This window comes from Podarcis tiliguerta (genome assembly GCF_965153285.1).
Source record: "Podarcis tiliguerta genome assembly, chromosome: 13".
NCBI lineage: Eukaryota > Metazoa > Chordata > Lepidosauria > Squamata > Lacertidae > Podarcis > Podarcis tiliguerta.
This window is the reverse complement of record NC_139546.1, coordinates 32,034,119-32,100,898: the sequence shown is the minus strand read 5'-3', so window position 1 is coordinate 32,100,898 and position 66,780 is coordinate 32,034,119. Positions and strand designations below refer to the sequence as shown.

At 44.9% G+C, this 66,780-nt stretch overlaps 3 protein-coding genes across 5 annotated transcripts; 2 read left to right on the top strand and 1 right to left on the bottom strand.

Annotated features, from left to right (window-relative positions):
• The first annotated feature begins 8,506 nt into the window (after positions 1 to 8,506).
• LOC310663476 (serine protease 27-like) lies at positions 8,507 to 23,328 on the top strand. Its single transcript, XM_083411342.1, has 6 exons — positions 8,507 to 8,669; positions 16,856 to 16,882; positions 17,682 to 17,847; positions 18,670 to 18,941; positions 19,943 to 20,112; positions 21,619 to 23,328. Exons 1-6 carry the CDS (start codon positions 8,585 to 8,587, stop codon positions 21,946 to 21,948), a joined length of 1,050 nt encoding a protein of 349 aa, XP_083267468.1. The 5' UTR covers positions 8,507 to 8,584; the 3' UTR covers positions 21,949 to 23,328.
• A 5,631-nt stretch (positions 23,329 to 28,959) lies between these two features.
• Positions 28,960 to 37,303, top strand: MFAP4 (microfibril associated protein 4). Its single transcript, XM_083411374.1, has 7 exons — positions 28,960 to 29,248; positions 31,326 to 31,410; positions 32,696 to 32,856; positions 33,522 to 33,618; positions 34,687 to 34,869; positions 35,694 to 36,617; positions 36,693 to 37,303. The coding sequence occupies exons 1-6, from the start codon at positions 29,243 to 29,245 to the stop codon at positions 35,939 to 35,941; spliced, it is 780 nt and encodes a 259-aa protein (XP_083267500.1). The 5' UTR covers positions 28,960 to 29,242; the 3' UTR covers positions 35,942 to 36,617; positions 36,693 to 37,303.
• A 622-nt stretch (positions 37,304 to 37,925) lies between these two features.
• On the bottom strand, positions 37,926 to 62,299 carry RNF112 (ring finger protein 112). 3 transcript variants are annotated; one of them, XM_083411315.1, is made up of 15 exons: positions 62,144 to 62,295; positions 55,772 to 55,859; positions 54,906 to 54,980; positions 52,450 to 52,753; positions 51,757 to 51,960; positions 50,850 to 50,987; positions 49,912 to 50,016; positions 49,754 to 49,804; positions 48,530 to 48,586; positions 46,442 to 46,528; positions 45,203 to 45,323; positions 43,970 to 44,100; positions 41,084 to 41,137; positions 40,301 to 40,375; positions 37,926 to 39,602 (listed from the first exon to the last, which is right to left on the bottom strand). In XM_083411315.1, the coding sequence occupies exons 3-15, from the start codon at positions 54,926 to 54,928 to the stop codon at positions 39,060 to 39,062; spliced, it is 1,893 nt and encodes a 630-aa protein (XP_083267441.1). In that variant the 5' UTR covers positions 54,929 to 54,980; positions 55,772 to 55,859; positions 62,144 to 62,295; the 3' UTR covers positions 37,926 to 39,059. The 3 variants fall into 3 exon arrangements, with proteins under 3 accessions (XP_083267441.1, XP_083267443.1, XP_083267442.1); XM_083411317.1 differs by lacking the exon at positions 55,772 to 55,859 and having other exon boundaries at positions 62,144 to 62,296; XM_083411316.1 differs by lacking the exons at positions 54,906 to 54,980; positions 55,772 to 55,859 and having other exon boundaries at positions 62,144 to 62,299.
• Positions 62,300 to 66,780: the final 4,481 nt, after the last annotated feature.

Sequence of the window (66,780 nt, the reverse complement as noted above, 5' to 3'; positions counted from 1 at the left end):
CTAAGACACAGTTGAGAATCAGTGGATCATGACGTTGCGCTCAGGTGTGAGCCTTGCAAGACCTCAGATCCAAGCTGCCTCACAGCTCAAGTTTTGAATTAATTTCTAATTAGCGCCTTCAACAACTGCTTTGTCAGCAGACAAAGTAGGGAGATGCCTAGATTAGAATTTACAAAGTGCTACGTATGACTTCAGCCTGCTGCTCAGCCTTAAATTGCTTCACAATGCAGTGTTTTTATCTTATTTGATTTTAATTATTAGTATTTTGTTTTGCTTCTGGCATAGATTAGATTTAGAAATGCCATCCAAATGAGTCCAAATATTTTAGCATTTTAATGACTGCAGTGGTTTTCTTGGCCTACAAGTGTGCTACGTGAATTGGCAGGCACTGCACAGCTTGTTTCCATGCCACAGCAAATGGAAACAAATAGTGCAGCGTTAGCCAATCCAACTGATGAGGTGCAACAAATAAAGAACTCACCAGCAGGTGTTTCACTGAAGGGGAGCTTTGTAAGCAAGGGGGAACAGCATTCAGAAGGCTCAACTTTCAACTGGCTGTATTCAAGGTTAACTGACAACACATAGGGTATTTGAATGAGGGGTGGGAGAGAAAATTGATTCAGTTTCCATTTAAAGGCAGAAACAATGCTCAGCTGGTTAGAGCATGGTGCTGATAACACCAAGGTTGGGGGTCCAATCCCTGTATGGGACAGCTGCATATTCCTGTATTGCAGGAGGTTGGACTAGATGATCCTCAGGGTCTCTACCAACTCTAGAACTTTATGATTCCATGATTGCTTACCCAATTCATACTTCCCTGAATTTTGCATTGACGTTCTCTAGTATAGTGATAAAGTTTTGTACGGTATGTTATTTCCCCCAATGTGTGCATTTTTATGCCCACTTCACTTTAGTATATGAAGTACGAACTCAGGACGAAAGGAAAAAAATTTGCCAAGAGGAAGGCACATTTGGCAAATCCTCACCATGATCAACTCCTGCCCGGAAACCTATGTACCCACTGTGGAAGGATGTGTGGATCCAGAATTGGCCTCCACTTATGGACATACCATTAAGACCATATTCATGGAAGACAATTTCACTTTACTGGTGATCAAGGAAGAAGAAGGAAGAAGAAGATTACTTGCCTGGTGAACTGCATTGCAAAATTCAGATACCTGCAAATTTTGAAGGATGGCTGAGTTCTAGTTCTAGTCAGGAAATGAGAAAAAGGTAGAATCACCTTTAAATGTGAACTGAATTGAATTTCTCCCCCATCCCTAGTTAAAGCCACACTTCCTAATCCAATTCTTCATGGATTTTCTATTCTTTTATTTTATACCAGGCAGAGGGACTTCTCGATAGTGGCGCCTGCCCTGTGACACGTCCTCCCATCAGATGTCAAAGAAATAAACAACTATCTTACTTTTAGAAGACATCTGAAGGCAGCCCTGTTTAGGGAAGCTTTTAATTATTGATATTTTATCACTTTTTTATTCTGTTGGGAGCTGCCTAGAGTTGCTGGGGAATCCCAGCCAGATGCGTGGGGTATAAATAATAAATTATTATTATTATTATTATTATTATTATTATTATTATTATTATTAACCATCATTCACATGCTAATGATGTGGGGGTGTATTAGGTCCTTGAATAATTCATTTTGTGCCCTTACATGGCAATTGGAGGTGGGTGTTGTCACAGGTTTACCTATTAGTTTCATTATTGTTTTGTGGTGATTAAAGAGTTGCTCCTATGGATTTAAATAAAGGGCTCCATTGTTCAGAACTGTGTACAAACAAGCCACTGAGCTTACAAGAATAACAAAAAAGGAGGTAAGGAATGGCACCAGGTATCGTGGGGGCTGGAAGTGGCAAGGAAGGATGGAGGAGAAAGAATTCTGAGTGTGGATTCCTGTGGCCTTTACCTTGCACATTGGGAACTCAAGAGGAGACCAAACCCTTGGTGAATCATGGAGGTGGCAAGCAGGGCCAAATCATGTCTTAGTGTAATTGAAATGAAGTCACTGGTGTTGCTCAAGCAGGTTTATTTAACCCTGAATGTCTCATCGTCCCAAGCAAAGCAAGGACACCAAGCATTGTTTGTTCTCACATAAACAGGAAGTGGTTGCAAATGTATATATGACACAGATGGGAAAACCTATAGCCCTCTAGATGTTGTGTATTCCAGCTTTCCTCATCCCTAACAGGGGATGGTAAGTGCTGGAGTCCAACAACATCTGGAGGGCTACTGGAACATAGGAAGCTGTCTTGGACCAAGCCATACCATTTGCCTATCCAGCTCAGTATTGTCTACAGTGGTTTTCCCAGGGTTTCAATTGCCTTCAATCCCTGTATTTGCACCATGGCAAGTGCAATCTGTTTTTGCAGAGATAATGAATAGTTTCTCTTAAACACAGCTACACAACTAGAATTGTGTTTTTCATGTTATATAATCTGGATTTATTTAGGCTGATAATTCTCTTTTAGACATCTCTAACCCTCCCTTACAGAACCACAATTCACAGTGTCCCCAAGGAAGAGGGAATGGCTTTAAACCAGTTTGAGTACAGTATATAGTGTGAACCTAGCTTAGTGGTGGCAGCTTCTTTGTACAAATCAAGTCCAAACTATGGGCTAGTGAGCTTCTAGTGCATATTACTGAACATTTGCTGTCCACCACTCCTATTCTTGCCTTGATGTGGCTTTTCCTCTATTCTCCTGAGTAGGCAGCAGGGGAGCAGTGCGAAAGCAGATCAGAATGCACCCAATAAATTATACCATAACTAGTTCTGTGTTCCATTCTTCTGTCCAGAAGTACCACAAAATCCTATTGCGTATACCATAGTTAACATGTTATGAAATAAGGTAGCTGTAGACTATGTAGTACCCTACAGATGTTTTGGACTGCAACTCCCATCATCCCTGGCCATTGGTCTTGCTGGCCAGGGATGATGGGTGTTGTAGACCATCTGTAAGGCACCATGTTGGCTATCCTTAGTATATGGTAGCAAATGGGACATTCAGCTGAGTTAGATAACCCCTGCATTTTCTTCAATCTCTTTGCTACTGCAGCATTTTTAGTACATGAAAAACAAGGAGTGATACAGACATTAGCATGTGTTAATATTATGCCTCAAGCACTTACCAGTTGTGAAGTAACACCTTCAGTGAGTCATTTCACAGCAAAAAACCAGTCAGCATATACTAGCACAAATAAAGAGATCAATCTTAGGCCAGGGTTTCATAACACCTAATAATATCTGTATTTTTGTTTACTAGCAATGATGATCTGTTTCAGTAGCAGAAAGACTGTGTAGAAGGAGTGATGTTCAAGACCAGACATTGGTTCTCATTAGGGCAATTTTCTTGCAGTTCTTTGTAGTTTCATCTGTATGCAGCAGGGGCGGGAAAACTTTGGCCCTCAAAGTTGGGGAGTTGGTGTTGTCAGATACTAACTCCCATCAGTCCAAGCAGAATGGCTGGTAGTCAGGGAGTGTAGGAGTTAGCAGGGGGCTGGGTCCCCTTGATATTTGTCTGGGCTTCATATGTGACATCACAACATCATGCATGACACCCAGACGCAACGCTGTTGAGCAAGCCAGTAACACAGTGGCTCCTCCTCCTGCCACAGAGGGAAAACAGCCCACAGCTCGTGGTGGTGGCAGGAGGCAGAGGAGCTGCAGGTCATGGAAGATGAGCTGCTGCACAACTCCTGAAAGTTATACACGACATCAGGCTCCCACAATTGCTTTCCCGAGTCGGCATACCTGATGGTACAGCACGTGGTTTTGTGTGAAAAAGATTCCAGGTTCAGTTCCTGACATATTAAAGTAGGGCTGGGAATTGTGGCAGATTCCTATGTTCTTAAGACCCTGAGCAGGGGACTCTTGCAACTCAACAAAGAGAAATAATAAAAAGTAGTCAAAGACATTTTTAAAATAAAGCACTTATGAAGCTACCTTATATTGAATCAGCCCCATTGGTCCATCTAGCTCAGTATTGTCTACACCAGGCAGTGTAGTGTAGTTAGTGTAGTGTAGTTAGTGCAGTGTAGTTAGTGTAGACCAGGGTTTCCCCAACTTGGATCTCCAGCTGTTTTGGGACTACAACTCCCATCATCCATAGCTAATAGGACCAGTGGTCAGAGATGACCCAGGAAAGCGTGTTCTCCCTAACAGAGAGCACGTGTTGCGGTTGGGGAAACAGGCCACCCTGTCGTGACTCAGCGGATTTGGAGAAACCCAAGCCTGTAAATGGTTAATATTGGGTTGCTGAGGATTTTTGATTGTAGCCAATTTGGAGGAGGGGTCAGAGTCTTTAAATACAGGGGCCAGACGTTGGACGTCCTCTTGGCCATTTTGCATCGGATCACCCGCCCTCCCTCCCTTTAATAGGGTGGTTTTTTCGGTTCACTTGACCTTGCTATTGCCTGTCAAGGGGTCGTCCGCCTTGGTGCGGGGGCCTGGTAGGAATTTTGCCATCTGGCTGATTGGCTGGTGCCATTTGGTTTTTGCCTACTACGTAGCAAATCGTCACAACTTGTAAGGTTGGCGGTTAGGCATTGGTTAAATTGGTGCTTGGAGGGGTAAGTGCCTACCCCTCCAAATGATGCGGAAAGGGAATTCCGTTAAAGGAATCCAGGGGCTTGCCATTCTTTCGTCCTTGTCCCTGGCATCGGACTTGGGCCGTGCAAGCCCCAAAGGAACATGAGGGTGAGAAGTGAGGGACTGATGCCCAGCTTCATTTTCTCACCCAATACTTGTTTCCCACGCTGGCTTCCGTTGGTGTCCGGAAGGCCAGCTCTGTCCCTGAGGGCATGGACAGATAGTCATAACCAATGCCTAAGCAACCACTCACATTTTTTGTATTTTGAATAAAGTTGTGGCCAAAATTATGCCAAAAACCTTAACAAAAATTGATGCGTGATGTGTGAATTTTTTGGGGGTGGCCTTGTGGGACTCAACACGCAATTGTAGTCCAAAAACAGCTAGAGACCCAAGTTGGGGAAACCCTGGTCTACACTAACTGAGGCCTTCTGCATTCAATGTTCTACTACTGAGCTGCTGTCTTTCCTCATAAACAAAATAGGGACAAAATAGAAAATACCAGGAAATAGATTGCAAACAGGAAAAGGTGGAGCACACAGGAAGGTAATGGAATGAGGAATATATCTTGCCGCATAGTTCAACACCTCTTCATGGGTGGTCCGAAACAGTAATGGATTATAGAATGTTTTTGTTTGGTCACAGCCAACACCTTCTCATACAAAATACAAAGACTTTTTAAACTAGTTGCTTTTTTTCTTTTTTAAAGGAAAGCCAGGGGCCTGATAAGATTCCTTAGCAAGACACATCTCCTTCACCTCTCCCACTCCAAGGTAGGATACAAAGTAGGTAGGACAAAGCCATTAAAAATTGGATTTTTGAGAATTTGCATTTGGGATTCCAGCCCCACCCCCAAATTCAATATTTGCTGTAGAGCAGAGTGTGGTCCACGTCTATAAATCAGATATTCTATGGCATGTGTCTGTATATGTATGTGTGCAGGATATCTAAAGTTACATCAAGGGAGCAGTGCAGAACACCCAGGACCCAAGAATATTTAAAAATGAAATCTGAACATTAAGGGAATAAAAAGAGGTTGCATATTCTGGAGGGAGCCAAGACTTTGTGACTATGGCTCAATAATAGCTCCACCTCCCTCCCCATAAATATGCAGTTTTAGGTAGAGAGCCAAAGCCCACTTGTAGTAGGGTATTTCATGCATATTTCATTTCTTCCATTACTCAACCACTATTTCAGCCAGGAAATATCTCTGATGTATTAGGGCTGAGGGAGTAAAGCAAAGAACATGTTGTGCATTTGGTCAGGTGACCAATAACATCTATGCCAATGCTTAATAAAGGGGTTCCTGGAAAGTCCAACAAGCTTCCACCTGAGGAGTCTCTAATTAAATAGGGAGTGAGTGCCTCATTATTGGAAAGCAGGAGCAGTGATGCTAAGTGGGGCCAAACCAGTAACAGGAAAACTGTTTTTTTTTATCTGTTTCCTTAAGGCCTGATCTCCCCCTACAGCTGGGTATTGAATTCTGGAGCTTTAACAAACTCCAGAAGGTAAATGGGAAGAATTTAATGGGACAAAGCAGATGATTCAGAATATTCCCTTGGATGGGGAAAAGTAATGTTTCCATGGGGACGCGGGTGGCGCTGTGGGTTAAACCACAGAGCCTAGGACCTGCCGATCGAAAGGTCGGCGGTTCGAATCCCTGCGGCAGGGTGAGCTCCCGTCGTTCGGTCCCAGATCCTGCCTACCTAGCAGTTCGAAAGCACCCCTAAGTGCAAGTAGATAAATAGGGACCGCTTTCTAGCGGGAAGGTAAATGGCGTTTCCGTGTGCGGTGCTGGTGCTGGCTCGCCAGATGCAGCTTAGTGACCCAGAAGTGTCTTCGGACAGCGCCGGCTCCCGGCCTCTTGAGCGAGATGAGCAACCCTAGAGTCGGTCACGACTGGCACTGATGGGCAGGGGTACCTTGACCTTTTTACCTTAACGTTTCCATGGAAGACCAGAAACATCAGTTTTAAGTAATAGACTAATGTATAACCTCTGGAGTAACAATGCACTTTTGATGCCTATTCAGTGCCTTGGAGTTTTAGGCCTATTAGGCAGCCTGGAACACGCAATTTACCAAGGCACATTAACAAAATGCCAAATAAGGTACTCAAATCAGGTTCCCCACACCCCATTTTAGCAATATGTCTTTTGTTCTGGTAGAAGAAGCTATCATATTTCAAAAGGTATTTAATAAGCTTTTGAAGTGTACAGCCACTCCTTGATGTCATTTACAGCAATTAAATTGTTGTTGTCCTTGTTGGAAGGAACATTTGGGGATATCTCAGTTATATTTCTGAATAAATGAAAACTGCAGGAGGGGAGAGTCTTGGCCACTATGGGAACAGGATGTTGGACCTGACAGGCCATTGGCCTGATCCAGTCAGCCTGATCTTATGTTTATCTCTTAGTGAGTTCAGTGTCCAGGTTCTTTGCATTTTGAGAAACACCCCTCTCTTTTTTTATCCCTACTATGTCCTTAAAGCAGTGTCACTCTCAAAAAGTGATGTTATCACTTTTTTTAAAAAAAAAAAGAGCAAAGATAATCTAAGATGATACAAAGATAATTCTTGGTGGTAGAAAAGGAAACCTCAAATGAAACATCAAATGGAAGGTCTGGACCTCATGGTTCTATGTAATGCACAAGCATTTTTGTGCTATTCACTAAAAACATTCCCTTGTGGTGGACACAGTGCATGAAATATTCCAATGACCTCATGTTATACTGGTGTGTGGATTTGCTGCCTGACTCATTCAGTGTATCTTTACTAGTGTTCCAACACACTCCATCCTGGAAGTCAGTAGTAAACAGTAAAATGAATGGAGGATATGGTAGAGCATGCTTTATTTCTCCACTATCCAAAGTATCCCTATCATGAAAACAATGTCCAATGCCAGGGTTGCTTACTGGACCTCTCTTAAGAGTAATACCACCTTAGAGATCTTCCTGAAGTAGAACTCTTTAAGTAACTTAACAGTGCAATCCTAGACATGCCCACTTCCAAAGTAATGGGTACTGAACTGCAGACTTAATTAAGACATCTGATATACACTTGCCCATGGCCTTTAGCTCCATTATCATCAGACATCCCACTTCATCCTACAACCCCACCCTTTATCACTTGCTGCTCCTTAGGCTTTGAGCTATTTTCCAGAAAACCTATATGATGCAAACTCCTCCACTTCCTTCGTATCTCTCCTCAAAGATCTCCCACCTTGTATGTAAAACTTTTAGCATAACTTCTCAGTTCCCATAACCTCAAAATTTCCATAAATGGTGGGAAGAATATACTCTAAATATGTGCAATTGAAATAACTGCATACTTTCCCACATTCTTTACCCCTATCTGCATTTCCATCCTTTGCCTCTATTCCTCCCCTATAAGCTCCTCAGAGGCAGGGACATGTTCTCTTATGTTTTGTAAAGCACCATCCACACCAATGCTATCATCAATATTATCCTTCTGCAACCTTATCAGGAGCATCACAGTGCTGCCACGTTTACTGAAATATTGCACTTCAGTGCTACTGTTCACAAGTTGTTGTTTCCTGGAGCTCAGATTTCAGTATAGGTTACCTGGGGTGTCACCACTCCCCAAGTGCTAGACAAATAATGGAGGCTGGTATGGAGATGAGGGTGGATGAGCATGGAGAAAAGACGGCTGGGCATGGTAGGTTCAGGTGTGGTCTCTCAGTTGCATTTACTTCTTACTGGCAACCTCAGCAATTGGCCCCAGCAGGATGGATGCTAGAAATGAAGGCAAAGATGTGTGCCAAGATCTGCTGAACTTGTTGGTCAACATTCTCGACCAGGACACAACCTACTTGCCACAGACAGCTATATAAGTGAGGTGACTCTCGTTGCTGATGACTGGATATCTTTCAGTGGCTTCCTATCACTTATGTGTCCACTTTCTGGAAAGCTACAGATTCTTCCTGATTGGCTCTTTGGTTTTTGGCACTAGCAAAACCCACCATGTTGGAGTGGCAAGTGATCAAAAGACAAGGCCTTGTGGCGACCAGGGAAGCTCGTCTACTCATGCTTCTGTTAGCACTGATGGGTAAGAAAAACCACCATATTTTTACCTACCTCCAACAGCTAAACCAATTGGACTAAACAACAGCCAAAAACAACAGTGAGTTTTAGAATCTTAGAAGGATGAGAAGACTCCTTGGTTTTGCTCCTAGCTCTAGGACAGAAGTGGTATTGCTTTGGTAGTGCAGTGGGAAAGGGCTAGTGGCTATGGACACAGATCTAGAAGAATGAAGTCCAAGAAGGATGTCTGAGTCTCAGCAATACCCCACTTTCCAAACTTTGAATTCAAGGTTGTTAGCATTGTTTTGTCCTCTTATTCTCTAATAAGCTTATAACAAATTCATTTACTGCCTTGTGTTAGCAGCCTTTTAGATATGCATAGAAAGGAAGGAAGAGGTGCCCATAGCTCAGTGGTATGTTTGCCATATTAAAGGTACCCAGTTTCAATCCATGGCACATCTTGTTAAATGTCCTCAGGTAGCAGGGACAGGAATAAACCAACAGACACAGAAAGTTACCACATATTGCATCCGATTACTTGTCCAACTAGCCCAATATTGTCTAGTCTGACTAGCAGCAGCTCTCTAGGGTCATAAGCAGAGGTCTTTCCTATCATCCTCTACCTGATCTTTTTAAAATAGAGATGCCAGGTATTGCACTTGGGACCCTCTTCTTGCAAACCATGTCCTCTGTCATTGAGTTGTGGTCTGCCGCTAAACTGTGATTGCAAAGACCTCCAAGAGCTGCTGCCAATCAGAAAAGACAATGCTGGGCTACATGGATCAATGGACTGACTCAACTGAAGCTTTTCTTTTTCATATGTATTAGCCTATATCTGGACTACTTTCCCCTTTAGGCATTCATTCCTTATTGCAGCCGGCACAATTGTGAAGCCGCTCCAGCAGCAGTCAGTGTAATGGTGCTGTGGAGGCGATGAGGGCAGAGTCCCAGTGGGGCTGTCAGTGATGCAATGGCAGAGGCATGGAGGAGATGGGGCAGATCTGCCACCTGAGGGAAATTGTTCCACCTTACCTCAGTGATACCTGCACTGAAGAAGTGGTGTGGGGAAGTCTGAGGCTTTCTTCAAAGGAGTAGAGAAAGCCATACCTCAGTGGCAGAGCCCAAGCTTTGTCTGCAGAAGCACCCCCCCCCCCAAGTTTCTTCCCTGGCACCTCCAGTTAAAAGGATCAGGTAGCAGAGGATGAGACAGACTTTCACTCAAGATGCTGGAAAGTAATTCTAGAGTAAGTTTTTTGGGGCAGATGGACCCGCTTTCTGACTCAGTCAGTATAAGGGCAGGTCTAAATGTTGTCTTGGGGTGTGTAGAGTTCTCACATGTCTTTGCTCATTTGCAATGTGTAGCATCTGTAAGGAGCATGTTGAAGCTCCTGTTTCTTATCTACTGGACCACATCTCAGGCCCATCTAATCCAGCATGCTGTTCTCACAGTGGCTAACTCCAAGCTTGCAAGCAGGGCTTGAGTACAACAGCATCTCCTGTGGTTTTCTAGCAACTGGCATTCAAAAGCATTACTGCCTCTGTCAGTTGAGGCAGAGCAAAGCCACCAAGAATCCCATTATAGTTTGGAGTGCTTTCGTGCTCATTTGGGAAGTGTGCAACAGTTAAGTTCACATGGACCATGGTTTTGGAAGGAAGCTATTGGTCTGGTGCCGCAACAGCATCCTCTAGGGTCCATCTAGCCCTCTTTTTTGATAGGGTTCCCCTCCCTTCAACCACCACAGAGGGGGCAGAGTTCCCATTTTAGTTAAGGATGAACACTATGGAAACAAAAATAATTCAATGGCATTGCAGAGATGTGTGTAAACTGCTCCTCCGGCTGAATGCTTTTAGGGACCTTAGAAACATAGAATGCTGGCAACTTGTAAACTCGTAGACACAGTACTCCAGGTGTAGTCTGACCAAGGCAGAACAGAGCAGTACTATTACTTCCCTTGATTGGGATCCTATACTTCTCTTGATGCAGCCTAGAATAGCATTAGCTATTTTAGCTTCTGCATCATACTGTTAACTCATGTTAAGCTTGTGGTCTTCTTCAACCCCTTGATCTTTCTCCTATAAATGAGCATGTGCAAATCTGTGTTTACAGCAATGCCCCTGTTATAGGATCTACCATCTAACTCCTACCAACCTGTCTGAAATTATTTATTCCCATGCTCCAGCCAGCTGTATTGCTGCACCTATTTTTTTAATCAAACACACACAAACATATGCAAATACAAAGATGCCTTAAGCATAACACTTTTTCCCCCCTATAGAGCAATTGTGAAAATTTATGTAGGCTTAACCAATGAATTAATTCATTGACTATAGACCGCACAATTAATCACCCAAGGTTTCTGTAATGAGTTAGCAGCCTTCACCAAAGCATCTGGGACACTTATGTAAAGCTAATCTCTGATGATATTGAGTGAACGCGCCAGAGGTTTAGCTGCCAGCCCAGATTTACCACAGAATTTCCATGAAATTCCTCTGCTCACGACTGGGAAACAGAACTGGAATTCTTCCAGCAGGTCTTGCATGCACTAGGTTTACTATATTAAAAACACATCCTTTTGAAGCCAATACTATACTAATAGTGTCGCCAGCACATGAGGACTATAGCTCAGTGGCAAAGCACAAGTTTTTCATGCAAAAAGCACTAAATTCAATTCCTGCCTATACTCTGGTTCTTTCTGCATTTACTCTTTATAGTGGTATAGCTGCTGCTGTTTCTTCTTCTTCTTCTTCAGTTTTTTGGCATGCTGCCAAACGACGTAGAATAATAGAATTGTAGAGTTGGAAGGAACCTGATGATGGCCATCTAGTCCAACCTCCTGCAATGCAGGAGGAATCCTGTGCACAACCATCCCTGGTTGGGCACTGACCTATTGTACCCATCATTATTCAACTAGTTTTCCAAACGCTTCTACGACCCCCCAAAAATCTGACTTTTGTGAACTATCCAGAATGTATCCTGAATATTTTCATTAGTTGGGCATGTTTAAAAGTATCATTCTGGTTTCTTTGTGGAGGGTAGGGGTCGATGGGCATGGTTTTGGAGATGCCACTTCCCTCTCTCTGGTGTGAACTGCCAATTTGAGAGCTTAGTTCAGAGGACGGACATGGCAGACAGCGAGAATGGTACTGAAGCAAAGTACTGCTCATGACAGCAATCATTAGCTGCAGGCAAAGTCTCATCACATTCACCAGGTTCACCATAGCTCAGGCAGACACATAGCTCCTCTTCTAATCTCCTATACTCCCACAAGATTAGAATTATTGAATACATAAAAATAAAATAAAAACACAAAGGGTTATACCTGTGCACATATTCATAATCCCAATATTTACTGGCTGGAGGAACATGGAGATACCAAGAGGTATCACTATGGCCACTGAATTTTTCTCAGTTTGGGCAGAACCTGCCATTACTGTGGAAAGGAAAACCCAGAACTCATAACAACAGTGACATGTGACCAAAAGGGCAGACAAGCAGCTACAAGTTGCTATTATTTAAAATGTCTGATCAAACAGCAACTATACTGCTTAAATGTTAAGTGCAGAAACGCCCTAGAAACGGCCGAGAAAAATCCCAGTCTGGCATCCTCGCAAGCTGCTGCCAGTCTGTGTAAACAGTATTGAATGAGCTAGATGGTCCAGTGGCCTGATTCAGTCAGTACAAGGCAATTTCCATTGAAGGTATGTCTTGATTGTCTGTAACAGCCTTTACTCCAACTGTAGTGTATAATCCAGTGTGGACGTTGCTCCTAAACATCAGCACCAGTTCTGAATGTTCCCTGTGAACATTGTATACAAATTTCAACCAGCTGTGTCTTGAAATCCACATTACCTCATCCTTAGAAATCTCAACCAGATGGCTCCAATTTTGAAATCACAGTAAAGAGATTTTGTCTTTCTGCCTGAGGGAAGAGTTATGCCAAGCATTTATTAGTTTGCTTTTACTCCAGTTCTCCACAAACCTCTCATGAGTGGACTCACAAATCCCACCAACATCTATTTTCAGCTGCAAATAACTTTCCCTTGTGTCTCTATCAGGAGAATATATATATCTCCCAATAAACCTCCCTACCTCCCTGGATTGTTCTAACATTTGCTTGATGGTCTATTAATTTTACAAGTTCTTGTGTCCTTCATTGGCATCAGGTCAGCCAGTGTTCCCTCTAATCGGTTTCTTTACACTCCTCCAGGACATATTTTCAGAAACATTCCTTCTTCCCCTTGCAGACATTAAATCATTCTGCCTCCCTTTATGTCTTATTATGGCTTTTCATGGCTTTTTTGCTGACTGCCTCCAAGTTCTCTTTTTTCCTCCTGCCTCACCCTTTGATCTCTGTTGATTATTCCTGTGTGGTTGTGGTTTTGTAGAGATTCTAATCAGTGATCTTATAGTTGCCTTACCTGCTTTGTGCTGCCTTATAGCTTAACTGCAGCTGGTTGTTATTATAAGTAAAGCACTTAGACATTCTCCTATCCTTTCAGCTGTGGAGAAACTTAATTTTTATCCAATTCCCACTCTTTTTCCATAGTTTTTCTTCAGCTCAACTTTTTTATCTTTGGTTCTCCCATCAACCTTGCAAAGTAGATTAAGTTCACAGATTTCCAGAGCCCAAGGTTACACTGTGAGCTTCATACCTGAGCAAAGATATGAATCTGGATCTACCTTACATTCTAACCACTACATAGCACAGGTTCTCAGGCCTGCTCCCAGCTTCTGGGATAGGTGAACCAATGTTGTGAAACTGGGCCTAGCTGGGTCTAGATCTTTGCTGGCCTACACATGCAGCAGAATGAGGTGGTAGAATAGATGACACTACTTCACACTGCAGGTGAGGGCTCCATTTTATTTAACACTGCTCCATGTCACAACCCCCTGTAAGTTGAAAATTCATGCACTGAGGGCAAAGATTCTACTCTAGCCCTCTTCCTGCTGAGCTTGGCTTCATTTTTAACACAGGGAAATATTCAAAAATGTGATTCCCACCCACCTGTAGTCTGAAGTGCTACAGTCCATTCTACCACCTCAGCACTTGACCACTTGATTCCTATCTCATCTACTGCTTGAGCAGGCCCAGCCATCTCATTCTGTGGCTCATTCTGCTGCTTGGTGTTGCTGGGGTTAACCCTTTTCCTTTACATCACTGCAAATCAGTTGCCATTTCCCCTGGAGGTTTTCAAGTCAATGGCTGAATCTTGTCGCATGTGAGGCAATTGTAAAACATCTCTGAACATGTCTGATGTGCCTCTGAATAACTGCAGCATACCCTCCAGATTAAAATAAGGATACACTTCTTAATAGTGGCAGAGAAAACCCAGCCAGATGGGCAGGGTATATTATTATTATTATTATTATTATTATTATTATTATTATTATTATTCCTCCTCCAATTTTCTCATACCAAGTTAGGGGGCATGGGAAATACCATTATATCAGATGAAACCATTGCTCCATCTTAGTGTTGTCTATGGCAGCAGCATTGCCCTTCTTTTTTTTACTGGCAGCCTCATACCCAGCATTGCTTGGTGCAGGCCCACAATCTAAAGTTTAGTAAGGGTGGTGGAGAAATGAAACCATTATAAACCATCCATGCTTGGAAGTGCTAAGAAACCCCCCAAAATCACTGCAGTTTTCAGATCAATGGTTAAAATCAATGCCGTTTTGAAAGGTCCTGGCCACTCTTTCATTCAAAATGGTGTCCAGTTGTAGCCAAACGTATGAAAATCTGCTCCTTGATCTCAGGAACCACTATACAAATTTTGCCTACTATATCTTATGACTTATAATGAGCAATCAACTTTCCAAAATATAAAGTAGATTTTAACTTATCCCACCATAATTTCAATTGATTTCATTTCAAACAAGTCCATTTTTGGCCATTTCCTCACCCACTTCCATCTTTGACCCAGTCTGCTGCTGGAATGCTGACCTGAAAAGGTTGGCTACATTTGAATCATTAAATGTTCCCCACTTTAGGTCTGTACTGCCTGGCAGTAGCTCTCTTAAGTTTTCAGATGAAGTCTTTCCCGGCCCTACTTGGAGATCCAACAATGTGAACAAGGCTCTTTTGCATGCAAAGCATGCACTCTAATCTACCAGTGACTTATGGTGCCAAGGATCAATGCCAATGCTTCCTCATCCATTATTACACTGTTGCTCAAGTCTCTCTTCTACCTGTTGTATGCTGCATACATTTATTCTGCAGCTGCTTGAAATCCACTGATTGAAATCTAAGGCATGTTTGTTCCTTGGCTTAATAATACATGGTTATGCTCACCCAATTTTTCTGAGTAGAGAGGAGTTCTAGACCCAGTGCATAAGGCAGCTCCTAGGGCTGGCTTATCTACCTGAATACAGTTGTGAGACTTAACAAGCTCTTTCTGCCTCTGACTTCAGAGGAACTCAAGACCTGAGGGAAAATTTGTGGCTCGGTTTTTGTTGCTTCTCCTCCCTTTTAAAGTCAGACACTGGAGAGACCTGTCAGGAGTAAGCATGGACCAATGGTATAAAATAGTATGGGAAACAGCTTTGTCAGAAAAACTAACCAATAAACTGAAACTGACATGGAGACAAATAGAACTTCACCCTGGTATAGTTCCTCTTTATCACATACACACCCCAACAAAACAACAACAAGAATCTGCCAACAGCATACGAATCAATCTGGCTAGCTTGATTCAAAAATACACACACACCCCGCTCACACACAAAAAACAAATCTCACTACAGCCAACCAAAGACAACCAGCCACACCCTAAGCCACCCCAACCTCTCTCACCACCAAGGAAATACAACAAGCGAATAGTAAGAGAACCCATACAAGTAACGCTAACACAAAACCCCACACATACACTAAGTAGAAGAATAGAAGCATAACCACCTGACCCCTCCCCACTTACCGTTCCCCCCCTTTCCAAACCTAACACTGTATGTCACACTAATGTCTCACAACAAATGAAACTGATCTGTAGAAAACACAACTTGAAAAAGAGACAACACATGTATTTTTGTAAACTAAGAAACCTTTAATAAAACTATATTTTAAAAAAGGAAAAAAATACTAACCAGCAGAGAGATACCATCTTAACGATCCTGCACCAGACATGTGTCTGCAAGGAAGAGCCATTAATGGAGATGAAAGAGACATCATAATAGTTTCTTTAGTTGATTTTGATGATGTTATAATTGGGTTTCAGGGTGTTGCCAGGTAGGTGGGGGAAAGTAAATTACGGCTTTGCTAAATTAGTGTTCGAGAGAGAGGTTACTTTGGGAGCACAGGTTCTTGACTGGAACGGAAATTGTGATGCCACAGTACAGAAGGAGAGGCTGGTATGATCAAGATGGACAAGGTAGCATAGATGTCCCAGACAGTGAGGAATTATGAAGCATACCAGTCTATTGTTTCCCAATTGCAACTGGAGACATGGATGTATGTGGGCTGTTGGGATGAAGATATGGGCTAGACTTGCAGTCGGCTTAGCTGCCCCACCTCAAGCCCAGCTAGAGCCAACAATCCACATACAACCACCCTGTTGACCTGCCCCATAATCCTGTATAATTGCTGCCCACCTCCCAGTTAAAGGCCAAACAGAATACATGTCTGTGTGCTGTAATTTCTGAGAAAGAAAAGAGAAGGGATTTTCCAGTCCCACCCAGGAGACAGGAATATGTATACAACAGGAGAAACTTTTCATTCGGGATTTCAGCTGAATGAGCTCCTTGTTTTGGTTTGATTCTGGTAGAACCAGTTTTTGTTGATGTCTACCATTTTACTAAGATCATTAAAAAAGAATTAATCCCATCCTCTAAAATGTTTGCACTCCCTCCCAATTCTGATTCATCTGCAAATTTGATACATTAATGCAACCTGCTCATTTGTCAGGACTGATGTCAGGACATCGAGAGATCAAAAACATACCTAGAGAGCTTTTATTTGGCACATTCACTGGGAAAGGGAATGATGATGACTACTGATGGTCCATAAAGTTGTATACATTATTGTGTTGGCGTTGGGACGTCCTGGAGGGAATGTATGTTGCCTTTTTCAAGGACGCTTCCTGTCTCAAGAGCATTGGCTTGGAATAAAGTAGAGCTGCTGTTTGGAGATACAGTGCAGCTACGCCAATGAGTCTTAGATCCAGTGAATCTCACCGGATTTCTTGGCACCCTCTCACTGCTGTCTTGTCATGTTGCAGGTCTGCAAGAAGTTCAGGCTACCAGTGGTGAGTGTACATTTTCTGCATTTCTCTTCCTTCTGTTTCAAATGTATTGATGCATGTCACCCCAATCTCTGAACGGTTTGAGATTCCAGGGGTTGAAGGCTTTTACGCAGGGTTTGTGTTTTCCCTCCAAATTCAGCTTTTTCATTTGAAAATATTTGGCTCAGCAATTTCTTTGTCCAGTAATTGCCCAGCTGTGTATTGGAGCATATATGTGAGGCATGGAATAAGTAATTTAAATATTTTTGCATGTCGTGAGCCCAGATTGTTCATCCACAGAGAAGTCTTCTAAGGAGCTGTTTTGCTAGCACTGAGTAATTTTTTTCTCGTTTCTGCCTTGGGGCAAGTGAAGCACTGAATACCTTTTGATGCAGAGACACTGCAGGGGTGCCAACTAGAATAAATATGGGAGGCAGATAAGCCCTGCCCTACACAATTAATCACATGGTGCGGTGCATGCACATCATTTGAATGGCAATTGAAATCAACTTTGGGGCCCCAGCCCCTCAAATACTTTATTGGGGTACTGAAGGGAACTTGGCCCCTAGGAGTGGCTCCTATGAGAGACGGAATTCCCCCGCCTTTATGAGATTCTGTCCATTGCACCTATATAAGAGTCACTGCTGTTGGCTTGCTTTTTTCTCACCAGGGATAATGATGAAGATGGCCATACGATTACGTGAATGTGCTGTTAAGGTTGAGTCAAACCTGTCTCCACTATATTATCAATTAGAATCCATATGATCTCAGTGTCTCCTCTAACCTCATGGCAGTTTGAATGAATCTTTGTCCTTTCTTGCAGCCTGTGGGCGGCCTCATGTCAGCCTCAACCGGATTGTGAAGGGACAGGACACAGTGCCAGGGGAGTTCCCCTGGCAGATCAGCTTACAGCTGAACAAAAGGCATGTGTGTGGAGGGTCCCTCATCTCCGAGGAGTGGGTGATAACCGCAGCACACTGTTTCTATCAGTGAGTATACAGGGTGGGAAGGCAAAATTACTCATGCCTTTGGATCCCCCAACTAGATCTGGTAGAATACTAGATCTGGTATAGTTGCCATATTTCAAAAAGTGGAAATCTGGACACAAAGGTTGTTGAGCATTGGGGGGGGGGGGTGCAAACCAGAAACCAAAATTGCTGACACGGGTTGCAATATATCTGTGTTGCAATATGTCTGGATTTTTCTGGATATTTAGCCAATTTCTGACAGGACACTGCCAGTGTGGTGTAGTGGTTAAGAGCGGTAGTCTCATAATCTGGGGAACCGGGTTTGTGTCTCCACTCCTCCACATGCAGCTGCTGGGTGACCTTGGGCCAGTAACACTTCTTTGAAGTCTCTCAGCCCCACTCACCTCACAGAGTGTTTGTTGTGGGGGAGGAAGGGAAAAGGAGATTGTTAGCCACTTTGAGACTCCTGAAGGGGAGTGAAAGGCGGGATATCAAATCCAAACTCCTCTTCTTCTTCTTCTGATTACAGTATTCCGGGTACATCTGGGAAATTCCGGATGTATGGCAATACTAACTCTGGCCTTTTGAGAAGGAAAGGACAGGCAAAGAAGTTACCACAGCTTGCTCTGGCTTGCTTTTTTCCCACCCATCCCCCACTCCACCCACAGGGTCAACTATCAAACTCACACTTTCTGAAACAGGATGCAAACTGACACAGAGCAATCATTCAAAATATGCACTGATCCAAATTTTGCAGTGCAGTTCTCCAACAAAATTTGCTCCAAAATCCAGCCCCGAATACCATTCATTCACCTAGCCCCACTCTTTCTGACATGTTTCCAGGTTCAGGGATCTCTCCCAGTACCAGGTCCTCCTAGGGGCCAACCAGCTATCCAATCCTGGCCCCCAGTCATGCTGCTTGGGAGTGAAGAAGGTCATCGTAAACCCAACTTACGCAGGACAGACCAGCAGTGGGGACATCGCTCTTGTGCAGTTGACCAGGAAGGTCCACTATTCGGAATTTATCCTACCCATTTGCCTGCCTGATGCTTCTGTGAAGTTTCCTCCAGGCAAAGTTTGCTGGGTCACCGGCTGGGGCAACCTACGTCATTCAGGTTTGTTTGTTTGTTTGTTTGTGTGTGTGTGTGTGAGTGTGTGTGTGTGTGAGAGAGAGAAAGAGAGAGAGAGAGAGAGGGAGGAGGAGGGGGAGGGGGAGGAGGAGGAGGAGGAGGAGGAGGAGACAGGGGCAGGATAAGGGGCAGGAACTTGTGTGGAGGAAAAAGATATAGTAATAACTTCACAATAGAAAGCAGGGTACCCAGTAAAATTGCTTTATATTAAATTAAAATCTAAAATTGAATATGAATACCCTATACCAAGGAAAGCAAGAGTGGGAGGGGTGGCACGGTGATGTCACCACCCTCAGGGATGACATCCAGAGCAGACTGCACCCCCCGCACCCCCTTCCTCCGCCAGTGACAGTAGGAGGGAGAAAGAAAAGGAGGAGTGGCTAAGAGACCCTGTTTGGTGTAGTGGTTTGAGTGTTGTACTAGGACCTGAGATATTCGAGTTCAAATCCCCACTCAGCCACAAAATCTACTGGGTGACAGTGGGACAATCACTCTCTATCAGTCTAACCCAGGGGCGAAGCTGCATGCTCCGCTACTGGGCGCGGACAGTAGGCGGGGGCATTGCTGGCACGCCCAGGGGCGTGGCATGCGTTCTGGGGGCATGGCACCCAGCACACGGGGGGTGCATGGCGTGTGTCCGGGGGGGGGGGCTGCCGTGATGGCATCCTACCAGAATAGTGGTCCTGGGGGCGGTCCGCTCCCTCTGCACTCCCGTTCCTCAGCCAGTGGTCTAACCAACTATATAAGGTTGTTAGTGAGGAAAAGATGAGTAAGGGGAGAACCATGTACACAGTGCTTGGCTATTTGGAGGGAGAGAGGATATCAATGTGATAAATAAATAGTGAATAGATTGGTAAATATGAGAAATGATGGGATGGAGCGGCTCAATGCATGTCACTGTATGTATGTGAGGAGACACACTCCCTCCCCAAAAGTGCATTTAAGGGGCAGGATTGCTTCAGTGGTGTATGTTATTGTCATTGCAGTCGACCTTCCATCCCCACAAACCCTGCAGAAGTTGCAGGTGCCCATTATTGACTCCAAGACATGCAGTGCCCTCTACCGCACCAACATAGCTGATGGCCCGATCCCACGGGTGATCAAGGATGATATGATCTGTGCTGGCTTTGCAGAGGGCAGGAAAGATGCATGCAAGGTGAGAGTGCTTATTTGTTCATTCACTTCTAAAAAATACTCCTCCTGATCCTCTATTATTGCTTGGCAACGTCTGTTGCTAGCACAGATCTATGTCTTAAGAGAGTTGAAAGTAGTTTGAAGGCCAAACTAGATATGACAGGAAGGTATTTTTGCATTTAGTGTTGTTGTTTTTTAAAAAATCAAATAAAAACTACAGAGGGAAGGGATCACAGAATGCAGGAGTGATTAGCTCTCCCTTCCCACTGTGGTTTCAATTAAAATTCAATGGCCTCCATAGCTGCAATTAGCTACAAGAATAGCTGCAAGAATAGAGATGGTGTTTCAGTTTTGGTTCTGTTAATTTTTCATTTCCCCAACTGAATTCTGTACTCCTTCAGCTTCCAGCATCAGACAAAATGCACACACAAAATGCACCTTGGCCTATAGTTCTCATTCCTAGGACGAAGTGGTATCAAACCAGGTCAGGGGTGGGGTGTAGAAATGCCTACCCCCCACCCCCAGAAGCATTTTTATTTCTCATTATGACATCTCTTCTTATCTTACTCTTTGAGATGCCGATGAAGCCAGCCAAGGCAAAGCAACTGGTTCAAGCAGTTCACCAGGTTTTTTATTTCAGATTCTAACCTCACAGACACAGGATCAGAGGCTTGGAAGGGACCCCACAGATATAATTCAGATTGACCCCTCAAAAAAATATAACAACTGTCATGACATGCTAAATTTCATTCACAACAGTGGGCATGGTGTGACACAACAGCAGATGTCAGTGGAAATGTTGCAACTTTTTATTTGCATGTGTGCTTCTGTTCCCCTAAGATTGCCTCATGAAAACGGGGGGTGAGGTCGGGTGGGGTAAATAACTGTATGCTGGAACACTGCCTCAAGTTTCATCATATGCTGTGAACCACAAAAACACCACAAAACTCCTGCACTTTTCAGGGTTTACACAGTTGCAAGCATTTTTGTTCTGGAACCCATTAATATAGGAATAAGTACGGAACTCCTGCTAGCTTTCCATGTGCCTTTTATGTCATGTGAAAAAGCACATAAAATGCAGCAATCATTGGGTAAGAAAACATTGGGGACACAAAATAAATTGCTGTCTAAATGCAGTCTTAGTTCATTCTGTGGTCTCTGGGGCAGCAAAAAATAGAATGGAAATAAACCAGAACATTTGTGGTATAAAAAGTTATGGGATTTCAGCTGAAAGTCAAGGGATATGCACTCACTGGAAATGGTAGGTGACTGTTCCAAATCTTCTGCATGCACAAACAGTACTGAGAGTAGGATTGTGTGTGACAGCCCCAACAGCATCATGGGTGCAAATCATCATGAATGTGCACTAAAAAGAACATCTAGGGGGCCCCCAATGTTCAAAACTGAACTCACCACTTTATATCTCCTAAAATACACCTGCTGTTAAAATTAATAGAGGACATTGCTGGTGCTAGCAACTGTGCCATTCATTGCGCCTATTATTAATTTCTGTTTCTTTGTTTCACAGGGTGATTCTGGGGGCCCCATGGTATGTCCAGTTGGCCAATCATGGGTCTTGGCTGGCATTGTGAGCTGGGGTGAAGGATGTGCCATTGAGAACCGCCCTGGTGTGTATAGTCGGCTCACGTACTACCAAAAGTGGATCCACAGCCATATCCCAGGCATCCAATTTGTCAAAGACCCAAATAGCCATGGACTACGTGAATGGCGTGACATACATTACTTGAGATCAGACACCAGTGGGCAAAAGCATCCCGGAGTCCACTTACCTTCCCACGCCTCTTCTCTCAGTGCCAACCTTCTGATGTTCTTGCTGTGTCTACTGATTCTCATATAACCAAAAGACAGCAGGGAATGTGTTTCCTAACAAGCAAGATTATGAAACAGAAGGATGCCATCAGGCTTCTCACTGACCTTTCTGAGGTGTGCTCTTTATTCCCCAGTGAAGCATCGCCATTAGCTGTACCAAACAAGCTGGCTTTCATTATCTCCTTTTTCAAAGGGGGTGGGGGTGGGGAGATCATTATTTTTATTTATTGTTGGAATTTTTTTATTAGAATTACTGCATTCTCTGATGTGAGAGACATTTCAAGAACTTCTAGGCAAGACAAGCAAACCAGTTAAAACAAACATTGTTCTTCAAATGCAAAGGATGATTATTAAGTTGGGTAGAAATTAGGGCTTTATTTTTATATTTGTGCATGGTCAATGAGGATTTTTGCTGGCAGTTTCTTACTTACCAGTACAAAACGTGGTGAATATTTCCTTAACCTGTCAACTTCCTGTATGTAAAATATGTTTTCATATTCTGGAGTTATCAAAAGTTTCTATCTGCTTTATACGCGCACGCGCACACACACACACACACACACACACACTAACTGCATTTCATCCTGGTTTAAATTTTTCAAATGTGACTCTGAACACTGGGTTTAAATTCTGGAAATACTAAAGGTTTTTTCTCCATTTTGAACCTGTATTTCAGCTGGGCATATTTGACAAGTCTTAAGCCAGATGTTGAAAGAATCAGGGTTCTGTGTTTCTTTGTTTCTTTGTTTGTTTGTTTGTGTGGTGGGTGGAGAATCATATTTAATTAGTGGAACTTGGTTTGGTTTTTTTGCAATCTTCTTTTTCAAGCCATGTTGTGATTTAAATTATTTCTCCAGTAGTACTGAGAGGTGTATTTGTATGGGTGTGTGTTGATTGTCTAGTTCAGTGTGCACAGAGATTTCAGGGGGTGGGGGCCTAAAACAATCAGGCGCTGTCAGGCCCTGGAATTAATCTTTATAAATGTCTCATTTTCTCCCCAATCACTCCGCTCCACAAGTATGTTATGCTATATTGCATGGGCCATATTAGTTGGTTCCTTAGTTGCACTGAAGGGAATCTCTTTACGCATGCTGGAGTCACTGAATGTGTGACAAAGAACCTCTTGATTGGGCTGTGTGACTCTCTATGATACATAGTCATGGGAAAAAGAACATGCACCCTCTTTGAATTCTGTGGTTTTACATATGAAGACATAATAACAATCATCTGTTCCTTAGCAGGTCTTAAAATTGGGTAAATACAACCTCAGATGAAGAACAACACATGACAAATTACATTGTGTCATGATTCATTTAAGAGGGATAAAGCCAAAATGGAAAAGTCATGTGTGAAAAATGACATTCTCTTAGACTGTTAGATATTGTGTTATTTTCAAGACAATAAACAAATGACCAACTCCAGCAATGTATTTCACTTCATAAAGTATTAGATCAGTGTGTCCAAAACTTCTGACACCTACCAGTGCAACAGTCCAAGCCCTTAACCTTCAAGGCAGCGGATTTTACTTCGCGTCTCTATTATGTGTACAGATAGTGCCAAGCAGAAAACCTCCATTTCACAGTTGTTCCCCTAAGCACAAATTCCATAGTGGAAAAAGGACATGGATTCCATTGCCAGAGATTTTGGGTTATGTCCCTGGGTAGCACAACAGCTCTATTTAGCTGTAAAAAACATTATGCCTTTGAATTGTTACATGAAGCTGTTAGCGTGCATGCATGTTCTAGAAATAGATGAATTATAAAGTTGGGAACTGGATTTAAATCAACCCTGTTTCTGGGTGAATTAAATTATAATTCAGATGCATGACATAAGTTGCCTTGATTTAAATGGATCCATCCAGAAAAAAGGACACAAAACTAAGGATTTGTGTAGAAATTGGTCAGGCTGACTAGGGCTAATGGGAATTGGGGTTTGAGCCCGCCAAGATCAAGGAGGAATCTACATACATATAAAAAATACTGTGAAAATGCTTTTTAAAAAACATGTTTTGAAAAATATATTAAATTTCCCATAGCTTACTATCACCATCTAGTGTTACATTTGTATATTGCACTTTACAACACACTTAAAATGTTTCATTTGCAGCTGTATAGCTGAGTCCCTAGAAGACCACAAGCTCCCTACCCTGCTGTGTGAGTAATGATTGAATGCTTCAGTCACAACTGCTGCAGAGGTAAGGGACACTTAGGGCAGCCAAGGGAAACTCGGCCCTCCAGATGTTTTGGGACTACAACTCCCATCATCCCTGACCACTGGTCCTGTTAGCTAGGGATGATGGGAGTTGTAGTCCCAAAACATCTGGGGGGCTGAGTTTGCCTATGCCTGACTTAAGGGTTGTGTGAGTAAACTGCTAAGAGTTTCCTTTTTTATGGTTACTTGTACAATGGAAGGAAAGCTAGCCCATCCTAACTATTTTTAAGGCATTTGCAATATCCCCTCCCCTCTAAAGGCAAATATGGGTAAAAAGGACCCACTGATTTGCTAGGAACAGATACCAGAAATCAGATACTTTTCCTCAGTAACAATGATGAGGACTTTGTTACATATGTAGTCATAAAACACTGGGTGTGCCTGAGACTATCAACATCACAACATCTATGGGCTTGTTAATATCTGCTGATTGAATCTTGTTAACTTCAGTGGATTGATCCATGCATGATATCTCTATGTTTCAACATATGTCACTTCACTTTATCTTTTCAATCTCCCCCTTGCAGAAGAGTTTCTTCCCACCACCGCCCCAATTCATGTGTACATCTTGCACCCAACCTATTCACTTTATCTATCAGGCAAAGCTGTTTCTTGCCTATAAAACCTCATGTCAGAATTACTGTGTTCAGCAGTGCCAAGGGTTTAAACTAGCACTATTACACTCCCACCAGTTGCAAAGGATTGACACTTATTACTTCCACCAAATGTGATACCACCATCAGATACTACCAAATGTGATGTATTACTGTGTGTGATGCACGCAAACATTGCTCCCCTGCTCACCAATCCCCTTTTCACTGCCTTTCCCAACATTTCTTCTACACAGGGGTCAGCAAACGTTTTCAGCAGGGGGCCGGTCCACTGTCCCTCAGACCTTGTGGGGGGGCCAGACTATATTGGGGGGGGGGATGAATGAATTCCTATGCCCCACAAATAACCCAGAGGTGCATTTTAAATAAAAGGACACATTCTACTCATGTAAAAAACACACTGATTTCTGGACCATCAGTGGGCCGGATTTAGAAGGCGGTTGGGCTGGATTCGGCCCCCGGGCCTTAGTTTGCCTACCCATGTTCTACAACATGACAATACCCTGGCTCATTTCCTATCCCAAAGATCACATTGTGTTCTTTTTCTCTCTCAGCTTCTGAACCCACCCAAGCATCACAACATCCCCCCTACCACTAGCCAAGCTTTATCCCATGTGGTCTCTTCCAACTCTATGATTCTATGATTCTATGATCCACAACTTGTCCCCCAGAAAGGACAACACTATTATCTCTTCTCCCTCTTCCAAGTTTCTCTTTCTCTCTCTCACACGAGAGAGATGACTCACACACACATATGACTAAAAGAGGAAGGAGAGCCCATCTGGCAGTGCTTCCCTTCCTATGCTCCTCCTCCACCAAAGGTGACCCATTTGAACTCTGTGGCGGATTCCTGTAAGTGCCAGCTGTCAAGTCCTAGCTCAATCCACATGATTCTTGTGCCTTCTAGTGGTTCAGACTGTCATCACAGCATGATGACAGGCCAGTGTGTGTATATATTTACACCCACACACCCACACCCCTATTACCCCACCCCTTCCATTCTTACATGATTTACTTATTTGTTCAATCTTCCCCATCCCTTGCCATCATGTATTTAAATTGCCAGTCAACAACAAACCTCATTTCACCCATTAGAAGCAGTGGTACAAAACAGCGCAGCCACTATTTTAAAGTGTGTGGGGGGGGGGAGTAAGTTGCATTTTACTATTGAATAACAATTAATAAGAACAGATGGTCTTGCTGGCTTGAATGGTTATTATCAGTGGCGTAGCGTGGGGGGTGCAGGGGGGGCCGGCCGCACCGGGCGCACCATCTTGGGGGGGGGGGGGCGCTCGCACTTGCAGCTCTCTGCCCCTACCTGGCTCACTCACTCTCTCTCACTGCATGCTGACTGTGTGAATCCGATCCGAGCCGCCGGGTCGCCGCCCACTGTGGAGGGGAGGGTTGTGCCAGGCGTGCGGTGCGGTGCGGTGAGGAGAGAGAGTGATGGAATATCTGGGGGAGGGACAGTGCAGCGGGGGGGGGGGGCGCAAATTACTTGCCTTGCCCCGGGTGCTGACAACCCACGCTACACCACTGGTTATTATGTAATTGAACTTGGCTACTGTTGCTTCAAATCAGAATGTTTACTAGGTTGTTACTTTACAAAGGCAGCCCTGAGAATTTCAGCTTGTCCCCCCTATTTAAACCTATAGGAATGCAGCCTCAACTGTAAAAAGAGTATTATTCACTGGTGTAACAATAGCATCTGCATGGACAGGCAGAGTCCCTCCAACCCCAGACGACCTGGGTGGAATAATGACTCAAGACATTGTGTTATGGGATCAAAATTGGCCACAACTTTATTAAAACTTCAGATGTAGGGAGACCTTGGCTTAGGCATTGGGCGTTTATCATCAGGGTTATCCAGAATGTGTGGGGATTGGGCTGGCTCTGGAGAACATCTGTTCAAGCAGAGAGCCCCCCCCCCCATTTTGCCACCGTCGCAGAGGAGGGCAATAACAACCTATTGGCATATGGCCAAACAACCCCTTTAATGGGGAACCCTGGGATCACTGCTGCAAGGGGTGGGTGGGTCACTGCTTCACCCTCCCTCCATTTAGAATAAAGGATAGACTAAAGGATTCTGCCCAAGGCCTGAAACCACCAAAGTTGTGGGGTTTTGCTACGGGAAAGGCAAAACCTGCCAATGCAGGAAAATTCCTTTCCAGCCCTTCAACAGCGACCATGATGTAGCAGCACCTGTGTACCTGTGGAGAAGAGGTTAACCTGCAAAAGAAGACTTAACTGAGGGAGGGGAGGGTGGGAGAAGCTCTGGAGCCAACTGACACTTTTCAGGTAAGATTCACCTTCTGTTGTGTGGGCAGGACAGTCCCTCCCCCTACCTGGCAGATCCCCTGGCAACGCCTCCCCAGGCAGGATTGGGCGATTGGCTGAGGTAGGCAGAGACCTTCAGGTATCCAGCCTGGGGAGGGCGAAGCCAGCCCGTACTACCGGGAGCCGCATAGGTCCAGGGGGGCTGCACGCGACCACACAAAAGGTACCCCCCCATTTGATGTGGGGAGCAGTTATTGCAGTGAGAGCAGCCAATTTGTGATAGTCCCATGCTTTTATATATTTACTCTAAGGTGGGAAGACAACGTTTTAAAGAAACGAATGCCATAAATGAATGGAAAATGTGGATATCCAAAGGTGGAGACCCATTCATTGGGCCACCTTCCAATCTTTGGCTTCACCTTGAAAGGGATGCCTTATGAATCCTAATTGAAAACAATGCTTTTGGGCAACAACAAAAAGATTACAGCGAATCTCCTACCAAGAGAAGGCATCTGATTTTCCTGGAACATGCAGAGGCTGAGTGTTCTTTCTTCTTGCTTCTCTCTCACACACTTTGTTTTTCCAACTCTCCAGTTCTGTCTGAGAGCTAATTGGAAACAGAGAAGGGGTTTCAGCCTCCTATGGCCCTCAGCCAACACCCCAGTATGGCCTCAGGTGAATTGTTGGTGGGAACAGAAAGGATGTGGAGGGCAACCCAGGCCCATCTGGCTTTGACATACATATGAATAAGGTTGCTGGGGGACATGCTGGCTGGTTGGGATCCAGCCCTGGGTGAACCTGAAAGACCCAGCCAGCTGCTGCTGAAGACCTATTAAGCAAAAGCCGTATAATTAAAAGCAGAGGAGAAAGTTGCATTCTCTTTGGACAGTGCCAAAAAAACCTCTGGCTCCAACTCCCAGCTTCCCACCCCATCCCTGTATGAGAGCTTGTATAGATAGGATAGTGTCCTTTTCAAGCTCAGCTTATTTCCCTTCATTCATCCCAGTCATCAATCCAGTCACCAGATTAGTGCCCACACAGCAACTCCTGATTCTCATGTTCTGGACAAGTAGATCGCAGTGTCATCGGCGTCCTGATGGGAATTTGCCCCAAACTCCTAATGACCACTCACAGCAGCTTCATGCAGATATTAAATGGCATTGGGGATAAAGTAGTGCCCTGCTTGGTATTTGGTTGGCTTTGGGGTGAGACCTCTTTCATTTGTCTTCTGGACTTCATCTTGCTTGCTTCACAGCCTGAAGACCCCCCCCCCCAAATACCAAGAAGCCATTCAGACTTCCACAACACTGAACTGAGTACTCAGGGAGCCATTGTGTCAAACCCCCATTCTTGCACCAAGAAGCCTATATACATCTGAAATCTATAGGACTATAAAATCTATAGCAACATCAGAAGAAGAAGAAATACAACATGGCTGTGGCCAAGCAGATGATGTTGAGGAGGGCATCAGCAGTAGTGTGCAGAAGGCTCCTTCCCTTAGTCGGGCATCAGTTCTGCTTGGCTCCCTGGCTTCTCTCTTTTACCATTGAACATCAAGTTCCTTCAGAGGTCTTTGTTCCCAGGCTCTTTGCTTTCTAACCACTAAAGCTCCCTCACCAAACCCAGGAAAGTTGGCTCCTATAATTCCAACACTCCACTGGATTCCACAGACCACTGGATCCCACAGGCTGTTGGAGAAGAGTCTTGATCGCAAATAATTGTACTCTCTCCATCCAAAGTTTGAAGTTAGCCCTCCCTTATTGTGCGCACGCACACACAACTTCTTGCACGTGCGTGTGAAGGGTGAATAATGAAAACTTGTCTGTGCCAAGAGCCCTGGACAGCGTCTAAGCTCTTGGCTTGTTTAGTCTCTCTCTCCCACTCTCCCCCAACTTTCATTTCCTGTCTTGCAGTTATTTTATAACCCCCCCCTCCACACACACACACTCCCAACCCTCCTGGCTTCTTATTCTTGCAGGACTATAAATCCAGGATTTACATATTGTCTCCGATCCCTGGCCTTGGGGGGTGTTAGTGGGCAGGCATTGGGAGTGGGAAGGGGTAAATAGACAACCTGTTTGCAGCTGCATGCCAGACCCGGCAAGAGGAGAAGAGGAAGGTGGGTGGGAGAAACAGCTTCTAAAGGAGCAGGGAAAAGATCTGCACACCAGACTTATAAATACAGGAACAAGAACAGTAAAGGAAGAGGAACTGTAGGACAACATGAAGGTAATGTAGTATCTGAGGGGAGGGTATTTGCTTGTGTGTGGTGGTGGCTGGTGTGGAAAGCTGGGTCTAATTTTCTTCACAGGGCTTTTCAATATCCCCCCTATTATCAGTGGCTTTTGGCCGTGATCTACATAAGTGTAAGATTTATTTAATTCATGGGATTCACTGATCAAAGACTTGCAATGGCCTGAGAGTAATTGTTTTTAAAAGAGGAGAGGGCTAACAATGGTTGTTACCCATCATAGTACCTAGTGGAGCTTCCAGCTTCAGTGATAGTATATCTCTGAAAACCAGACACTGATGAGGGCTACTGAACTCATGTCTTTCCTGCGTGCACCATGGATTATTCAGGCTAGCTGCAGTAACAAGCAGAATGCAGGGCTAGAGAGACTTTGTGTTTGATCCAGGAGGGCTTTTCTTGCATTCCTACATCTAGTCATTTGTTCTACAATTGACATTCCTCCCCCCCCCCCCAGCCACAGGCATGCTTATTCTACTAGCCATATGTCTAACAATATCTAGTGCATGCTTTCTAAATGGAGAAATTCCACCGGAATACTAGAGCTTTGATCCAAAACAAGCAAGCGATCTGTATCCAGGATGTATGGAGTTATCAATGTATCAATCATTGATGGTGCTGGTGATATGTGACACTATTCACATATCGTAACCATAATAGAGATTGGCAAATTAGCAGAAGCACAACTCTTTAATTTTCACTGGAAAGGTGATGAGACAAGGAGAGCAAGGACAGGTAAGGTTAAATTAAATAAGGGGGAGAAAAAGAATGAGAGATGCACAAGTTGTAAAAGCAGTGGCACCATTAGCTAATTTTAAAATACAGATTTAATGAGGTCATATCCAGTTAAGTCATACCAAGAGCAGACCCACTGAAATAAAGAGACTCAAGTTGCCTAAGTCCCTTGGGTCTGCTCTGAGTATGAATAACACTGGATATCACCCAAAGTACATCTGGTTGTTTGTACAAACTCTGCAACTTTTGCAGATTGCACAGAGAAAGCCTCCCCACTCCCACTGTGTGTGCAGAAGTTGTTATATAGGTAGCAATTGGGAGCAATAATGGAAGGCAATGATCCATATTCCACCCTCCACAAATTCAATGAACGTCTGAAAAAGGAGGATAGTTTAATGCCACTGCAGGTATTCCATTACGTATAATATTTGCCCTACCTTCCAAAAAAAGGAGGGGGCTCAAGGGGGGTCGTGAAAGCTTCAGAATAAGCCATAAAACAAAGATTAAGCCAAGCATTTGAAGATTAAAAATGTATGTCCATTTTAGGTTTCAGTCGGAGGAAAGAGGGAGCTGTTTCAAGCAAGATTGGCACGAATGCTAACTCAGATTTCTTTGTGATGCGTTCTTGCTGGATGTCAGGCTGTTGGCCAAAACCTCAGTTCAATTCCAAGTAAAACAAAGTGGTGGCTTTCTCACTCAGATTTCTTCGAGGGAAATCTCAGCACAGGATCCTCAGCATAGGACCAAACTAGCCGACAATCTTTCCCTGAAATTTTGTTAGTAGTAGTTACAAGCGAAATCTTCAACAAAATGTCAGGATTCCAGTGACTGTCCCATTCACCTTAAAGAACTTTTCTGTCCCCACCCCTCACCAGACAGCCAGCATCTTGTAGCCACTGAGCAAGCTCTGTCCTTGCTGGTTTGTTTCTGGATCTTCCTCCCCTGCTTAGTTCTTCCCACTAATTTGTTGTGAAATTGTGTTGTGCTGTGTTCTGCAATTTTCAGTGTTCCTCCAAGCCTGCTGATGCTTCCCTTTTGTGAACGGGTGGTAGCCTTTTGGATACATAAGCAATAACACTCACAGCTTGGAAATAGAGAATGATTGATTACATTTTTATCTTGCCTTTCCTTCAATGAATACAAGGCAGTCTACACACACACACACCCCACAACCACTGTATCCTTACAACATAGGACGTTGCCTTATGCCAAGTCAGATTATTGCTCCAGTTACCCTGGAGAGCACCTCTCCATGTTTTCTGTTTTGTCCCCAGTATGCACCATGTTTTAAAATACAATGCTCTTTCTTTCTGGCTCTCCCAGGCCTCTCTGTTCCAGCCAGGCTTGCTGTTCCTCCTCCTCCTTGTTCAGTTGCCCACCTCACAAGGACAGGCCATCAACCCTGAAGGTGAGACCTGCTGACTCTGCTCTGTGGAGCCTGCCCAAGCCCCTCATGTTTACTGCCTGCCATTCCTATCCCTTCCCATTGGGGCCATATAGCTCAGGGCCCCTGCCTGAAAAAGATCCCATCTTCAATCCCTGGCATCTCCTCTGATGGTTGGTTGGTGGAAACTAACTACCTATCCATCACCTTCTTTGCCAGACCACACTCACATCCTTGAGTGGGGGCTGAGCATAAACATTTTGGCAGCTGAAATATACAGCAGTGAAAAGAGAAGTTTATTTTGTGTTTGTGTTCTTTTTGATATAGAGGGTTGGGGGGGGTTGCAATGGGGGTCTCTTAGGGCACACTCTTGCTTTGGGGGGCGTTAATGGTACACCAAAGACTAGCAGAATTCGACAAGATACATAAGAAGCAGCTGCCTTATATTAAGTCAGACCATTGGTCCATCTAGCTGAGTAGTCTACACTGACTGCATACCTACCAACGCAGTGCGGCCCCAATCCAGAACGCCATCTTCCAGGTCCAAAATCCTGCACAAGTCACGTGACCAGTGCAAGATCATAGACCTGGAGAAAATGCTTTTTCAGGGTGAGATCTTGGCCCGAAATCACAAGAGAGCAAGGCGCCAGTTATAGATGCCATGCTCTCGCAGGAAAAAACCCCAGGATGTCCCAGTTTTTCCAGTGCATGTGACTGGAAGATGGTCTTCAGGGTTTCAGGCAGGACTTCCTGAAGATGTGGGTTATTGAACTTGGGACCTTTTCCATGCAAAACTGATGCTGTTCCACTGAGCTAGAGTCTCCCCCCCCCCCAAAAAAAAAAAAATGTTGGATGTTTGCCTGCTTCCTGGAGCTAATGTAATACATTTGTAAATAAACAGACTTTGCAAATCATGGCCTTACAATCCAGTGCAATCAATAGACTTAGGTGTGTCTTACTCTGAGTAGCTTACAAGTCTCCAGGATTCTTTTCTTTACAAGGGAATTGATCCTGTAAAAGCTACTCCCTGAAACATCCCACTGCTTGGAAAAGCTGAGGGACTGAAACAACACTTTCGCACAATCCCCACTTCCAGGATTGGTGTGAGGTTCTGGGGAGCACAGAAAGTTTTGATTTCCTTCCAAGAGTGTGCTTCAAACGTATAAACCCTATTCAGCAATTCCACTCCACATGTGAGGAGTTAGATGAATGCAGAGGAGGAGTGATGACTCTCCAACAACGTCCCCACACTGAGCACATACATTTAACTTCTGTTAAATATATATATATATTGCCTCCACTGCGGCAGCCCGGCAGCCACAACACTGCGAAGATAGCCTCCCACTAGACTGTGAAGACATTTATGACCAAGGCTCTGAGACAGATGGCGTGTACCTTATTTATCCCGCGGGCCCCAATATCCCTGTGCCTGTGTACTGCGATATGACCACCGACGATGGAAAATGGACGGTAACAAGAGCAAAGTGTGGGGTGGGAGGTCCATCTCAACCTGGCAGTAGGGATCACAGGGTTGGGGCAGATTGATGGAGGTAGCTCAGCTCTTTCGGTGCTTTCCCAGGTGTTTCACTGTGGCCCTAAAAGACTCCACAATGAAACAAAGTTTGTGTGTGATTTTTGGTAAATTATTTCATATCTTTCCTCTTTTTGGCCATTGTCCTCTCTCTCTCGTTCTGTCTGTCTTTCTCATTTGTGAGCATATATGGATGCATAATTGCGCTCACACACTGAAGTGCATAGGTACAATGTTCCCTGTTTTTAGCCTTTGGATTTTTTAAATACCCTACTTGATATTTTCTTATGTTTCATTTTTGATATTTTCTTGTGTTTCACTGTTTACATTTTCCCACCTTCATGAGTGTTTGGCAGCAAGAAAGTCAGGCTTTAAGTAAAGTTTACTTTTTTAAAGACAGGAGGGAGTGAATGTTTATGGGAAGAAGGAATCTTTGTTTTTGTAGCTTGAAGGCACACCATCTCCTTCATGTAACCACCACTTTGGGATTCCTGTTTTCCATGGTGATGGGAGGAATGCCATTGGTGGTGGCGGCAGGGGGAATGAGTGGGTACCAGTTCATTAGAGATTAATACTGTCATTTCCCTTCCGCCACATTTTCCAGGTTTTCCAGAAACGATTCAATGGTTCAATCAGTTTCTTTCGGGGATGGAATGACTATCGGTTTGGCTTTGGCAGAGCAGACAGTGAATACTGGCTGGGTAAATAGAAATGAGTAACAGGAAATACCTTCTTTCTCTCCCCCCTCCTTTTAAACAACAACAACAAAACAGACAATATGAAACATTGACAACCAAAAAGTAACATGAATTCAGTACAAGGAGATTTTGATGATAAAATCCAAAAGCCAAATGGTAAAAATTCAGGAGTAAATAGAATGGATATTGGGCTGATCCATGCTTACCATTTGCCCTGCACTTTTTAGGCACAGATTCATGCTTTAAAGCTGAGTACTTTTCTTTCTCCATGAAAACCTGCTCTTTTAACACAATTCAAGTTTTCTGTTGGTTGCAGTTTGTTCTGATTTAGTGGTAAAGAGAAGGTTTTCATGGGGAAAGCATTGAGGCAAACAAAAAACCCCAACAAAACACTCTTGGACCCTTTGAAGTGTGGACCTGTGCCTAGAAACATGGCACAAAAGAGAGTCAGAATGAGCCCATAATTACGAAGTTGTCAGCGGGGTGGAAAAACTCAGTTGACATTGCACAACAAACCAAATAAGAGGAAAGGGGTTCCAGCCCATTTACAGACAAGGATTTGCCACCTGAGTGATTGTGTTGTCACGTAGTTAATAAATAACCACTAAGAACAGGTAGAGTCAGAAAGATCAGCATCACCTTTAGTTGCATGAAGATTACAATTTCTTTGAGATAGTGATGAACATAACTTTCTTGAACCCCAGCCTACCTCCTTCTCCCGCACTCCCCTCCGCCCCCCCCCCCCGGCTCTTGACACAGACATTTTCCTTTGCCAGGACATTCTGGAACACCAAATGTTTGGGTTTCTTCCCTATGCAGCTGAAACATGTTCCTGGGCCCAGACAATTCCAGTGTAAAATGTGAGCATGTCTACAGTGACTCTGAGCCAGGAGATGCAGCCAAGTTCCCCTTTATTTTTCTGCCTGCCCACCACTTTTCTGTCCAAAGACACTGGCTCAGACAATACATAGCTCCCAACAAAAAGAGTGGGTGGTTGCGTGGCTGTCTTTTGTTCTGTGTGTATACAGTTTGGGTTCCTAAATAATACTTCTTATCTGCTCTATGGTCCAGGGCTGCAGAATATCCACCTCCTGACCCTGAAGCAGAAGTATGAACTACGTGTGGAGCTGGAGGACTTTGAGAACAGTACGGTCTTTGCCAGATATACGGACTTCTCACTGTCGCCACAAGCTATCAGTGCAGAAGAGGATGGCTACACACTGCATGTGTCTGGCTTTATTGATGGGGGAGCAGGTGAGGGGCTGTGGGTGCCTAGTTACCAGTCATCCCTTTCTACTGTTCCTCCAGCCAGGAATGGGTAGGGTGCTAGCTCCTAACACATTCGCTCTACCCCCTGAAATAGGTCCTTCAACTACAATAGCAAGGGTGGAGAGCTTCAGGCCCTCAAAATGTTATTGGATTTCAAATTCCATCAGTCTTAGCCAGCATGGACAATAGTCAGGGATATGTGGAGTTGGAGTGGAGCACTGAGAAACATGTGGACCTCCATATGTTGGACTCCTAACTTCCATGTGCCCCAGCCAGTATAGCTGATGGGGGTCCACGAACTCTTGAAGTCACAGACTCCCTGCTACTGTTGTAGAGAGTCCTGAAGTGACCTCCAATCCCATCCAACACCACATAATCCAGAAGTCCTGGTTATGAGTCACATAAGGACAATGCATTGGATCAAACTCCCCTCCCAGGGATTGGTTCTTAACTTTGGGGGAATTTTCTATACATCAGTGTGGTTAAGTATAATTGCCCCGAAACTCAGAACACAAGAAAGTCCACTCATTGGAAAGCATGCCAACAGCCAGTTCTATCAAGCTAGGCCCCCTAGCTGCAAATGAATCTACTCTAAAGTAAGCACACTACTCCAGCTTTTTATTGCAGCAGGCTTCATGGCAGGTACCTAACTTCAGATGTTGCAGAGCTACAGCTCCCATCATCCTTGACCGCTGGCCTTCACAATGAGCTTGTGGGAGTCTAATAATATCTGAGGTGCTACAAATTACCCACCCTTGCTTTATGGAATCCACATTTTTGTCACACCATTGTCTTTGTGCTCCCACCAGGTGACTCATTGACCTACCACAACGGCCAGAAGTTCTCCACGTTCGACCGGGACCAAGACCTTTTTGTGCAGAACTGCGCGGCGCTGTCTTCGGGTGCCTGGTGGTTCAAGAGCTGTCATGTTTCCAACCTGAATGGCTTCTACCTTGGCGGGGCCCACCTCTCCTATGCAAGTGGCATTAACTGGGCCCAGTGGAAGGGCTTCTACTATTCCCTCAAGAGAAGTGAGATGAAAATACGCCGTGTCTGAGAGACGAGGTGGCCTCTCCCATTCCTCCTTTCCAGTGGCCTTCTGAAGATGAATTTCCATTGAAACAAAAACAAAAATAACTATATTGTGGATAAGGTTGTGGAACTGGGATTTAGCAGGTGGGGACTAGGGCTGTGATGGAACTAAAGCCATTGCCAACACAAACAAATTTTACCTTGTCTTAAACTTGTACTGTGCTGAAATCTGTCTTCTAATTCCTTGAAAATTTTCTTACCCAGAGAAGGACGCTTGCATTTTTCTGCCTCTTTCTCAGTGCACTTCAGAAAGTATTTGCAGTTACGGTGAGTTGGGGTTGAGCTAGCTTACTTTATCATTCATTGCAAAGGTGGCCAGTAGTGGTGGGTTTTGTTTTGTTTTTTTGTTTCAATCAATTTCTCCAGCACTCTGTGGCCCTCTTGCCTGTCTGTGCTTCCTGATCTGAAAAAGCCACATGGGAGGAGTTATCTCATGATTTCTTTCCTTGGGCTTCAGTCGAACTGGAGGAAGCTGAGGAGGTTGGCTACCAACTGCATGAAACTGGTCTGTCCTTTTACCTTAAAATCGAAACTCAATGCCACAACATCCACAAAAGGATGGCTTTAAAAATAAAAGATGTTACTTTATAAACAACAACCGTCAGGCAGCTATTGTGGGCATGGTACAAAACATCCCTCTGGTAGTCTGCAATCTGTAGTCTGTACTTCCTGAGCATCTCATGACTTACTTGGGTGAGGTTTCCTGAAAGCAGTAGAAATTGTGATTTCTAGTGCTTTCAGGAAACCTCACCCAAGTAAGTCATGAGATGCTCAGGAAGTACAGACTACAGATTGCAGATCACCAGAGGGATGTTTTGTAGAAAAGGAAGAAATAGGCCACAGACAAAGTCATGTGAGTGCAACAAAACTCCCACACCACACTAATAAAGATTTCACGCAAAGTCTGATCATTTTCAAATGCAATTTCTTTTTACAAAAAACAATCATTTTAAAAAGAGCTCTCTTTTTTTGCACAGCATTGTTTCAAACCTGTTTAACTGCCATGAAGGTTTTCTAATACTCTCAGAAAATGATTCTCAGAGCTCTTTGGGAAACAGTGAAGCTACTCTGAAACTCACAAGTGCACAAGAGAGACATACCTAAATCTGCTAAGGGGAAGAGATGATCTTCGTTTTGTTTGAGGCCAGGATTGAGAGTCTGCAGCACAGATGACTAGATTAGCATTCAAACTGAGAGTGATAAAATGATGGGAAGAGGGGAAGAACACAGGCAAAAGCAGCCCAACCAGTTTTCCAAGTTTAAGAATAATTATAATCCTTTGTACCCCTTTGGTTTTTACTTTGAAATAAAGCCACATTCTCTGAAACTGAGACAGTGATACAACTGTTGGGGGGGGGGGGAGCTTTTTTGAGGCCAGGAGTGAAAAATCTGTAGCCTTCCAGATGTCATCCCTGATTGTTGGCCATACCGATGGGAGTTAGTACAGCAACATCTGCAGAGTGACAGGTCCCCCTCCCCAGGTTTACGTAATTTGTTATTTCTTTATCGGTCAACCTCCCTGCACCAAGAAAAAGAGCATTAGTTCTTCAAAATGTGTGCCTCTTTTGACATCTGGCTGGCCTGAGTAACCATCCAAACTGCAAAGCAAACTTAGAAGATGGAAATGAAGACTAAACACTGCTTTCCCCAGCCTTCTCGTGTCCTGCCAATAAGCTTGTTTTGACTCCAGGCTGTTCACATCTGGATTTTGTCCCCTGCAATTAAGGCAAAAGTCACCTGAGGCTACAGCACTGTGATGGCTAAGAACCAGGATATATGGTGTTCTTTTTGTGTTCTCATAAAACTGGTTGTGTTTTGGGTGTGTGTAGCGGGGGTGGGGGGAGATGGGAGGGGGAGGAAACAGTGCTGGAAAGACCTACCACACAGGTTTGGATCCTGAGCTGCAGTCTGAGCAAGAAGGGGGCGGAAAAACCACACACACAGCCAAGCCAGGTGAAATAAATAAATGTATTTCCTGAAACATGAGCCAAGAGAGGCTGGGTGGGCAGGGGCAAGTAATAAGCAGCCCCCGAAGCCAAGGCACTTGGATATAATGCTGGGAATATAGAGTATTTCTGACAATGAATTAGCTTTCCTAAAATAAGTTGCGTCAGAATGTCAAGTTTCTGGGCACTTCAGAATACACTATGGAGAATCAGTGGGAAGGTTTCCCTGAGGATAATGAGAGAGGCTTTATTCCCATGAACCAGTGCAAATTTCCCAGCAGCCTTTGCTGTTCAATAGAATTGGGAACTGCATCCCTCACTCACCTGACATTGCATACCTGAGAGACTGAATCAGCAGGGTGCTGAAACAGATTAACACCCCCCCCCCCATGAACATGGTAACAGCTGAAAGGTTTTGACCTCCTGAAATAAATTGCAGGGAGAGGGTGCAGCTTAACTACATGAAGAAGAAAATAACTTCTTTCCATTCCCTGACTTCACACTAGAGGCTAAAGTGAGGGCTCACTTTTCAAAATGTACCTCTTTAAAGAGGTGGCAATAATGTTTCTCCCAGGATGCCCTTCTAGGATGCCACTAGGCTGCTCTCTAGCTCTCTGCTACAAATAGGCCAAGGAAAAAATAGGAAGGGTCCGATTTCCCTGTCCCCTCTCCTCTGCTTATTATCTCAGCAAAGGTGTTGGGAGCAAAAGTAACCTGCAAAAGAGTCCATGATACTCCAGAGGCCTCCTGCTCTGCACTACCTGTCCTGGGCACTGAAGGAAGCTGGAAATGGACACAGAAGGAAGCACTGCTCCCGTACCTACCACTAGAGAGAATGCAATCACCCTAGCATCAGAAGGCCGCATTACTAGGCCTCATGTCATCACTAGTGTGTCACCTCTCCATGCTGATGAACACTAAGGGCATGCTATTTTGCTATCCCTTAACCAGCCACGAGAGGGAGAGGGAGAACAATTCTTAATGTGTTTTACAGGACAGTATGTAAGCTGTCCCCCGCCGCCATCCACACCCTTGGAGATATGCCTGAATGAGAAAAGGAGAGGTGTGCAAGCTACAGTGATCTGCCACTTGTTTGCAGCGGAAGCTGTAAGTCATAGGACTACCTCTTTGTCAACCCTAAAGTGAGTTCCGTGGCCCAATGAGGCACCTTTCGTCTGAGAGGCTGGTCTCCTCTTCACCTTCAGGGTCGTCTTCACTCACATTCTTGGCCTCCTGGGTCCTCCTCTCCCCAATGCTGCTCCCCACGCCAGCCCCCACCCCACCCCCAATGACCGCAAAGGTGCCTGCACCAGCCATGGTCCCAATGGCAAACGTAGCGGCAGTGCCAGTGCTCAGTACAATAGCTTCTGCGGCCAACACGGCAGCTGCCACGCCAGCCCCGATGGCTCCACCAGCTAACCCCACAGCACCCACGCCAATTGCCATCCCAGCTTTGAGGGCATGGGACTTGTAGCGACGGTGGTAGCGCTCCTTAAAAATTTGAGCTTCGTGCTTCAGGTGGTCCTCCAGCGACGAGATGAACTCTGTCCGGCCCGGCTCATCACCCTGCAGAGACTCCTCACACCACTGCATTAATTCATGCTGCTTGCTCAGAAGGCGCTGCGTCATGGACTTGGGAGTCACTTGCAGGCCAGCAATCATGGGACGACAGAGCTCATCCTGAGTGGAAAAAGGAAAAGGTGTGTCAGGGTTACAGAACTGGGTAGGAGGGGAGGGAAACAGAAAGGAGATGCCAGTTCATGACCCAAGACAATCCCACTTCATAGTAATACAATTGTATTTCTCCTGCCCTTTTCCCCAGAGGACCATATGGCACACATAGGGAACCTTAGGCCTGGGGGCTAAATGTAACTCTCCAGGCCTTTCTATCTGGCCCTTGGGGACTTTCCCCAAGCATAGCTAGGTCCCCTCTTTGCTAGTCACAGGCCTCACCACTCCTACTTCAAGACCTTCTTGCAAGTTTGTTGTTTGACTCGCTGTAATGTGTCCATGAATTCTGGCAATGCCTGGTGCTTGCCTGGATATCAGATAGACAGAGGTGTGTGAGTGTGTGCAGAAACTAGCCTACCGTACAAAAGTAAAGTCACTCCTGGAGTTTCACATCCTATCCAAATCATCTAAAAATTTAAATGTTCCTGGACAGTTCTCTCAAATGGATCCTGCAGACGACACCACCTGTTATCCCTAAAGTGCAACCAACAGTGGTCCAATATTATAAATATGTCCTGCCACCAGCAACCTGCACAGCACATTTATTTCCTTCTCCCAAATCCAACCCTCAGAAATTCCTCAAAATCTTCTTTGACAACATTTGTCTTAACCCACAGCCGCACCTGTTGATTTGGTTCTGCTCATACCTGTTTTCTGATGAAATCTGCAAACTCCTGCCGCAGTTTTTCCAGGGTGTCCAGATTGTGTAAGGTGATAGCCATCTGGGGAGGGTGGAAGGAAAGAATGGAAGATTCTCATTTTTCTGTTGAGTCCCCTCAAACCCCATTGCCAGAAAAGGCCAAGGAAGGTAAGTGTTCATTCATGTACCAATCCTGCTTGTGCTGGCCATCTTCTTCAGTTTGCATATGACATATTCCTTGTGGGGATGGACGGGACTAGAGGCAACTGCCTTACACCAAGCAAACCATTGGTCCATGTGGCTCAGTGTCGTACTCACTGACTGGGAGTGGCTCTCCAGGGTTTCAGGCAGTAGTCACTCCCAGCCTTACCTGGAGCTGCCAGGGATTGAACCCTGAACTTTCTGCATGCATAATGAATAGTCTACCACTGAATTACAGCCCTTCCCTATTGATAACACAGCAACAGAAGCTGTCACCCCCCCCCCCCACACACTCACTGACCTCTCAGTCCCATCTCAAGAAGGTTTTTATTTCGTTTATCAAGTGATGAACACCAGTGGTCTGCTATCCAAGCACTAACCAAACCCAGAGCTGCTTAGCTTCAGCAAGGTTATTGTATTATTTGCCATTGAAATATACCCTGGCTGATGGATGCAGTGTCCCAAAATGCAGCTTCTGCTTAAACAGATCAAACAGGTAAGCCAAATGACAAGCAATATGGGGGCCTGGTCAAGGAAACAGAAGCAGGGCTGATCATGAACATCAGATGATGAGAGTGAAGTTTGATACCTGAGTGACTGAAGAGAAGCCAAACTTATATTTCTTCATCAGAGAGGAGAAATTCTGAAAAGGAGAGAGAAGAAAAGGAGTGGCATCTGAGGATGGGGTTTACAACTGTCTCCTCATACCAAAAGACATACTGTCAGAAGCCACAGGGCTGCAGTTAAATACATTCACAGTCCACACGTACATCACATTTGTTTTCCCACATTGGGAGTTTGTACATTCATTTGCTTTTTTTACAAACGATGTTTTGACTTTCAGCCCTAATAAGGCAACCTCACAGTTAAAGGTAAAGGTACCCCTGCCCGTACGGGCCAGTCTTGACAGACTCTAGGGTTGTGCGCCCATCTCACTCAAAGAGGCCAAGGGCCAGCGCTGTCCGAAGACACTTCCGGGTCACGTGGCCAGCGTGACATCGCTGCTCTGGCAAGCCAGAGCCGCACACGGAAACGCCGTTTACCTTCCCGCTAGTAAGCGGTCCCTATTTATCTACTTGCACCCGAGAAGAAGAAGAAGAAGAAGAGTTTGGATTTGATATCCCGCCTTTCACTCCCCTTCAGGAGTCTCAAAGCGGCTAACATTCTCCTTTCCCTTCCTCCCCCACAACAAACACTCTGTGAGGTGAGTGGGGCTGAGAGACTTCAGAGAAGTGTGACTGGCCCAAGGTCACCCAGCAGCTGCATGTGGAGGAGCGGGGAAGCGAACCCGGTTCACCAGATTACAAGTCCACTGCTCTTAACCACTACACCACACTGAGTGCTTTCGAACTGCTAGGTTGGCAGGCGCTGGGACCGAGCAATGGGAGCGCACCCCGCCGCGGGGATTCGAACCATGACCTTTCGATCAGCAAGCCCTAGGCACTGAGGCTTTAACCCACAGTGCCACCCGCGTCCCTAAACTCACAGTTAAAGAGACCTTAACATTTAATTAATACGACTAGGATAATAAAAATATCAAGATTTCAATGAGATTTAGAACAAACAAACGTAAGAAGCAGAACCAATGACAAACACAAGAGAAATGGAGTTCAAGCTAGGGCATCTGACAAATCCGAAAAAGGGAGAGAGAAACAAAAAAAACAAATCTTGACTTTGGCATCATGGCCTAAGTTCCACTGCTGTGGAGTTGCAGCTCAGCCTGTGTGCTAGGACAAGCCACACCCACACTAACACTTGGACATGCTGAAGGGAGTCAACGGCACCACTGAGTTGCAGCAGTGTGCCTGACGGAGAGGTCTCATATCTCGAACTTAGCAATAGCAGCACTGGCTACACTAGACCTGAAGTACAGCTTAGCAAGTGAGGTGAGTGGTAGGGATGGAAATGAGTTGGTCCCTGTCCCAAAATACATAGGAAGCTGCTTTATACTGAGTCAGGCCATCGGGTCCATCTAGCTCAGTACAGTGGTACTTAATTCGTTCTGGAGGCTCGTTCTTAACCTGAAACTGTTCTTAACCTGAGGTACCACTTTAGCTAATGGGGCCTCCAGCTGCCGCCACACCGCCGCTGTGCGATTTCTGTTCACATCCTGAAGCAAAGTTCTTAACCCAAGGCACTATTTCTGGGTTAGCGAAGTCTGTAACCTGAAGCGTCTGTAACCTGAAACATCTGTAACCCGAAGTACCACTGTACTGTCTGTACTGTATGCTGGCCAGCAGTGGTTCTCCAGGATTTTAGGCAGGAATCTTTCCTACCTAGAGATAAAACCTTCTGTATGCAAAGGTGTTGCTCTAACACTGAGCTATGGATGCTCCTAATTAATACAGGATGTAGCAAAGTCAGAGTCCATCGGGCTCAGTACTGTCTACACTGACTGGCAGCGCCTCTCCAAGGCTTCAGACAGGATTCTCTCCCAGACTTACCTGGAGATGCTAAGAACTGAATCTGGGACCTCCTGCATTCAAGGCAGATGTTCTGCCACTGAGTTACATCCACCCATTGGATATCAGCCAGGTCTAAATTATTTTTAGATTAGAACCAGTGGGTATCTCTTTTTCCAAGAGTATACCCATCTATACACATACATACTAGCAGCCTTTCTTCACATAGCCAAAACAGCATCACACAGACACCGAATCTTACTTCAACCCTGTGTTGCAACAGTTACATTTCAGAGAAAAACTAGACTTTGACTGGCCAGCTTTTAAGTCAGCCCCTACAGCTGTACATTTAACAGTCACACGGTGTCCAGCTGTTAGCATGCAATAATGGTTAGCTCTGGGCTGTGAAAAACTTCACCTGCTGAAAAGCAACACAGGGATGAAGAACACCTGCCCTGCCACCAATGCTTATGGACTACAGCTCCCACCATCTCTGACCACTGGCCACATTGGCTGGGGCTGATGGATGTTGGAGTCCGACAACAAGAGGGCCAACAGATCAAACTTCTGTCATATGTACATGTACATGGTAGGGCAATGTTTTTATTGGTCAATCTCTTTTAGCACATGCCTATACTTTAGTGCAATTAAACTCTAATTAACAGGAGAGCCTCTACTTCTTAATGGCAGTGTAGGGGGATTTTCGGCAGGCAAGGTGCTTTTGCACTCAGCATCTCCTTGCCCCCCACATTCCATGCTGGAGTAAGAGCCAAGTACCAAGACAAACTACCCCCATCCCCCCAATCCCTGGGGGGGGGGGATTTGCAAGGATAATTACCCTCAATCATCCTTGTTTTCCCTTTGCCAACAATCTCCTGCTGTCATGGGGTCTTCCTCCATTAAGGCAGAGTGGAACCAAAAGCCTCTACTCTTTTATATAAGCCTACCCTAAGCCATCTCTTTGCACATAGCACATCTTCTTTGCCTATCAGAGCAGTGTGACGGGCAGAAATCCAACAGGTGGAATTCTCCATGTTCTGTCCAGATTAGAGACTTGATTCTGCATCTCTTACCTTCACCTTGGCTGCAAGTTGTGCCCCTGTAAGGGCCCTTCCCTCCAGGTCACTCTTTACATGCGTTACAGCTGTTTTGGCTATGTCGTTCCCATAAGCCTCCAGGCAATCCCTAAAATCCTCATCCATGTCTGGAAGGGGAAACAAAAGCAAAGCAGGCAATTCAGGCAAAGGAACTGTAACAAATGACGTTCTCAGAACAGCTGCTCCCCCTAGTGGCCACAAAGAATGATGCTGCAGGTTCAGTAGCCCTTACATTTGACCATGCCACTGAATATAAGGAGTGAGAAACCTAAAAGCACGTGAACAGAGCATTTGGAGCAGTAACTTAGAACCACAGAATTGTAGAGTTGGAAGGGACCCTGAGGGTCATCTAGTCCAACGTCCTGCACTGCCATCCATGGGTGGGCTCGAACCACCAACCTTCCGGTTAAAGGTTTGCATTCAATACCAGGAATGGGGAACATGGGGTCTGCCAGATGTTTTTGAACTCCAGCTCCCATCAACCCCAGTCAGGATGGTCAGTGGTCAGCGTTGATGACATGTCACATGTTCAGCCGCCTTGGTCTGGGGCTAGGCAATGAGAAGCTGTAGCTTCCACCCTCCTGCAGCCTGATCCAGGCTGCTGCTGCCCAGTTAGATATGGGTGGGAGAAAGTGAGAAGAAATGGTAGATCAAAGTGACAGATAACATTTGTTTGCATCACATTTAGGTTTGACATAAGTGATGCCAAAGCCTGAGAAACTGGAAGGATTAAAGGACCCAAGTTATTGCAAGTTGTTTTAAACTGTTTTTAACATTTTGTGTTAGTTCTTGCGACCCACCCTGGGGCCTTGAAGTGAAGGGTTGGTAAATAATGAAAGAAACGTCACTTCTTCTTTTTTTACATGATAGAAGTGGGGAAATGCTTTTCTATTGCTTTGGGGTTAAGTAGTACATGCTGTACTGCTTTCTATGGGCAGACTAAAGAAACAATAAGGACATCAAAGGGAACCAGTAATTCCAGCCACCAGATAGCAGAATTAAGCAGTTTTCTCCTCTTTAACGTCTTTGGCTAGCAAGGAGAAAACGCCACTATGGATTAACAAAGGAGTTTATTATGGAACCAAAGCTCCACTTAGTGGATGAATGAGTGAACAGCTCACATGCTGCACAGAGCTAATGCAGATTAGAGGAGCAAGAGTTGGATTTGAAGCTACTTGTGGAAATGATGGAAAGAGAAGAGGTTCTTACCTGCAAGTGTGCCCTCAGTTCCCATCACCAGCCTCTTGCCAGGGAAGGGCATCAGGTAGCAGCGGGTGCTGGTGCTCCTGAGGGCCTCCAGGGCCAGTGGGTGCCTTTTGGGATCCAATTTCTGAGGAGAAAGAATGAGAGAGAATTAGATGTAGCCATCCAAAAACAACTACCCGGAGCCAGGCTTGTTGTGAATGGGACTTCTCAAGCACTCTTCTAAAGCAGCTAGTTGGGTTGGATTGATATATTCATATTCGTATTCATATTCATATTATTATTTATACCCCACACATCCGGCTGGGTTTCCCCAGCTACTCTGGGCAGCTCCCAAAAGATTAAAAATAGAAAGAAACATCAAACATTAAAAACTTCCCTAAGCAAGGCTGCCTTCAGATGTCTTCTAAAAGTCAGATAGTTGTTTATTTCCTTGACATCTGATGGGAGGGCATTCCACAGGGTGGGCACCACCACCGAGAAGGCCCTCTGCCTGGTTCCCTGTAACCTCACTTTTATCTCTGCATGGTTTTCTAATCCATTCAACAAGCCATAACTTCAACAGTAAAAATAATAGAGCCGTCAATGCAAATGATAACTAATACAAACAGCAGTTGGAATAAAAATCCAGAATCCTACTTAAGTCCAGAAGCTAAAAGCAATTAGAACAGAAAATCAGGAAGGGGGAAAGTACTTGGCACAAGAATTTAAATATGCCTATTGCAATCAAAGCAGTGGCCCAGTTACACCCACCAGGCCATTTCAGCCAAGCCATGCCCACTTACCCTACACCTGTCATCATATTTGATGCCAGGTGTGGGGTAGGTAAAGATGTGACTGGGCCCAAAGGGCATCTCCTATCAACAGCACCTGAAAACCACAAAGCTGTGCCCTTCAAAGTATGTGGACAAAAATGAGTTATCTGCATCACTGTGATGACAGATGAGTGACCCTACCCACCAGTTCAAGCTGCCCATGAAGGTAGATGAGATAAGGACCCACCCCATCAGTTGGATCTCATTCCCCATCCCTGAATCAATGGGTCTGGATAAACAAAACAGCCTTCTATTCAACCTTAAAATGCCATAGATTGGGTACCAGGCAAGTATTTCTTCGGAAGGCATTCTATAAAATGGGGTGCCACCAACAAAAAGGCCCTCTCCCTGTTAACCACCTTACTCACATAGTTGGAATGGAGAAACTGGAGAAAGACTCTCCATCCAATGCTTCCACTGTCACATTTACCTGTATGGTACTTTGGAGGTAATTCTGTCCCTTCTGGAATCCAAATTCAGGTGGGAAGAACCAGTCACGCACCAGGACATCAAGATGCTGCATCAGAGAGACGAAGCATGTGAATTGCTTTTCCTACAGCTACAATATGCTCTTATTCCTCTTACACAAATCCTTTCAATGACCACACTTTGACTACTGTGTCCAGCTCGGGCACTGAGTCTGAAAAAGGATAATGTAAGGAACCAGTGAAAGCAGTGAATGTCCTGTGTGAGTGTCTGGAAGCGGTTGGAAGGTAAATGGTGGTTAACAGATTGAGGTTGAATCCCAACAAGACAGATGTTTCTGGGGGGACAGGGCAGGTGTGGGGTCTCCCTGGACCTGCATTGAGTAACTGCCACTAAAGGACCAGTTTGCATTTCTTAGTGCAGAAAGTATTGATCTGATGTGTAGAGATCTTTCCTATTCTGGTTAATACAAGAGGATTCTAGAAGCTACTAGAAGTTTCTCTGTGTATGAGAAGCAAGCAGAAGGGTCATGATTGTTTTGGTTATACCTTCTGGAAGCTGAGTACAGCTGGTTTGAACTGGTTCTCTTATCTCTTCCAATTAAGGTCATGCTGACTATAAATATAGGCCAGAAGAAGCCTGGGTTTTACTTTCTCTTTCTATCACTCTTCCTTCTGGTGTGTACATAGTATGATTAGTGTTAAAGTTTAGTCTTGTTTTAAGTTTATACGTTTTTGTAAGTGCTGCAACTGGATTTTTATGGACTGTGCCAATCCTGAATGTACTGGATTTGTAACCATTTATGCTCATTTGCCTTCAGCACTAGTAAAGCTCTGCTGGATGAAGTACAATGGCCTCTGGTCTATTTTTGGAAACTGCATCATGTTTAAGTTTTTCCTCCACACGTATGACAATGCCTAGCCACTGGTTCTTCTGGACTCACAGCTGTTCATGGAAGCGCAGGTTAACCAAGTCAGATGGGTGGCTAATAATAATATTGTTATTATTGTTAACAGTTGCATTTGTGCATTTTTACCTTAGGGAAAATGTGAATAACAGGGAACATGACAGAAGCATAGAAAACGATGCCTGGTGTTGAGTAATACAGAGAGGGACATGCTCTTTTTCCTGTCTCATAATACACAGGGTCATCCATGAACGGTGTGAAATTCAGAACAAACAATGGAGAATCTTTCCTCACATGGAGCATTGTTTTAACTATGGAAGATGCAGCGACGACCATCAACCTGGTCAGGATAAAGTTACCAATGGCTACCATTGCTACTGCTCAGGTATCAGAGGCAATACCAATTGCTGGAGAAAAACAAGTGGGAGAATGCCATTGTGCTCAGGTTCTGTTTGCAAGCTGAATAAAGCTGAACATGGGAAGATTCAGGGCAAAGAAAAGGAGGCACATACTTAAATGATGGGATTCTCCCCAAGCCAAACTCCCTCCTTTGAGCCCTCCTTGCATTCTGATAACGTCTCTTGCTTGCCTGGATGAAGGACAGAGAGGGGAATGCATGTGTCTGCAGAAACTTGCCTACAGTACAAAGGTAAAAGGCACGTCCCTTGGCCTTCTCATGTGTGCTTCTGGCCCTACTCACTATTGGCATGTGACACCTGGAAAATGACCCAGAAAGAAGCATGGCCCTTTGGATGAATGAAATTCCCAACCTTGGGATAGGCAGAATTGCCCAGAGCTGATTTACATATGAATTGGGTGGACAAATCAATGTCTGCCCAATTATATATCAGTTTTGCCTTTTTCATTCCATATAGAGGTGTTATTTCGGGTTTGTGACACTCTCCTTATGATTGAAAAGAAATGCAAAGGGGTCTTTTAAAAAGCAACAACAAAAACAGTGGGAAGAGCAAATTATTGGGCGCTTGCAAATGAGAGAAAAAGAGATGTGGGTGCCAGGCAGAGGAACACGAGGCTGGGAGAGGTGGCTGAGGCGATGGGAGCCCAGGAACAAAGGAGCTCTTTGACAGATCGGCGAGGCGGAAAACACGAACATCATGGCAATCGAAGGAGAAGGAAAAGAGAATGGAACAAAGAGAAGGAAGTGGAACAGCCGGTGCGCATTACCTGAAAGGGCTTTAATCTGCAGGAGCCTCCTACCGTCTCAGCTACATACATGAACATCTGTGGGCAGAGGAAGTAGGAGACCCACCCAGGAAATGAAGAAATCTGGTTTACTTATCCCTTTAGCCCAGCCCACAAGATCTATTCCCCTCTCAAGAGGCCATGGGCTTCAGAAGCAAGGAGCCAAAACCACACAGGATAAATTTATGGCTATGGTATTTATTATATTGTGGTATTAAAGGTAAAGGTAAAGGTACCCCTGCCCGTATGGGCTAGTCTTGACAGACTCTAGGGTTGTGCACCCATCTCACTCAAAGAGGCCAAGGGCCAGCGCTGTCCGAAGACACTTCCGGGTCACGTGGCCAGCGTGACATCGCAGCTCTGGCGAGCCAGAGCCGCACACGGAAACGCTGTTTACCTTCCCGCTAATAAGCGGTCCCTATTTATCTACTTGCACCCAGGGGTGGTTTCGAACTGCTAGGTTGGCAGGCGCTGGGACCGAACAGCGGGAGCGCACCCCGCTGCAGGGATTCGAACCCCCGCCCTTCGATCGGCAAGCCCTAGGCACTGAGGCTTTAACCCACAGCGCCACCCGCGTCCCCATTGTGGTATTAGTTATGTACATCACCATTTGTATCCCCACCCCCACAACAATAGTTGGAGTCATCTTATTTTATGGTCATAATATCCCTTGGAGGTAGGCAAAGCTGAGGAAGTCTTGACTGGTCCATGATTAGTTGCATGGTTGAACAACATTCAAACTCAGTCCACAGCAATCTTGGTCCAAAAACTCCATCCACAATATCTGGAGAGCTACAGGTCAGGGAAAGGTGCCCTAGGGATTTATTGCCTTTCACTGCAGTGTGCAGCATGGCTTGCTCGAGCCATCTCTTGGCATCTGCTTTTCCAGCATTTTCTGGCACTGCACAGATTCTCTGCTTGCAGTGTGAGGCTGTTTTGGCTGCATGGATTGTTCTGCTGGGCAGAAACCTGCCTTTTGTCTAACAGGGACTGTTAGACAAAAAGAAACTTTGTCCCTTCCAGTTCTATGTATCCAGCCTTCTGCTTCCCTGAAACTTGGGGGAACTCAGGGATTCTGGATCTTGCCCACCCACCTTTCTAGCCCACATGGAGAGAACCAGGTATTTTTATTCCAGCCAACTATTTTCCTCATCCTTCCCATGGATAATGCCCAATCCACCTTTTCCCTTTTACAATCCTACTCACATCCAGGTATTCCAAATCTGGGTCCTTCATCATGGTGACCAAATTGAGTATCTAGGAAGAAACAACAGGGGTGTCAGAAGATGCTCTGAACTTACTTTTGCAGCAGGAAGGAAGAAGTGACTGCACACCTAGAAAGGAGGGATCTGGTAGGAACCCACCTGATAGGAGCTGAGCAGCATGGAGAAAGCTGAGAGCTTGACACCATCTTCAACGTTTCTTTCCACATCCATCGACCCCTCTGTGTCCACCAAGAACATGGCAATCTAAAGGGACAGTAAGATATTAACGGACTCTCATAGGAGAAGTTTCCTGAGAGAAAAGGAATTAGTTTGGCCAGCAGGCTCCAAAGTACCTACTTATAGCTTATAGGTGGCATGTGTCTGTTGTGGATGGTAAGCCATATTGGCTAATTGTCTATTGCTGAGCCCAAGTGGGTGGTATGTGCCTTGAACATCCTAAATGTCTTGGGATCCAAATTCCCCATGAAGTTCTTCTCGCACTGGCCTGCCAATGTCATGAGATCTTCCACAGAGGCCCTGATCTAAATGCCCACCATAGAACTTAGAGGATGTGCAGTGTAGTATAATGGTTAGAATATCAAACTAGGATCTGGAAGGCCAGAGTTCACTCAGCCACAAAGCTCACCAGATAACCACAAAAAAGTCACTGTCTCTTAGCCTAACAGACTTCACAGGGTGGTTGTAATTCTGCAAGGAGAATTCTGCCTTTTCTGTGGTGTCACTCCAACTTCAATCCCCAAGGCTGCAGTTCCAGTACTAACATTATAAGCTCTACAGTGCAAGGAGAAGACCTTCCCATTTGCCTGGGCATTTTAGTACTTTGGACCACGACTCCAGTACTGTCTGAGGCTTATGGGAACTGTAGTCCACAACATCTAAAGAACAGCAGGATGGGGAAGGCTGAGTCAGGATGCGAGGAGTGTGGGGCAGAGATTATGTGGAATGGAAGTATTTCATGAGGACATCTCCAAGGGGCTGGGATGACCAGAAGGTCCCATTTCCACTGAGGGAGAGAAGCTTTCTTCCTCTTGTTCTTTCTCTAGTTACCTTCACAGCCTGTGCTGTGCTGTTCTTACCTTTTCATGTTTACTCTGGACCCAAAATGGCCGACTCCATATCCACACACCCTTGGTGGTGGTGTTAGGTCCTGGTCGCCATTCAAAACCCGTCAGTGCTTCATCTTCCTGACCCATCCATGATCCGTCCTCAGCATCCTGTCAACAAGGAAGAAAGGCAGAGGATGGTGATCTTGTTAAACCCACAGAATGTTCATGAAGACAGGGGATGGAAAGGCAAGCTATGTGGTATTGAGCTAGATAGGACAATACCACTCTCTGATTCAGAGCCCATAAGGGTGGAAGAGAGCAAGAGTGTCTCTGATTGCCCTTCCCATCCACCTTGAGCATCTGCCCTGCATACAATGTATGTCTCTGAATACCAATTGTAGAGAACTGCAAGCAGGGAGAGGATTGTTGTACTTAGGTTCTATTTGAAGGCTTCCCATAAGTATCTAGGTGGCCACTGTGAAAACAGGATGGACTACATGAAACTTTGCCCTGATCCAGCAGGGCTCATCTTCATATACCTCTGCTACCCTTAGATGTCCACACAGCTGCTTAACTTCTGCTCGGACCCCAAATGTGTGCCAGGGTATAATCTGAAGGTGCACGTGGTCACCACTTTGCTAAAGCTAAGCAGGTCTGGGTCTGGATGGCTGACCACATGCACACTGCCCTCATTTAAAATGTCAGGATATAAACAAAACAAAATAAATAATATTTCAGCTCTGACTTGCACTTGCACAAAATCCATTGCACAAAAGCCCATTTGTACAGCTGATTACCTAGATGAGATGGGGCAACATGATCTGTGAAGGACATTCATGCAAGCCAGACCCTTTTCAAATGGAAATTCTGCAAGCATCACCTACTGACCCACCCTAACAACACACACACAGAGAAGTTCCCATGCATTTGTTCTCACCAGGTTCTGAAGCCGCCGTAGAAGAAAGTTCAGCAGGAAGGATTTCCCTCGCCGTTGCTCCCCAAGAATGGAGACCAGGCAGACAGGGGCGTCCTTCACCTGCCCCCGCTCCAAGCAGCGGCTCAAGGCTTCCTCATCCAGGCAGAGATCTCCATCATCATCCAAGCCCACCAGCTGCACTGGCTTTCCTGGCTCCAGTATCTCCTGAAAGAGAAGGGAGATGGATAGGTCACCCTGATCTGAAGATGCGCCACAGTCTGGCAACCCCATGCATCTTAGAGACGTCAACACAGAAGAAAGCAAAGCAGATCAATTTATAATCATGCTCAGTTTTACATCAGGCTGGCAACTGAGCGTCTGTGCACCAAAATCTTGCTAGCAGATGACCACTGTTGGCCACCCACTGTATATACAGCTCTTCCTTTCTTGACCAATAAATCTCACCACAGCAGGCTAGAATTTTAAGGTGTTTTAGGGCATATTGCTATTTGGAGGGGAGCATTCATACCATTCATTTTCTATTGGGAAAACACATTGTCAGAGGAGGAGCTAGGAAAATGCAAAATATGATTCCCCAGCCAGCACTTGCATTGATACTGTGATTCCTTCATGTTGCATCAAGTGTCCTAGTGGAAACGGTATAAGATGGTTACTTATATAAGCCACTTTAAGCCTCCCCAGATTGGGTCTTACCAGTTCCTCCTCAACCACCTCCTTTACAGGCAACTGTCCAATTTTTTCCACCAGGCTCCGCAGCCGAGTGTCCGGGATCATCCTCTCCCGGCTGCAGGGATGGCGGCATTCGGGGCAGCGGTACCCATAGCGCGAGGTTCCACTCCAGTGGGCAGAGAGGCAGACCCTGCAGAAATTGTGCCCACAGTCAATGGATACAGGGTCTTCAAAGGGTCCGAGGCAGATGGAACAAGTTATGTCCTCTTTCAGGTCCTGGATCATGCCTCCTGCAGACGTCTTTGTGGGGCTTGCCAGTGAGCTCAGCCTGCAAAAAGCAAACAGATAAAATACAAAGCTGAACAGTGAAACTCTGGTTTCTGACAGTACCTCATTCTGCTGTGTCCACAAATAAGGCCTTGGTTAAAACCCAACTGTAATCATGTTTACGCATTTCACTCAGTTAATTGTCTGGGATGTGACCTCCCCTTGCTGAATGCTCTTTCTTGGAAGAACAAAGTTGAAGAAGCCATTTGCAATGTGCTCCCAATGAATATCAGGCTTCTGCTTAGACTCTGAAGGACCCTGAATTCTGTTTTTGCCAGCTGCTGTGGAAAAGAGAGATGGGGTACATGAGCAAATCCACCTGCTCATTTCCACCTGGCAACCCTGCTGATCTTTAGGCCCATAAGTTTCCTCAGGATTGGGAAGGGGGAAGAAACACCAGCTGTGGCTTACTACCTGATTTTCAGCCTAGAGATGCCTTCTCTCAAGACATTGGAGGATCCTGAATTCTATTTATGCAGGCTGATATGGGGAAGAGTGATGGGGTAGGTGAGTAAACCTGTGAACAATTCTCTACCTGGTAGCCCTACAGATTTTTAAGCCTATGAGTTTTGTTGTGACAGAGAGTGAAAGAGAAACACCAGTTAAGGCTTATTGCTTAGACAAGGAGCTATAAACCCCAGACTTGTTCTTAGATTGCCTCTGGGCAGGGCAGGCAGTCTGAGGAGGATGACTCATAGAAAAAGCTTCCTGGAGTTATCTCCTTATGCACACACCAAGGTGGACACACCAAGGGTACAAAAATGAACTTCAGGAGACTTGAGTCCTACAGTGACACATGGGAATGCTCCCCTCTGCAAAAGAAGAAGAAGAAGAAGAAGAAGAAGAAGAAGAAGAAGAAGAAGAAGAAGAAGGTCTCCAGAGTGTTTATCTCCTTAGGAAAGTATTGTCCCTTGAACTAAAGACATCTTAGCAGCGATGTGCCCATCATAGCATTATTACACTTAGAAATCACCAATGATTCCAGTGAAGTCAAGGTGTCCCAACTCAACCCACTTTTATCCTCTCAACAACTCTGTACCATACCCTAGGCCAGTGGTGGCAAACCTTTTGGAGATTGAGTGCCCAAACTGCAACCCAAAACCTACTAATTTATCGCAAAGTGCCAACACAGCAATTTAATATGGGATAATAATTAACATACCATAATAAAATGAGCTGGGGGGCTGCCCTGAGTTGCTGAGCTGGGGGGGGGGGGCTTGGAACACAGTTGAATTTTGGGGGGAGAAAACATTCTCACACATTATAAACGCTTCCTATGGCACGCGGAGCAGAAACAACACATAGTCTCAAGGATCGCAGGCAGCAACCAATCAACAAAAACCCTTGACAAAGTCACCAATCGCAGGAACTACAGCCTGCTGGCTGCAAAAAATCCCACCAATTGCTGGGGGTGGGGCAGGAATACAGCTGCTTTGTGGAGGTAAACTGCCTCTAAGCTGCTGCCGGGGGGGGGGGAGTGGTTTACTCACAAGGAGGCGTGGGGGGAAGTGGCTGCCCAATTTGAAAACCCCAAACAACAGCACTGCTGGCATGATGGCACATGCCAACAGAGAGGGCTCTGCATGCCCACTCTGGCACCTGTGCCATAGGTTCGCAACCACTGCTCTAGGCTGAGAGATAGTGATTGGTCTGCTGCCCACCCATCAAAGGACAAGGATGATTAGGGATTTGACTCTGGGTTTCCCCAGTCCCAGTCTGACACTCTAATTCCCATGCTACAGTGGCAGTAATAATCATGGGGGGAAAGGTTGAATCAAATCTAGATATTGTGCTGATTCTTTCAGACATCATTTCCTAAGACATGCATTTCTTTTTCTTTCCTGGTAGACCCAGTGTGGTGTAGTGGTTAAGAGCAGTGAACTTGTAATATGATGAACTGGGTTCGCTTCCCCACTCCTCCACATGCAGCTGCTGGGTGACCTTGGGCCAGTCACACTTCTCTGAAGTCTCTCAGCCCCACTCACCTCACAGAGTGTTTGTTGTGGGGGAGGAAGGGAAAGGAGAATGTTATCTGCTTTGAGACTCCTTAAGGAGAGTAAAAGGTGGTATATCAAGTCCAAACTCTTCTACTACTTCTTCTTTTCTAGTAGGGTTGGTGGGTGAGGAGAATAGCTAAACAAGAGCCAACTCACGGTTTAGTATTTGTGTTTCCCATCCTGGGGATAGGATGATGCTGGCAGCCTCCCACAGTATAACCTTCCCTGCTCCTAGAACAAAAAGATAATGTTACTGTTAGCCAGTGCCTCCTTTCCTCAGTATCCTCTGGTGTAATGTAAGGAACAGAGAAACAAAGTAGCAGCAGTAGGAGGTGGTAAGGGTGCATAGGCGATCACATGGAGATCCCCCTCTTTCACCTTATTTGGGATGGAATAAATATTTATTTCATTATTCATTTATTACATTTCTATCCCACTTTTCCTCCAAGGAACTCAAAGTGGTGTACATACTTCTCCTCCCAGTGCTTAAGAAAAAAAGGTGCAGATACTCACCACGAAGGGGGGGGGAGGGGTACCACCCACATGAAAAAGAAAGGGAGTAAGAGACTTGGGGAAACCCAAAGGTTTGCCAATGTAGAAGAAATTGGGGGGGGGGACTTAAAGGGGAGGATGAACCCCCACAAACAGCCCAATGCTAAGTAGCCATGGCATGCAGACTATTTAGAGGAAGAGAGAATGGAGTGGAGTCACTAGAATTCTGAACAAAAGCACTCCATGGTGCAATATTTTGCTGCAGGTACCACATATATTTTTTCCTATTTACTTGTCATGTCTGGCCTTCCATCATTATAATCATCTTACACCTGTAAGTCATCATGCGGCGAGTATGAAAGTGTGAACCATCAGCTAAAAACGATGGAGTTACATAGGATCCAATGGAGTCACTTCTGTGTTTGGGGATACAGCAGGCATTTATACAGGTGCAGCTTAAAGGATGGGGCCAGGGAGAGCGAAGTTCAAATCGCCACTCATCTATGAAGTGCCAATCACATCCAACCTACCTTACAAAGATGCTGTGAGGGTAAAATGGCCAGGTGGTAGAACTACAGCTGTTGCCTTGAACTCCTCAAAGGAAGAATGTTCTTTCTTCTTTTTAAATGTCATGAAAGAAACAAACTGAATAAAATGAAATGGAGGATGGCGGAGGCTGAAGCTGATGATATAATGTTTGTGTGTATGCTGCTCTCCCAGACTGAATAATCTACCAGTGGGCCAAAAACGTTTCAGGAAGTCTCTGCTGTACAGATAGTGTAAGGGTGTTGCTCACAACAGGCTGGCGGTTAGAGATATCAACTCCACAAACTACCAACTTTAATCTTTTCAGTCGTAATGAAGCTCCAACTGAGGCACCTTTCCTGTAGTAGTTTCTTTTTCTTTTTCTGTTTTTAAAATTTTATTTGCTTAATTCAAATAAATGAAAGATTCTTCATCATCCATTAATACAAAATTATAAAGCAAATCGACTAAAAGGGGAAAAAACCCTAATATAATAAAATAAAGAATATCTTCTTACTTTACATATAACTTCCCATCCACTCCATTTTTTCACAAATTCATTATTAACTTATTGCCAAAACTTGTCAGATTGTAATGAAGCTCCAACTGAGGCAGCTTTCCTGTAGTTTTCAGGCTAATCTAGACAAGCATGCCTACACAGAGAAGCAGAAGTGAGAAAAATCTACTCCAAAGCTATTCTATGATTGTTTTTTATATTGTCATTTTATGTTGTAAACCAACCTGAGATCTACAGAAAAAATACATACAGTGGTACCTTGGTTCTTGAACTTAATCCATTCTGGGAGTCCCAAAACCATTCGAAAACCAAACCGTAGCTTCCAATGGGCTGCAAGAGCTTCCTGCACTCAAGCAGAAGCTGTGTTGGATGTTTGGCTTCCGAAAAACATTCGCAAACCAGAACAAGCAGCAGAGAAAGCCAATTGGGCACCTGGGGCGGGCTTGTGTGCCCTGGGCCCAGAGGTGGGGGCAGCCACCCACAGGGCGGGGCGAGCCGGGGCAGAAAGCTCCATGGGGCCTCCAAGGAGTCTGCCTGCCTCCTCCCACTCAGCTGCCCTGCAGATGGACTGTTTGGAGCAGAGCAGAGCCTGCGGGCACCCAAGCAACCGCATCACTCCCAGGAGAGACACATGGCTCGGTCGCGCTACAGGCCCCATGCTGAGTGCCGCCTGGCATTTTGTCACCCCCCTCAGTGGTGACACCCAGGGTGAACCACCACCCCCACCTCACCCCCCTTCCTCCACCCCTGACCGGAACACTTCTGGGTTTGAGGCGTTTGGGAGCCAATACGTATGAGTACCAAGGTGTTCAAGAACCAAGGTATGACTGTACAGTGGTACCTCGGGATGTGAACGGGATCCGTTCTGGAGCCCTGTTCGCATCCTGAATGGATACAGTCTGTCTGCGTGTGTGCGGGTCGCGTTTTGCCACTTCCACGCATGCACGTGACGTCATTTTGACCGTCTGCGCATGCACGAGTGGCAAAACCCGGTGGTAACGCACTCAACCTGAAGCGTATTTATCCCAAGGTATGACTACTACTGTAACAACAACAACAACAACACAGTTTTAAAGGCTATAGATTGTTTAATTATCCAAAGGCCTGGGAGAAGAGAAAAGCTTTTGCCTGGAACCTAAAGATATCTAAGAAAGAGGCCAGGTGAGCCTCCCTTGGGAAAGCATTCCACAAGCAGGGAGCCACCACAGAGAAGGCACAGTCTCATGTTGCAACCCTCCGGCCCACTTTTGAAGGAGGCACACTTACCCAGCTTTGGGAAGGCAGTGCAAGGGCTGGGGAAGGGCACTCAAACGCTGAGGGTCTTAAGGGCTGCATGTGGCCCTCGTGCGTTTTATTTGACCAACCCTGCCTGTTTGGCCAAATGGTGGCACAGAGATAAGCACTGAACAACAGCAAATATTTTGTTTTGCACTACAACTCCCATTAGCACCAGCATTGGGGTAGATTGTCTGGAGGGCACCAGGTTGCAGAGACCCACCTAGATATAGGGAAAGACCTGAAAATGCCCTTGAACTAATGGAGCAGTCATGCAAGCCTCTGCATTAAAAAGAGATGAGGAGAAACTGTGTCAGAGGCGAGGAAACAGATGGCAAAGATAAGCTGGGCACTTCTTTGTTTTGTTCTCTTGGTTTAAATGCTGCCTGGTGCCAAACTGGGCTTGCATGAATGTCTGAGAGAACCAGGTACGAGTGGGCAAGAGATAGGGGCAGAGGAAATCCTCCTTGGTGATGGTTTAAATTCACAATATTTCTTCTGCTCAGTTTCCCAACTTCTGAAATAAGATACCGGGCATCTTCTCCAAAGGATGCAGAAAACTCTTTGCCCCTGGATGTAAAGATCTGCATGTGCTCAGAGGCACTTATGCATCAGGTTATGTGACCTTTTCTTCCAGTGGAGAGAGCAGCTTCCCTGTACAAAAACCTGCACATGGAGGACTGTCCTAGAATTATAGAGTTGGAAGGGACCCTGAGGATCATCTAGTGCAACCGCCTGCGATGCAAGAATATGCAACTGTCAAACCAGCAACCTTGGCATTATCAGCACCACGCTCTAACCAACTGAGCCAGGAAGCCATTTCAAATATGAGAGCTCCACACATCCATGGGAGCCCCTGCAATCAGTTTGCACCATCAAAAGTGGCACCTTATAATTAAATTCCAACCCTGTGCAAAAATGACCAAAGGCACATTTATTGAACGTTAGAGAATTCACTGCACATACATTAACTCAGTGATCTTGCCCTTTAATTTCCTTAAAATTATTGTGGTTTCCTTCATTAGGTGGAAGAACGTTGGCAGATTACCTAATTGCTCTCTCTCTCTTGCGGATATTTACTAACAGTACAACATGCAGGCCTTCAAGACTTGTGCAACCTTCTCCTTGAGGGTTCCTTGAGGTGCCCGTTCCTTCAGATGTCTGATTTGGCCACAGCAGCATACGCCTTAGTTACATCCTGTTTGTCTTACTATAACCCGTTCTGTGTGGGGCTGCCTTTCAAAAATGCTCAGAAACTTCAACTGGCTCAAAGAGCTGCAGCCAGTTTGTTGACTGGGGCTCATTATAGGGAGCATATGACTCCCTTGCTAAGGCGGTCTGCTTCTAAGCACAACTCAAAGTGTGGGTTATGACCTATAATGCTGTACAAGGCTTAGATCCAAGCTATCTGGAATACCATATTCTCTTATATGAACCTGCCCGGGTTCAGAGATTTTCAAGGGAAGTCTTTTTCTTAGTCCTGCCACCATCTCTGGCACACTGGGTGGGGACATGGGAAGAGGCCTTCTTGGTGACTTCTCTCAGATTTTGGATCTCCCTTCCTGGACAAGCTAGGCTGGCTCCCTCCTTGTTGTCTTGCTGCTGACATGTGAATACCATTTTGTTCCCACAGGCTTTTGGGAATTGACAGCTTTTATGGAAAGGGCTGGTGCTGTGCTGTTTTTTATTGTAATTGTTTGAATGTTTTAAATAGATTTTATATCTGTATATACAATTAATTCTATTATTATTATTATTATTATTATTGTAATGATCGTTTTTCCTGAGTTTAAAGTGATTATAGTTTTTATCTGTAAGCCACATAGGTGCCAGCTCCCTGGGGCCCTGTGTGCCAGAGCACCCACAAAATCCCCCATGAAGGGGCCGGGCACCCACAAATTTCAGTGCCAGGGCCATTCACACTGCATGGCACCCATGGCCACAGGGCCAAGCTGGCACTCCTGGTAAGTCGCCTTGAGTCCTGTAAGGTGAAATGGCAGGGTATAAATAAATACATTATAATAATAATAATTTGTCCTTTCAGGCCAGCCACCGTATAATTTTACCCATTCACTGCACATATGCAGAGTTTCTCTCCCTCTTTCTGCTTAGAGGTGCAAACTCTACACAGAAGGTCCTCAGCACTCTCCATACACCCAAAAATATGCTCCAAATAATTGCACCGTTATATTGTAGGAGAACCAGGGGTCAAGGATGAAAGAGAGTGACATGCCTAAAGCCAACTAGCAAGTTTGTGACTGAGGGATTTTGGCTCCCTGCAATACAGCTCGGTATCTTACAATCTGATCCAACCTGTGAATTGTACCATCAAGTTATCCCCAGGTGACTGGGTTTGAAATTACAGTCTTAGTCAGACACCACTACACTACAGTGGCTCTGGTCATTAAACCTCAATAGGAACAATAAAGGGTGTTGGCAGCCTTTAAGTTATTGGGCATTGTTGCTGAGTTATTCTCTCTGTTAGTATAGGAGGTATAAATAGCAGACTTTATCTGGGAAAGGAGGAAGGGAGGGATGGACCTCTACTCAGGGAGGAGGATGTTGTCTTCATGGAGAAAGGGAGGGAGGAACCAACTTCTACTTGGGGATGGAGATAGTCTCTTTAGTGATGAAAAGGGAATAACTGAGCAAGAACAGGATTTTCATCCCTTAAGATTATAAACAAACAAGGAAGCTTCATTATACCAAGTTAGACCATGGATACATCTAGCTCATATTGATATCAACCAGCCTCAGCTCTCCAAGGTCTCTGGCAGGGAATTCTTTCCAGTTCTGCTGGAGACTGAACTAGCCAAATATCTTTTTTGCATATGGAACAATGCGCCAGTGCGAAGATATATGTGTCTGAGGATCTCTAATTTTGGAGTGAGGATCTACACTTACTTCCTCCCAGTCTTCAGCTTAATTTGAACCAGGGACACTTAAAGTGTTAAGCCCAGAACTGTTACCTTCACTGCCAGCACCTAACCTCACAGCATCCAAAGCAAGAACATCAGGCTGGATCCAGAGGTTAAGTTAGCTACAGTTTTGTCCCAATGGAATATAAAGTAAAGCCATGGCCATTGATTTCAACAGGACTACAGAGTAGCTTGAACTTTCTTTGTATCCAAACCACAGTGTCTGTGAGCATTTACAAAGTGGCTCAATGAGTCAGTGTGTCTGGCTCTTAACCAGAAGGTTGGTGGTTCAAGCCCACCCAGGGATAGATGTGAACAGGATTCCTGATTTTGCGGGGGGTTGGACTAAATAATCCTTGAGGTACCTTCTAACTCTACAGATACTGCTATGATCACTGACACACAGAAGACATGCATAGGACACCATATACTGACCTTCCTATGCAAAAAGGCTGATAGAATACATTTTGTACAGGACTAGAGCTAGAAATGTGTGCTTGAAGGTGAGCCCTGCCTTTCCTTGAGATAATACCCTTCATTTATTCACTGAATTTCCATACCAACATTGATACAAGTATTACAGAGGCAGTTTACAGTAAAAACATAAAACAACTAGAATTTTAAGGGAGGAGGGAAGGTTGCCATTTATCATTTCTGCTAGCCCTTCATTGACTATAATGGGTACAAAGTATAGGAGCCAACCCCTAGAGGCTGTGGGGACTTCACCCCCACAATAAAATCTTTGAGGGGGCCGGACCCTCACAAAGTTGGTGGGCATTCCCATTCAAATAGTGTGTGCGTGTGTGTGTGTGTGCGTGCACTGTGCGATGTGATCAGTTATGTGGAACGGGGCTTACCTGGCCCCCCACAATATTTTATTCAAGTTGGCACCCCTGGTGTAAAGGTATTTCTGATTATAATGGCTATAAATGTATGTTTGGTGAGGAAATGGCTCTCTTCCTCTTTTTACCCCTTAACTTAGCAACTTTTAGAAGTGACACATTTCAGGCAAATTGAACCAAGGAATTGGAGACTCAGGCATCAATGTTATAAGCACACTTAACAGGGCAAGGATAGCCAATGTCTGACATGCCCTCCAGATATTTTAAACTACAACCCCCATCTGCCCCAGCCAGTATAAATGACTGGTCAGGAATTATTGGAATTGTAGGCACCAAGTTGTCTACCCTGGACTAGGCGGTAAGGCAAAGAGAACAGTGCAGAACTAAGCTTTCTTAACATTGCAATAACACCGAAATGATCCCTAAACATTCACTTCGATGTTTTTATGCCCAATCCTGTCCCCAAACCGTCCTCTCTCCTGCTTCGTATCAAAATGTACTCGTAAAGCATCCAAGGGGAAGAAAACAAAACAAAACAAAACCTGCAGCTGTCAAAGGTGGAGCTGAAATCCCACCCGATCTTCAGGACGCGAAGTTTCCCAAGCAACGAAGGCAGAAAGACGAGGAGGCTAAATCTATCTTTAAAACACAAGCAAAAGAAGAAAGAAGCCCACGAGGAAGAAGGGACGGGAGGCTCTCTCTCCGTCAGCTGAGCATGACAATGCATGGCACAAGGATCAGCCTCCTGCATGGCAGAGGAGGCAGGAAAAGGGGGGGGGGGAAGCCCCTCACACAGGAGATTCATCTGCGGGTGCACGCTCCTACCTGCTCCCGATCACGCTCCGCAGACCCCTCAACAATGCCTGCGGGCGAAGGCGTAAGAAGTGAAAGTAAAAACATCGTTGTTGCACGAAGAACGCACAGCTACTTCCCCATTCTGGCGATGCTTCTGAGAAGGCAGGAGCGATTGGCCAATAGAAGGTGACTGTGCCTTTTTCGGTGGGGGGGGGGGAGAGACTTGGAGGAGAGAGACAGAGGGGCGGGGCAGTGAGAAGAAAGGATAAAGGGAAGATAAAGGAAATGGACAAGAAAAAGTGAGTCAAGTTGTTTTAACATTCTAAGGCAGGGCTTTGGCGGGGTGGGGACGGATGAATCAATCCTGTCTGATTCTAGCCCCCTCTCCACTCATGCACGCGCACACAACTCCTGCTGACACAAGTCAACTTTCCCACTTTCGCTCTCACTCCACCGTCCTTCCTGGTTTGTTTTAAAACTGCTTTGCATGTCATCTCTGCCCTCTCCGCAAAGGTGGAGATCGTTGTTAAACTGAGCCACCCTATGATAAAAATCGAGTGTGGCAGGTGCATGGCCTGGGGCGCTATCGTCCCTCTCTGACTGCCCCTTTCCCTCCCATGAAATGGATTTTGGAATTCTGATGTAAGTTCTTATCCTCATAGGAGCCAATTCCTAGGGCCACAGGTCTCTTCGCCCCCCTCCCATAAAATTTTGGAGCCTTCTTCACCCACCCCAGTTGATGGGCATTGCCATTAAAATGGTGTGCTTGTGCCACGTCTGGTGGGGTGGGGTTTACCTGCCCCCCCCCCCCATATTTTCCTCAAGTTGCAATCCCTCCTTACCCGCCACCAGAAATTTAGTGAACCATTTTTTCCTTTCTTGTACATGCATGACAGATGAATATATCTGGAACTTAGCTTTCTTTGAATAGTGAGATTTGGTTTTTTAAAGAATAATCACCTCTGTGTCTCAGTAAGAAAACTGGGCTGTATCCAAGCAAATGTTTACTTAACGCTCTTATTATTAACCTGGAGTTTGTTGAAATAGTTACAGTTTCGTTTCCTGAGTGCTTCTGAACCTATGGCAGCCACACACAACATCTGCAGTCTGGGTACATAGATAGATACAGATATATAATTGGGTGGGGGATGGTTGTGGATGCTTCCTGGTGAGATCAGGAAGCTCCAGGGGCAAGGAGTATGTAATTTTGCTCCACAGTTTGGTCTGAGCTTCAGTTTGGGAAATAGTGGTTGTGGTGTTTGAGAGAGTTACTGGAATTCCTTTATTGCCGATAATTTGATTTTTACTAGCTTCTCACATTTTACCAGGTAGTGAAAAAGTAGGTTCAGAATAGAATAGAATTGTATTGTGTTGGAAGGGACCACAAGCATCTAGTCCAACCTCCCCTTGCCTCCGAATATATACTCTGTCACCAGTATATGCTCCCTGCTCACGTGTTCCTACCATTCAAGGAACAGTGTGAAACTCCTGTAATTTTACTTTAAAGTGTAGTGATCCACAAAGGAATTGTGGAGGCTTAGGGAATATGGCATGGGCAGAAAGAGTAAATTTACAGTTAGATTATCAAAAAAATTCACATATTGATTTAACTTAACGAGGGGAAATGAAACTCGTTGTGCAAGTGAGTTAACCCCGACATCTAGTGGCTGATGTAATGATTGCATATGTTGCAACATGAAAAAAAGCTTTAAAAATAAACAAAAATAAAACAAAGAAGAAAAATAAGCAACAAAAGAGATAAAAAGTACAATGAAAGAAGTAATGAAATTATTACCAAATCAGGCATCACTTTGGCAATTTACAGCTATTTCCAAAAGCACTTTTGCTCAGAGCCTTGCACCAGCTAATGCAGAGAGCCAACCTATAAGTAAAAGATATAAAAAGAAATCTAGTGTCTGACAATTGATAACACATATTTTTTTCTTTCATTGTACAGTTTTTGATGCCTGCTAACCAGACATATAATTTAACATGCAATATTATTATGTACATTTGTTTTAAAATATATTCGTTCCCAGTGCTTTTTCTTTGGGGAAAAAGGTCCCGGTACTCACAATGAAGTTGTTACAGTGCCACACTTTTAACATTTGGGGGGAAGCACTGATCGTTTTATATTTTTATAATTTTATTATGTTTACTTTTTAAAGTCTTTTTAAAGTCTGTTTCAATGCACATTTTATACCACTATATGTACATTGTTTTGAGATTTTTTTTAATTAAGCAGTATATAAATTTTGTTATATAAGAATAAACATATTTTCTGGGATAGAGCACTTTGTGTGCCATCCCAGTAAAGCTGTGTCTAGAACAGGGTCCCTAGCGTGGAATCTCTCTTATCTCACTGGTTCCACAAATTCATCTATGATGAGCCAGAGACATCTAATGATGTTAGCTATTAGTCATGGATAATAGCATAATCTGAAAACAGAGAGTCATAAAACAGAGGTGGGGGACCTTAGGCCTAAGTGCCAAATGGAGCCCTCCTTATGACATCACTTCTCCCCCAGGCAATGCCTCACACCAGCCCTGCTTTGCACCTTCTTTGAGTGTTTTTGCCTGGTTGAAATGAGTCCTTGAACTTTCATAATGCCTCTTGCCTCCCTCAGTGGAGGACAGAGAAGGGTGTGTGTGTAGAAACTAGTCTACTGCGCCAAGATAAAAATTACTTCCGCTCTTGCCCTGCCTTTCATTCGTATGTGGCCCCTGGCAGGGCACCCAGAAGGAAATGCCATCCTCAGGCTGAGAAATGTGTTCCACCCCTGCCTTAAAGGTTTGCTTGAGCTTGGAGAAAAGTAAGATTAACAAAAGAGGGACCTCCGCATGCATTTCTCCAATGAAAACAAGGAAGCCCTGTAATAATAATAATAATAATAATAATAATAATAATAATAATAGTTGCTATTTTAGCCCCAGCAGCTCTGGGTGGCTTCCAACATATATAAAAACACAATATAACATTAAACATTTAAAAACTTCCCTATACAGGACTCTCTTCAGATGTCTTCTAAAGGGTGTATAGGTACTTATATCCTTGGCTCGGGGGGGGGGGTTGCATAACTCCTTACCCTCCAACATTTCTCTGATGAAAATAGGGACATCCTAAGGAAAAGCAGAACATTCTGGGATCAAATCAGAACCTGGGGTGGCTTCTGCAAATCCAGGACTGTCCCTGGAAATTAGGGACACTTGGAGGCTTTGCCCTCTAGCTTAGCCCTCCAAAGACTGGGGCAAGTGTACCCAGATGTGTTCCCCAAAAGATGTATCCCCACTCTGCACAGACCTGATGCAGGCTAGCAGGCCATGTGGAAGAAATAATAGTATATTGCGTTCACAGTTGGTTTCAAAGTCTGAGAGAGAGGTTAGGTCTGCTAAGCTGCCAGAGGGAAAGAAAGCTTGGCCAATTCAAGCCGAGATAATAAGAATCAGCATACGATTCGGTTAATTTGTTTATTGCTCCTCTTAACAGTAAAAGATTGTTGTCCTCTGTCTGTAGGCAGTAATAAATAACTGCTGAATTTGGATTTATCTGCTGTGTCATGTTGTTTCCCACAGAGAACATTGTGAAATTGTCTGATGCTGGGAAACCATCTGAGGCAAAACTAGACTTTCATATCCCCATCACACTCTTCTCCATTTTGCTGCTATGGGAAAACAGCAACAACAACATTGGGCCATGTTGCAGAATTTTATGTGTGTATCTTCTGCTTCTAGGTTCAAAACAGAAGCATGTGATCCTACTGACTGTCTATGGGTGAAGAAAGGAGAGGCTATTGTCCACTCCTTCATAGCACCTACTTTGCCAAGCCTACACTGAACTTCGCTGAAGGCACATTTCTGTCTATGGTCTTCCATGCTTTACAGAGGCTTCTGTTCTACAAGCTTGATCAGCAAGCTGATGGCTGCTTTGCGTGTTCAGACCCAGAGTCCTCCCTCCTAAATAAGGACACATTTGACTCAAATTTTAGTTTTGGTTTTTGGCAGAATTTAGGCAACAACTTTATTGATTACAGAAAAGTTAGTGGTTGCATAGGCTCTGGTTCGACTAGCTCCCTACACCCTTACAGGTAGCGCTGACCCAGAGCTCTATCATAGGTCAGCCAAGGGTGAACACCTGAGGCAAGTGAAAAGCCTGGGAACGGACTCTGTTCACTCCCCAGATGTTCCCCTGGACTCAGGCACGGGCACAACCCCCTCTCGGGGGTTGAGTCCCTGGATTCCTTTAATAGAATAACCTTCATATAGGGATGGTGAGACCATTCTCCCATCCCTATCACACGAACCAGTGCCTATCTGCAACCTTACAAGTTGTGACGAATTGCTACGCGGCAAGCGAAACCCAAATGGCAACAGGCAATTAGCCAAGTGGGGAAAATTCCTGCCGTGGTCCTGTCCCAATGACAGACGACACACGACGGCATAGCAAGGTCAATCGCAAAATGCCCTAAAATTAGGGAGAGGTGGGTGGGTGTTCCGAGCTGAAAGAGGAAGCTATGGGACATGTGCATAGGTCTATGTAGGTCCCTTGATCCATTTAGACAGCACTCATTGGCCAGATTAAACCCAGCAATGAGGGACCTACCAATCGGGTGTTGTGGCTATCCAATAGACCCTCAGGCAGCAAAATGGCTTGGGTCACTTACATACTT

Bases quoted from the DNA above. Each gene is read 5' to 3' on its own strand.
- MFAP4 (XM_083411374.1), top strand. The intron at 33,619-34,686 runs GTAAATAGAAAT...TCTATGGTCCAG, and splicing joins AGACAGTGAATACTGGCTGG to GGCTGCAGAATATCCACCTC. The intron at 34,870-35,693 runs GTGAGGGGCTGT...TGCTCCCACCAG, and splicing joins CTTTATTGATGGGGGAGCAG to GTGACTCATTGACCTACCAC.
- RNF112 (XM_083411317.1), bottom strand. From the start codon at position 54,928: ATGGGAAACACAAATACTAAACC. The intron at 52,754-54,905 runs GTGAGTTGGCTC...TGCTTTTTGCAG, and splicing joins GGAAACACAAATACTAAACC to GCTGAGCTCACTGGCAAGCC. The intron at 41,138-43,969 runs GTAAGAGATGCA...TCTCCTTTTCAG, and splicing joins AACTTGCAGCCAAGGTGAAG to AATTTCTCCTCTCTGATGAA.
- LOC310663476 (XM_083411342.1), top strand. From the start codon at position 8,585: ATGTTGGAGTGGCAAGTGATCAAAAGACAAGGCCTTGTGGCGACCAGG. The intron at 8,670-16,855 runs GTAAGAAAAACC...GTCATGTTGCAG, and splicing joins GCTTCTGTTAGCACTGATGG to GTCTGCAAGAAGTTCAGGCT. The intron at 20,113-21,618 runs GTGAGAGTGCTT...TTTGTTTCACAG, and splicing joins GCAGGAAAGATGCATGCAAG to GGTGATTCTGGGGGCCCCAT.